Genomic DNA, 72,089 nt, shown 5'->3' with positions numbered 1-72,089 from the left:
CATGTCTCTATCCTTTTCGCTTAGGTCCGCGCAAGACGTTATTCACTTTAGATTTATGTCAGTGTTTTGTATCCAGCTCTTGCAGTGCAGTTATATCTGACAAGGGGCTGACAGTAAGCCTGTGAAGGATTTGCACACTGAGCTAATACAATGAAATGAAATGTGCTAGCAGGATGCCAGGTGCCCAAGAGTGATGTGAGAGCCAACTAGCGTTCGTGCGGAGCAGTGCTGCTTTTCCCCAGGCCCCACAAGTCAAGTGATGCTTTGTAATCCCTCGCTTAATTACCTCAGGCAGTGTATTGAAAGAGCAGTTGAATGAACGGTGCTGCCTCCACATCTGCTCTTTTAGCTGTCCAGCTTTTTTTCTTCTCACTGAGCTCTCCATGGCTTAAGCTCAACGGATTGCTTTTACTCCAATGGCCATTGTTGATTTGCTCTGCCACCTTCCCACTCCCCATTTAAACAACTGTCTTCTCTGTCAAATATTTTAAATTGCAAATATGCATTTTGCACATATCTACCTCCTGAATTTAAAGATACTTTATTCTTTTTCAGTATAGGTTTCATTTAGTATTTCAGAAATGCAAACTCAGACTTCGAAGAAATGTGATGTAGATCTCAATGCGATCTCATGCAGCTGCTGTTATTTTCATCCTGTTGACAATATGCTACTACACTGATTAGAAACACAATGCAGCTACAAAGTTCATGAAAACATGTGAGATGCATCTAGTGAGGGCACCTGACCTTTTTCACTGAAATAAGTACATGTAGTTTCCTGTAGATAGTGATTCTGAAGCAGCTTTATGCTTTCATTAGTGTGATTTTGAATATCGGGAGTGTTTTTCCTATTAAGGCTGAGGTACTGTGTCCAGCAGCAACTTTATATAAGTTGTTTTAAAGACATGATCTTTAGTAAAACTTTCTCTTCAGTGTATTTGTGGTAACGACTTGTCTAAAGGTACCTTAAATTACCTTCAACACATTTCTAGTAATCTTCCCAAAAGAGTTCGGGACGATGAGGAGAACCGGACTGGTGGAGTGGCTGGAGGTCCTGCGTCGCTTCTGGTAGGATGGCACTGCCCAGTCTAGTGCCACCAGCCCATCGTCGCTCAGCTGCAGGTTGTCGCGCACAAACTGGACCGGGCTGTGGTACGGCCAGCACGCCTCGTACACGCTCTGGAGGACGGCGCTAGCCCTCCACGTCCAGCCGACACAAGGGGAGTAGTGACTGAAAGTCCTGCAGTGTTTCAGGAGATAGTTGGCTAGAGCGGACGGTTTGCAGATGAGAGCCACGGTGCGTGCTTGTCCGTCGGCCGCGGTCGCCTGCGCACCGTCTCTCGCCTCTTGGTCTAAGACGCACTCCCCGTTCTTGTCCTTCGCTGCCTGCTGTGAAATACCCAGACCTTGAAGCAAAGCTTCCGGTTGGCTCTCGGTGCCAAAATATTTGGAGCCGGGCCAGATTAAGACCACCAGGATCACAATGCACAGAGCCACAAGCCATTCCAGCATTGGCACGGTTAAGGAGAACAAAATGCACAGCACAGATGCACCTAAAAGTGTAATGTTATTATAAATTCACATTATAGAAAACAGTCCACGGAAACATGTTCAGTCTTACGGTGTGCTGCTTTTTAAATTGGTGCTCCTCAGCTCGCCACTAAAGTTTGGTGCTTCCCTCCGGTGCCAGGACGCACTATTCCCTCGTTGCTGTAGGCGTTTGGTCAGTTACGCAGCGTTTCTATGGTTCATGCTGATTCCAGATCCAAACCTCATGTTTCTAAAACGGAAGCTTTAAAGAAACCAGGCGATTTCGTGGGTCTAACTGGTGCATTTACAGATCTGCGCTCGACCGGTGCTTCAACCCAGCTGCTGGGAGCGCAAGAAATGGCTGTGAGCGACGCACTGCCGACTTTAGATACGCCCCCTACCCCCCCATGTTCAACCCCCCTCCGAGTGAGTAGGTAAGGCATGTGATGGTCGCTGAAGTTATTAATCGTGCAGTTAATACTTCCAGCACACCTAGTCCAAGGAGGTACGTCTTGAGGTTAGTAGACACTGTGTTGCACGCGCTCCACAGAGAGAAGAGCCTCCGGAGGTGCAGTGCGCATGATCATCATCTGATCATCTGGATGAATTTGGCAACATGAGCACTCTGTGACCTTGTATTGATGCAGAAGGAGAGGGCACAATCTTATTAAAGCCCGAGAACTGGAAGCTCTTTGTGGTGTAACAGCTTCCGTTTCTGTTGAGGTTTTGAGAGGAGGACTCGAAAAAGATAGCAAAAGTAGGCCAGTGTGCTCTGGACATGCATATTGTGATGCACAGTGAGCACAGTTTGAATCAGGTTTATAATGTTTATGTAGCGCAATAACCTCTTGTCTGCTGTTTTCCTAAAATAGCACCATAAATGAAATATTCATAAGAAAAAGAACAAGAAAGCACAAAGCACTTAATTAAATGAAAAATGTTGGAGAATGCAGGGTACATACAGATTAGTATCCAAAAAGGGGTCTTCTCTGTGTCTAGAGAAAATTGTATTTGAGCACCGGTTCAAAATAACATTTTCTTGCAAATGTAGTCACATTATTTTAAGTTTCACACCCCGAGGCACAACAACTGGTCACAAGGTAATCTCATACCTGTTAAGGTGGATGGTGTAGTGGTTACCTCAATGCTGGAGACCAGTGTTCGAACCCTGGCTGTGACCTACCTCCAGTAGGGCTCCTTAGGCAAGACCTCCTTACGCTTTGTAAATTGCCCTAAGCCTTGTAAGACGCTTTGGATAAAACCATCTGCTAAATGTATTGTACATCTTTCAGAAATTCATGAGAAGTTTAATGGGCATCTTAACCACACACACAGTGCCTCAGTGCTGGTTGATGGATTTCATGGAAAGCTCTAAGCTTAGCCATCTGTTTTCAAGGAACATGTTGTTTTGGACACTGATGGCAACATAACAAAGCACTGTGGCCTGTTAAACACAAATTGATGGTGGTGTGGCCCAGCAGCGAGTGCAAGCACACGCACAATGGAAGTTGACAAGACAGTAGATCATGGTGTGTTTGTTCCAATTTTTAGTGCCATACAATTTCTGGGGATTAGGCAATGGAAAATGAAAACAAATGGTATAACAGGAGATGCCAGACCAGCAAACAGAGAATAAAGACAAATGAGTGGCTTACAGGATCTTGGTACCACCGCAGAGACACTCGAATTGCCAACGCAGAACAGCTTACAGATGGTGCAACTGGAGAGTCAGGTGGGAGAAGTTGTGTTATGTTAATTTACTCAGTATGCAGTTCCAAACACGAATAATGAGACTCTTCCCGTTTTTGCAGGCCTAGGCAAAGATCATTTGTTGCTGTGTAATCTTAAAAGGTCTGTGGTGGGCTATAAAATGCTTTGACAGCTTGTAGCTCCAATAATGCCTGTACACATGGTCACGACATATGCATAACATTCATTTGGTTCCTTTTATGTCTAAAAAAACCTGCATTGAAAAACCCTTTTCATTACCTTGAGGATGTGTTGCCAAATGTTCTGAAAAAAAAAAATAAAAATAAACCAAAACAAAATTAAAAACAAAACAGGCTGAAACATGTAGTGACAGAATCGTGAAGCAAAGGAATGGAAAATAAATACAGCCTTGGGTTTGACAGTTTTAATCATAATTGCTGTTATTCCTGTATGATAGATAGATGCTCATAGAGGCTCCGGTTTGTCCGATAACATGTTGGAACTGGATTTTCCTTTCAACTTAATCATCATATAGGCCTTGACATAATCAAATTTAAGACAAAGCTGGAGATAAATGAATTAAAGTCACCAAGAGGTCTACAGCTTGTTTGAAATGTTTGGGAAACCATCTCATATACTGATGTAAAACTAACGTTTGTTTTTATTTTTAAGCAGTGAATGAAGGCTGTAAAACTACGGGTATGTCAGTTGTTGTCTCTGCTAATTGAGTTGGGTATAAAGGGGCAGAGCCCAAGTCACCTGCGGAGAAGAACTGGGCAATATAGGTAAATGCAGAACTAACACCAACATGGGCTGATGGAAGAGGTTTGGTTGAGTTACTGTTAAGACAGCATGGTTACTTTCAGTAGGTACAACATAGCAGCAAAAGTCTGGCTCGGTTATTGCAAATGTTTGATGGGTTCGGCAACATGCTGCTAACAAGTTACTACTTGTTTGTTGCTAGTGCAACAGTAGGCCTGGTTTGTTTGATAGATTCAAAATAGGGTTAACACTAATGGAGTTAGTGTTGAGTGTGTGAGTGCCGCTAAAGAGGGGAATGGTGCTGGGATGCTGAACACGCTGTTCGGCCATTGTCTTTGTCATGGTCCCAACTCATTGAGACACCAGTTACTGAGCGGATGACTCTATAGACTTTCCTGAACTCTCACAGTCATAGGATTTATGTTGGTGTAGTTGCCGGTATTACAAATACTTTATTTAATGAGGTTGTTCCGGGTTTATTTCTCTTTTTGTTGATAAAACTGGTTACTGTTACTGGGTAGGACTGGTCATCCATTCTTTGGCACATGTTAATGACGGTCATCTGTCTGTATAATACCTCAGATCATTGCTGTGTGGTTGTATTCATCAGCTTTTAGTCAAGTTGCACTTTACATACATGTTTGTCCAGACTCACACGCTGGTCAACTCGTCCTTGAGTTAAGTGGAGGTTCGTGCTAAATTTGAAGAAATCCCCTTAGGGTGGGAGACGTGACTGGTATTCTTATTATATAGATATACCATCTTAAGGTTCTAATTTACAGCGGGTTGAAAATAGAAGCCAAAGCTTCATTTGTTTCCATTCACTTTTAATAAAAATTCCATTTCCCTTTTGCACTGACCTCTGTTTTCAGAGTGAGATGAGAATGTTTTGCAAATTTCTTCAACGTCTGCGAGCAATTCTGAAGGGAGGCATTCGTGCCTAAATACTGTCATCCAGATCCGCTCTCTGTTTAAACACAGATGATGATTTCAAAAAGGTCACAGGAGATAGAAACGAGGAATATAATAATACATTTTTCATTGATGAGAAGAGCTGGGAGGAAAAATGTCAACAAATCAACTTGAACTTTGGAACCAGAGAACAGAGGCAAAGAGATTAGATAAGGTTTGCACTGACTGAGCAGTATGGGTTGGTTGGATGTTATATCTCAGAGCAACTCAGACATAGAACAAGGGGAAAAGGTCACACAGGTTTTCTCAAAACAAACACTGCTGTCTTTCATTTGAAGACCGAGACCCCGTTTTTTATTGACACAGACACAGCAAATGGAGAAATATGTACAGACGATGGCCCTGTCTTAAAAGCGTTGAAACATGTAAGTGTCACGAGAACTGTTAGTTCACTAATTTAGAGACACTTAACCATCAAGTGAGGGAGATAAACAGAAAACATTCTTATCCAGAGATGAAATGAAATCTATTGTATTTCTTTTACAGATCCTAATGGATTTAAGATGGGAATAAGGGCCTAACCTGGTTACTTCACTCAGATAACAAATGCACAAAGGTGGACGTACATATCTCACAGCAAATCAATCAAACATTGTGCTTTGACATGCGGAATGTGGTTGCTGTTCCCCAGGAGATATTATATATATATATATATATTTAATGAAGTCTCCTTTTTGAGATTCTGCTGAAATGTACATCTACAGCACCTTGTCCTTGACAGTGTAGGTGCAAAACCTTATTTGCCGGCTCTGTAAATTATTTGGCTAGGAAATTTAATTACAGCCAACGTGCACCAGAGTTTTTTGAGGCACACACTGTAACATTTACTAACATAACAACAACAAATTGATTTGTTTTTTAAACAGCCACAGTAGGAATTCAGCCTCTAACCCAATAACTCTTCTGCATGATATCAATAAAACATTTTAATTTAAAGTGCCCATCATCACAATTAGCAGTGATGGAATTAGACAAAAGGTCCTCGTTGACCTCATATGTCTGAGTAGTGCTGTTCCCTCCTCCTCTCCCTCCCTGAACCCCCTCCTCCAGACTTAGCTTCTAATGCCAGCCTACCACGGCACACCTTTAACATAAAAACCAAACACATGATGTAATTCAGTGCGACTAGAACAAATCTCGGCTCAGATTTGGTTTAGATTTTTTCAAGACTGACGTTTGATTGTATTAGTGGTAAACCTATCCTAAACCAATAAGGGCTGAAAAACTCAAGAGAACACAACACAAAGTGTCTGAGCCCTGGGATCAAGTTTTTTTTAGCTAGCACAAATACTTGATTACTAAAATAATCAGTAACTGCAGCCCTGAAATTAAAACTCAAACATCCCACCTAAGCAACTACAGGAGAAATTCAGGTCACCTCTCAGCCTCCCTAAGTGCAACCATATGCAGAACCCTGTTTGCATTGGCTTTAACCTTTTCAGACATTAACGTCTATCTGTGCAGTTTTGCAGTACACGTCCTTCTTTTGAAACCTGACTGTGATGTAGTACTGAGTCATATCCATAATTAAACAGATGTGTGCACTTCTTAGAGTGACTGTTTGATTGGTTGCAGTCTGCGATGAGTGCTGGGCAAACAGAAACAAATGTTCCCATTAACACATGCCTGCTTCAATAACATCCATAAATTACATGTGGATTCAGAGAGCAAGCGTTGTCTTCCTGAAGAGTCACAAAGAAAAAATCTACTAAAATCTACTGCAGGAGCTTTCTAGCAGCCAGTTCACCCATACGGTTGCTTACCACTGTCTTGCATGTCAGTACATGACCACATCCTCAGCAGCGACCTTCCTGCCACATTTAAACTTCCTGTAACATCATGTGTAAAGTGTTTAGCCGGCTATAGACTTTGAGATCAAGATAGAAAAATTAGATCTTTTAAAAACCATCTAGGGACTTTGAACTTTACTTTGATATAGTGAGGTTTACCCTAAATAGTGGGTTATAGCAAAACATGCTACAACACTAACTGAAATATTGGCAGTGCAAGGCTACCAGAAGAAAATATCCAGTCATCTGCAATATGCCAACCCCCAAAGCCATGTTCTAATTTTAACGCCAGTCAAGAGGAAAGCTCATCAGCAGCTTTTCCTCAAACATACTCGTAGGTAAATTAAAGGAAAGACTCGAGAAGCTCTTGATTAAGGAACAAAGATATACTGTAGCAGAAAGTTAAATGGGGTGGTGGCGGTAAAACAAAACATAAAAGGAAGAAGAGACTCGAGGAGGAGGAAAAGGAGAGAAGTCAGAAAATAATATGTAATATACATCTAAGGAAAGAGATAAAAGAGGCAGAATGATGAAAGATCTTGAATCATGCAGATGTGTCTGACTGTGGTTGCTCTTCCCGATGATTTGAAAATTTTGCTCACCAATCAGATTTAGTAATGTGAATCAAAATCAGAAGATAGTTTGCGTTTGACTAGAGTACATCGCCACCACTGCCGCTAAAGTCTGGTGAACAAGTCAAAATGCACAGAATTTCCACTTGGCAGAATAAATGGATGTTTGGAAAGTTACAGCAGAAACTGAGGGCAGTCAAATCTTATGATTTCAAAGTAGTCATTCTTGTGTCAATAGCCACACTATACATTACTTTACAGTATGTACTATGCATTTCTAAAAGGTAAAAAAATAAATACTATTAATAGTACTTTTATCCTCATAACAACATTTCTGCTGTAGTTTTGGAGAAGGGCCAACTCTGGGTTTGTGTTTTTACTGTGACCTCGGTTACAATCGGTAAAGAGAAAATATTTGAACACCTGCAAAAGAACAGATTATTTAAAATCCCATGTTGGCTTGGACGTGATGTGTTGGGCCAGTGGCCAGATGATTGTTCAGGCCTGCACTGTGACTCCTAATGTCAACAGATATTTGAATTACTAGTAGTATTGTCTGATTCCGGGTTTTTCTATTGTGTCGCCAATCATACTGTTCCACCGCTGTAGGCTACTGTCAATATGACTTCTTGACTGCTGTACTGTTTCTTTAATCCCTGCTTTTCTCAACACAGTTTGAGTGAAAGCACGTTGTCATTTTGAGTGGATTGGAGTTCCCCGTCAGTTTCTGTTGCTGATATCAAGAACCAAGACACCAGTTGTCATTTCAGGAGTGATTTGTGTGACGAGATGCTCATCAGCATCATGATGCCTCATTCACCTCTAGCAAAAATAAACACTATATTATTCGTAGGATGTGGAACTTATGAAGCCCAAAAAAAAAAGCTGAAATTTGCTTTAAAACTAAGCAGAGTTGTAATTTTGAGTGAGTAGGTTTATCACTATGAGTGAGCCCTTTCATACTGTCACTTCATCACAGTATCATTCGATTCATTTTTAGTGTAAAATAATGTTTATAGCTGCTGTACATGTAAACTTCTAGAAGTGGTTGTGTCATTTTCCCAGGAACCTGATTTGTGAAGGGGCATTTGGATGTGACACCCGGAACTCATCACATTGTTATCATAATGATGTTCCTCATTTTTAAACGACTCTCTAGAGTCTGTAAAGTCATTTTGAACATGTACTGTAGTTTGAAACATGCGGTTAATGTTAAACTCTCTCAAGTATTTTACAAAATAATTGGTCATTTCTGAACTATAGAAAAGTCAAGGTCAAAATAAAACCCTGCTTATAGATGCTATGGACGACATTTGCACTGAAAACCACAGGAAGACGATGCTTGTTAACTCTTTTCATAGCTTCTGTCACTGCAGCATATGCAATTAACAAGATGAAAGCCAATCTCATATGTTTATCCTGGATCTGGTCCAATTACAGCTGAGGCACAGTGGTAAATCCAAGCTGTTTTGTTCATCTTTCACGGATGGTCACTCTCATTGAGCTACATAGCTGAGCATTTTCCCTGCGCTGTTTATATGCGTTTGTGTAAGTTGTGTGTCGTGTGTGTGTTTGCGTGTTTGCGTGTGCCAGCACTGAATGTACAATAAACAGAACATGACCCCTCAGCCACAGTGTGCTGGCTCAAGAAGCCTGACAGTGAAGAAGGGCATGTAGGATCAGCAACTTGGTTAAAGGTTGATTGAATCTGCCGATGTATTGTGCAGACCACATAAATCACAGCAACAGAGGATTTGTGGATAATATTCTGGAAATGGAGAGGTTTGAATTTCATCTTCAGTCCCTCAAACAGGAAGCCATGGCTATCAGAACAGGACAAACACATGTCAGACCCTGTTACTCTCCTCCCTCATTTCCTGTCATCTTTCTGCAGCCAGTAAAAAAGCATAAATGTCCCACAATGACTTAACAATGACACTAATTAAAGTGTGTTCTAGTGGATCTCAGACTATAGTGGTTTTGCTGTTAAATACTAACATTGATTTTCAATTTTAACACATCTAGAGGTGTTTGAATTGTGAGCTACAGTAAGTCAATGAGCTGTATGTGTGAGACACACACATGCTCATCACAACACTCTCTACTTAATTAAAGAGCCTTTACCTAGCTGCTTCAAAAGTGATGCATATGCACCTGAGGGATATTTAAGGATCTGTCAGTCACCAGGTTTTGCAGTCAATCTTCCTGCTCTACTGAGAAGGGAGTCAGTGCACACAGTCACTAACTGCAGTCGCCCAACTGTTTTCTTTGCCAGATAACCAAAGCAGCAGGGGGTTTACTTTCTCCTTTATAAAATTTACCCCATTTTAAATGATATGATCTTTGACATGAGATACTCACATCATTCGTTTACTTCCCAAATGTCATCATTTATTTCCTATGACTAATAAAAAATAATTTGATATAGTCAATTGTTTGTGCTATACTTAATTTGGAAAATGATGCATTCTGCAATTGCTGTCAGTTCTTGAGAGCGATGCACCCGATTTGCTGCATTTTTAGGTTTTGGGTATAATTACCTGTGCCAACATGGTGCCCTGATAACAGCATGTTGGCTGCCTCTGAATAAAGGGTGTATTAAATAAATAAAGGCTATGATAAGAGCATGTGCAGCTTTCGAACCGGACATGAGATTTTACTTAATCGAACATTTGTCCATTAGTCAGTCGACTGGATTGTGAACAAAGAAAAGCAGAGATGTTATTTGCACACAGATGCCTTTCAGTTCCTTCTTTTAATCATTGAAACATTTTCAAATGCTGTAGAACAAATGGACTGTCTAGACTAATTTATCTAATGTAACCTATTGATCGTTTTTTCTCTCCTCTTCTCTCTTCATTATATTTTTTGTAATATCTACACATGCCCACTTATTCCCCTCCCATACACACCACCAAACCGTATTTACAGACTTCCAGTCAGTAAGGCAATGTTGACAGTTTACGATGTGCTCTTGAAATAGCACCAATGACATCAACATTGAATGGCAGGAAGGAAGTCCCAGCATGAAGAGATGAATACACAAAAATGGCCTTTTACAGAGGCTCAGGCAACAATAGAGCCATACAAGCATCTCACAACAATGATTTGAGAAAGAAAAACAATAATACAATCCTCTGGTTACTTCCAGAAATCATACTCAGATATTTAAAAAACAAAGAAATTGGATTTTATCTGTTGTGGAAGACTGTGCTGCAATAATGCTAAACAAAAGCAATCCTCTGAGATGACGTTAACTATGTGCATGCCTCTTAAGAGTGTGAAAATAAAACTTCTGAACCCCTGACCGTTACTTACCATTTTCCTCTGTTTGCAGTAGATGTATTTGCTAATGAAAGTGAATTGTATAGGAAATAATCTTTCACATTGCTTCAGAGCAGTGCAGGAAGTGTTAGACCTTAAATTTAAGGTGAAACACCTCCATGTTAGAATAGGTGTAAAGGGTAAATATGATAATTAGACAATAAAATGACCTCTGTAATATTAAGCCATTGTAATATAATCATGTGATGTACTGTAATTCTCACTAAGCAGCATATTTATACTGTGATACTTGATATACTTAAAAGTTGGCTTTACACTGTAAGTATAAAGGGGCATAAAATTGAAGTATGCATCTGCCAAGTAGTAGAACAAAAAATATTACCTTTGCGGAGGGCTATGCCTGCAGGATCCTGGACTTTGCCTCTTAAAAGGACTTCACTGAGAACCTCCTTCCTTTTTCTTACATTTTTGTCATTTTCTTGCCAGCAAAATTATAGTATTCATCCTAGAGGTGTGTTTGTTTTTCCCACGTGGAATCACATGCTACTGAAGGTATCAAAACCACTGCATAATTGTGGATACACACAAGCACACAAGCACAACTCTCTCACGAGGGTTTTGACATTGACCCTGTTGGTATCCTGCCTTAGTAAACAATATATTCTGGGATCAGTATAATGCACATTCTGGCTCCCTCTCTATCTCACTTACGCACACACGCTGCCTCTGAATGCAGTGTTTATATCACTTAGCACCCATTAAAACTTTTGCCCGTTGTTGGCCATGCATAAACATACACAAATCTTCGTGGGTCAGAGCAGGAATTAAGTGCTTGTTGTGATAATGAGATGGTTTATTTCACTCCAGAGGGATAAACAGAGTAGGATTTCTGTGAAGTGCGCTGCATTTCCCATATGTAAACAGACCGCATACAGAGTCGTGCCCAGACACACTGAGGAGATAATGCTGCCAAGTGTCTGCAATGAGATGAAGTTTTGTACTTGCTTGCACAACTTTGAAAAATTAGTAACTTAAATGTCTGCATTATCATTGGCAGGTGGACAAGAGAAGTGAGTTAAGGCTTAAACTATGAACAATGAAAGGCGTCTAACAACTGTCAAATTTGTGTGTGTTTTATTTAAGTGTACCTGGTTTACCCCTCTTCAGCTCCCTCCCTTCTTGCTTTGATCAACACTTTGCCACAGTTTACTGTAGGTGAATAATGTTATAGGAACATACACTTGACATAAAGATAAGCCAGTTAAAGTGAAGGGCCTGCTCACTGTTAGAGAGCGCTCAGTATTTGCTGTCATTTTCTTATCATTTTACAGAAAGCAAACACACTGCCACCCACATCCAGAGTGAACTTCCCCTGAAGAATTAGATTGTACAGCAACAGTTCAGATTACAGTTTCCTCATTCTGTAATGACACTGCAAGTGACAAACACAGACAAAAGAAAAAAGCACTGGTCATGGTCATGTTAACACAATCAGCATCTAAAAAACACTCCATATGTTGTCTTTGCAGTCACTTTACATTTACAGTTTCATTTTATTGTTAGTCGACCTCTGGTGGCCAGTAATTATGTAAGAAAGACAGGAGGAAGTCAGGGGATGGGGTATAAACAAACACAACAACAACAACAACAAAACACTAGACTTTAACTGGACCACTGTTTGCTTCCCATTTGACACTTTTTTATTTTATCCATGAGAGTCCCGTTATCATAGTAACCATTATTATGAGGATATTCTGCATTTATGTAACTTCAGCTACAGTAGCACAGTGCTGTAGCAGAAGCATGGCACTCTGCTCCACCCTGCCCTCCCTCTCCTTACTCCACTATGCTCTTAGTGATCAAGACAAAGAAATCATCAACACTTATTTTATTATTTGGGCTGGAGCACTCTCACTATAATGTAAGTACATTTAGAGTTGACCTTAAATACAGTCTTCTTAAATACCTGGACTGTCCATAATGAAAGACATGAAACTAATACACTTTCTTAGTGAGAGTGAGTGCTGGCTGACAAGATCAGCTTTCCCAAAATAGAAAATAGAAAATGAAGTCAGCTGCTGTGAGAAAAAAAAAGGTGACGGAGAAAAACACTGAGTTCACGAGAGACAACCAGAACATTCATTCCCAATTAAAACATATGGATGCTGGAAAGCTCATACATATTACACAAAAGCAATGACACCTGCAGGAAAAGCTCATATTCATGGAGTTGTGTTCCAAAGGCACAGATGCAATGCAAACAGGTGTTCATTAATAAACTGTAGCTTACTCTGTACTGAGAGCCCAACAAATACATATTTAATAGCATGTTTATTACACTTTTTCTACAAAGGCGTGATGTCAGATATAAAGGGGACAGATCTATGAATAATGACAATATGTTAAATGTGAATATCAACAACAATCAGCTACAATCCCAACCTCATACAGCATTTGGACAAAGTAATTACATTTGTACATTTGAACAACAACTTCTAGATAATTCACTGAAACACTGAAAACACACGGTGCATGTTTAATCAATAACTGCATGCTATTTTCTATTTGTAACAGAAGAAACATACATGTCATGTTCTCCAGTTCATTGAAATGCGTTTCTTGCCCTTGTTACTGTCAGGCTCTGTTGCGCATTTCATGGGGCAGACACATATCTAATCAAGCATAAATTGTCACATGTGATCAGTGTGATGTTTGAGCAAAGAGAAAAATAGGTCTGTAAGAGCAGTTGTCCAGTGATATAGGTTTATTATATTTATTATTCCTATTTTGTTTTCATCTCACTCATCAAATAATATAAAGTGAAGACTGCTTCAGCCATTGGAGACATTTCTGTCACGAAAACAAACCTTCCTGTCTGTGCTGATGCTGCTAAAAAAAACCTCTGGTTAGTTAGTGCTACAGAGGTCAAGGTAATGGACTGGAAGCAGGCCATAGTTCACTAAAAGCTCTATTCGCCATGGGCAATGGCCCACACGTCCTCTCTGCTTCAATGTCTCTGAACAACATGATAAGAGCTCTGTAATTAGGAAGATACTGTGGATTGTATGGGCCATAGGTTGTAAAAACTAATGGATTTACAAAGCTAACATCCATTAACAAACTGTCTAAGTACTGCTGTCTGTGATGCAGTGGGACATGAACATTTTCTACTTCTTATACATCATGTTTACAAGCAAACCCTGAAATGGGATCTGTATAACACAATTACCTTTGAACGGTACCACGTACCATGTATACTGCAACTATTGTTACTACTGTTTAACCAGATGACTAAAATTGCCTTTTGTGTTTTCTGTGTGCTTATTTTGTAATAAAGCATAAAGTAATAAATTGTGGGAACTCCCACAAACAAACCCCCTCAAGTTTTCAGGCATGTTAAATTCAATTCGTCTTCACTGGTTCAAAATATATGGTGTTTTACGGCACTTGTAGTACAGTTTGAATACTTCTGGCTCTGCATGTATGCAGTTACTTGGGCATGTGAAGATGCAGTAACAAACACTAAGAAACCTTTAAGAACAAAAGAGACAAATAATAGTAAAGTAAAGTGTTCAAATGAATCTTGAGTATCATGAGGTGGCATTGTTATGGAGAAAGATTAACAGGAACTGCTCTCCATTTTCACACAATTGCATAAAATCATCACCTGCATGTCGAACATGTGCTTGAAACTAATTTTCATAATACATATATTCACTACCAGGACAAATTTGTTTAACCTCCTCTGAGGTGAGGTGAGATTTTGATGTTTTGAGCATATTCACATCAGCTGTAAAAACTCTACACTTGCTGCACAGGAGAAATGCACGTTTTATATAGAAACAGCTGATGCAACCATGTAGTGTAGAGAAAGGTGAGGATGTAGCAGCCCCTGCTGCAGTTTACGCAGCAACTGAGCTGGGAAAGAGACATGCACCCTGTAAAAGCCAAACCTTTAAAACACTGGGGCAGTGAGGTAAACTAATGGCAGATCAGCCAATAACTTCACAGACTGACAGACAGGCAGGTAGACAGAGAGCGAGATGTTAGTCTGTGAGCAGTAGACACAGTTGAGAGACAGATACGGTCAATCTGTTGGCTGATGTGAAATGACAAGCTGTTTACTGAGGCAAGAGAGGGCAAAGGGAAAGCTATGGGGAGCACTTTGGCTTGCCATCAGGGTGGCTGCTGGAGCTTTTAAGAGCCTGAATGAGGAGTGGTGTAACTTCATTAGTGTCCCTGGACAGAAGTGAGAGCAGGTGGGGAGTCAGAGTCTCTGCCACGTGCCTCAGCTGTGACGGATAAGAGGTGGATGAGGATTGCTGTGTAATTATGACGCTATCTAAGCCATCTGTGTAGTGCAACTGTGCTGTTCATGTTTGTTTCCATGAGTCTTTGTATGCATATTATTTATGCAGTTTACACAGTCACATCGTGGGGTCTGAGTGAAATAGTCCACTGTATTTTATGGTAAAGATTTAAACAAATGTCAAAGCCAAAATAAAACATTTAGGTGAAGTTTCGGGCGAGTTTTAGCCTGTTTTTGGCAAATATGGGTTAATGTTAGGGTTAGGATACGTTTATGTTTTTGTCAGAGGAGATGTCTTATACTTGTCTGCATTAGAGTAACATGTCTACCTACTGTCTGCAGCTGGCACAGAGTGCAGGCGATGAGAGCACGCATTGAACTGTACACTGTGTTAACTGTGTGAAACGGACAGATGGAAAGTCTGCCTATTTGTTGCTATAACAACAGCTTGATTAAGGCCTTGCTGTTAACGGAAGCCACTCAACAACACGGGCTTCGAGGCGGCGTAAATTAACAATCACTCAATTTTCATTTCATTCTTCATTTTAACATGTGATGCAATAATGTTACAATTAAAACAGTTTCAACTGTGTTGTTTAGACAGATGTAAGGTGAAATATAAAATCCTGACACAGGAAGTAATAACTGATCATTAAAAGCTCCCACGTATGTGAGAAGTGTCCTCAGCTGCCTAATCACAAGGAAACCGTCAAGACTTTTCACTGGCAGTACGGTGTACACTCTAGTGCACATATCCTAAGAAGTATGGTTACACTTTAATTAAACTAACTAAATGTAACTCTGACTCTTGTTCAACTGTTCAGAGGAAACTTTAGCATTTAGTCTATTTTTGTATTTAGCAAAGATTCACTTTTGAAATTCTAAACAAAAGGAGAAGAAGTGTTAAACGGCAGAGCTGTTGAAAGAGCGCTGCTGGCTCAAACTACCAAACTGGGTCACGGGTCTGTTTTTCTTGGATGCCATCATGAAGAGACTGAGTTCACTCAAACAAAATAGTGTGTTGTAGCTGCTCTCCACCATCCAGTGAAGAGCGCTAAAGAACTTATGGAGTCAGTACTGTAGTCGCACTGCGTAATTTAGCTCTGGAGGCCGTAGATTATCATCATTCAGACATATTGTGAGTGCCACAAGACACATACATAGAAATATAGCCCAAATAGCAAATTTCTAACAGGAACCATCAGTGCAACATGCTTTGTTTTCTGAATAGGTTGGCTCTCTGCTCTGATGCGCTTTAGTTAGATGTTGCATTTTGTCCTGTAGCATCATCTAGTGGATATGTATCATCATAGCAGCTCAGTGGCTGTTGGCAAAGGACATCGTCAGTACTGTGCTACGTGTGCTCTGAAAATGATGACAGGTTAACGCTGTAACATTTCCTCAGGTTAGATGTACTCTGATCTGTGATGTTTTTACTGCCTGCTTGGGCGAATCTTGTGCAGGCAACACTGAAAAGAACTGTTTAAAAGATTAATGACCCAACATGATGAGACGCTTGTTTAAACGTATTCATGAGCACATCAAAAAAAAAAAAAAACCTATTGTAATAAACACGGAGTTTTCAGTGGGAGGGAATAAACAATATGTTTTTACTATTAAAGATAAATGGTACAGTACATATTAGATTGAACAACAACAAAAAAAAGCCTTTTCTTTCCTTCTGCCATTAGGGGGAAACGTAATCTTTTTCCTTTCCAACAGAGAGTAGCCTTGAGGCAGCTCATTACTGTTACTGTGGCTGAGGCAGCAACTGGATGTTATTCAAAACAATCTAATTAAAATAACAAAGAACACATAGAAGTGAAAATGCTTACCTCTGCATGAAGGAGCTGTATTGTTGCAGACTCTTTTTGCCCTGTATTTTATCATGTGAATCACACTGTTGTCTCCATTTTCCTTTTCTTTCTTTTCTTCCAGACATGCTCTTACTTTCCCTCAGAAACGTTATTCACATTAAAACCATGTTCAGCTCTTTACATTTGTTTAAATACATTTCTATCTCATAGAAACTGTATTTCATTGATTTAACACATGTTAAACTTAAGGATACAGTGGAAATAATGAGTAATTAATGTCATTCAGATTAGATAAGTGTAGTCAGAGATGGAGGTTAGTCTGGACTGAGAGGATTGCACTGCCAGAAACATGGACACTGTAGATAGCTATAGGTATATTGGAATTATACCGGCAAATGGAAACCACGAAGACGGCACAAGGGAAGAAGCAACTGGCAAATACCTACAGAGAGTAAGGCAAGTCCTGAGAAGAACAGGATCCGGGCGCTCAACACCTGCTGGTCTTCAAATGCCCCGTTGGGATAACAAGCTTAGAAAAGGAAAAAGAAGCCAGTGACATCAAGAAAAGAAAACTCCTTACATGGAGGGTTTCACCCCAAATCCAGCTGTAAGGTTTCGACCACAACCAGAATCAAAGAGGACAGGCTACATCTGGTTAAAACCAGTTTTAAGAAGCTCAAGTGTTGTGAGCTGGAGTAAACCGAAGGTCTGGACAGTCGGGCAAGGGTCTAAAAGAGGCAGCGTGTTAGATATGGCGAACTGACTGAACTTGAAAACTGGGACTCAGTGTGGTTTATGGATTCTGAACCAGAAAGTAGACGGGAAGAGCGGTAGCATTTAGGAACCTAGGGCATTGATTGGAGAGTGGTGTCCTTTAGTTTGTTTCATCACTAGATCTTATTCATGCTTGTAAGGACCTTTTCTGAAACATAGAGCATAAAAAAACATAATGTAGAAATTGCTTAAGGCGGATGTGGAATCAGAAACACAATGATATTGAATTAAAGGTTTATCAACCTAGAAACTCCCATAAGGACACAGTAACACACAGTTTGTGGGGGATGTGTGCACTTTTCACCTGGACTCACGGTGGGCTCTCCCTTATGATGACAACACACACACACACACACACACACACACACACACACACACACACACACACACACACACACACACACACACACCACATGGGTTTAGCTGCGTTGCGGACTATTCCTGTTTCTGACAGCTACATGCATCACTGGCTGGTTTTGTCTGAGCCAATCAGCTAATGGCTCACTGAGTGTTTCCGTTTTCTGCAGAGGGAGGGAGGAAGAGCGGGGCTGAAACCACGGACTGAAAAGGAAAAAGAAACGCTGAAAGGTGTGACAGAGTGAAAGAGAAAGAGCGAGAGAGATCAGACCACTTACTACAGTGACGTGAATTTGTTAACTGTACGTCAAACAGGAGAGCTGTGTCACACTGAATGGACCAATAGGAGGCAGAGAAACGGGGCCACTTATGACATCACTGCTGGCATGGGATGAGAGCTGCCTGCATGAGGGAGCTTTCCGATGAGTAGACAGACGGTGATATTCTAGTCATCAGCAATATTAAAACACAACACAATACACTCTGCATGTCAAATTTATTTATATATATTATATAGTATATAGTTTAAAAAATCATCCACAAATGTAGATTTTTTGAAAATGAATTTATTTTAGCGTACCACTGTTGAAAAATAGCCTTGTGTAAACATTTAAACCATACCCCTTACAAAATATATTCACATGTATCTATTTTTCTTATGCATATATGAAAGAACTACTCTGGGATGTTCTTAAATAATTTAATAAATGATAATCACATTTCAACATATATACATTATGCATGTATATATTACATTTGTACTCATTAAGCATTTTATGAACTCAAACTCTTTTTAATTTTATTTTTATTATTCATTTTTAATACAATCTATGGTCATGTAATGGTGAGTCAGTGATTTTATATTTTCTGTCTGTAATTTGAATTTTATGGTTTAATGCTTAATTAGTTACTGCTTCTTTTGTTGAAGTGTAACAGTTAAAACTGTGAGAGTTTACTGTGACTTTAGGGAGAATTCTATCCTATTTAATGACCCCGGAGCTCCATGCAATGCAAATCCTAAGACATGAATGTGTGCATGAATATTGATGGATGTGTGTCACGCATACAGTGCAGAATGCGCATCAGCATTTGGCGACCGCGAGGAAGGTGTTGTCCTCACCGTGTGAGTGAGAAATACATGGTACACCCCAGTAGAAATTACTGACAACCTGTAATGGCCTGTAAATTCTATTTATTACACAGGAAGCTGTAATGTGTTGTTTGTTTAGAGTATTTATAGTGACTACACATAAATGTTGTTCTGCTACAAGCACAATACACGCACACTGTACACTAACATATAGAAACATACACCCACATGCACTCATACTATACATAGATGACATAAAGCTGCTAGATTAACCTGCATATGCAGATACCAAATATCAATATGTGCCATTATTATTATTGTTGTTGTTGTTGTTGTTGTTGTTGTTGTTGTTGTTGTTGTTGTCTGAGTGTCTTTAAGGCAAAAGACAACATTTTGTACAAGGCAGCAATGAGAGAAATTCACAAACCTAATATAGAACCACGTCTGTGAATTGTGGGAAATGTATTAGCACGATGACAGACTGCTGTGAACCAGCTGTTCTACACAACAGGGGAATTGCAGAATGAGAGCGAGGCTGGGATGTGGCTTCTCAGATCTCTGGCTTCTCATTGTCCAGTTATGTTCCCACATTGATGTGACGCACAGATGACTGGATGTTTAATTACTCTCATTCATTTGTTTTTATCCGAAGATTTGAAACAGCTACAAGCTACGTAATCAAAATAAATGTCATACTTGCATTAACAAATAATTAATTATTGCTCCTTTGTAACGATTTATGCAAAAAGAAACAGATACTTTCATATCAATAATATGATAGAAAACTGTATTGCACATTTAGCATCTGTTTCACATTGATAAAAACAATGTGCATTGTGTCCACAACAACTTCAATGTGTCGAAGAATGATATGAATTTTCCATGGGCACTGGATGATGTAGAGCGCAAACCGCTGGGATTTTACTGTAAATGAATCTGCGTTTTCTCTCATTCTCACCCTCCCTCCTGCTCACTGCTGCTGTGAGGCCACAGCTCCTATGGGAAGGTGTTAGGACGATAAGAAGCAGACAGTCTGGAAAGCAGGGAGAGGCAGGAAGGGAGCGGGGGAGTGGAGCGTCAGGGCCTTTACAGCTGTGTTTTGTGCTCTACTCTTGTTCTATCTTTGAGTCGCAGGTGTTTGTAAGACTAATTCTGGTTCCCTCAAAGAACGTGCACACTCGTAACTGATGTACTTTTCAGGCTAAACTTCGGGATGTACTGTGAGTGTAGGTAGCATTGTCTATTTAGAGCAAGATCACCAGGTGGTGCATTTTGTTGCATGGTTTATCACCGGGTGCTGTTCAGGACAGTCTTTATTAAAAAACAAGAAAATGCAGTAATGACGGTATCTTTGTAATAACGTTATATGTCCTGGTTAAAAAGCATACTGTAACCTGGCAGCTGATCAACTCTACCACATTCTTTACTGATTAGTCAGTGCCATCATGACGGTAGCTGCGAGGTAGCAGGGAGTGTTGCTCGTTTACTTCCTCCTTGGCAGTTCTCTTTTTGTTGCTGTTGTGAGAATTCGAAACCTCATAACTGCCAAATTGTAGAGAATTAAAGCATTTAAAATCTTTCTAAATATAGTAGTAGAAGAAAAATTTAATGTAAAAAACTCATTTTTAATATAGTTAATGCTATTTTTCTGTTTGTCTCTGAGTGTCCTGAGATAGAGACACACGCACAGGTTCCTATTAGCATCATGATGTTTCTGTTTACGTTATTTGTGCACATCTAGGGCAAAAAACAGTAAATTACATGAGGTTTCATGTACACCTGCACACTGTATGTGTGTGACACTGGTACGATGGACCAGTAATGAGCTCTTGCTGTGCAAGAAGCAAATGAGGATGATCGCTAAATAAACCATGGCTTTCTTAATGCCTTTCCTCGATTTCCTCCCTTTCTGTCTCTTATTTCGTGTTTCTCTCTCTCTCTGTGTGTAAACACCATGGCTGTAAAGTCTTTGTGCTTGTGTAAATAGACTAGATGTAATATACTGTATTATATACAAGGCTATTTGTACATGGATGTAATGGTGTAAATGGGTATGTGGCTTGTCCATGTTGCCTGAAAACCAGTCCAGATACCAATATACCTGACACCTGCGATTTCTTTTAAAGTATTACATTGCAAATATCAGGCTAGCTCATAAATGTAGTTCATCCAATTTCTGCCGCCATTTCCTCCCAATTGATTCCCCCCTCTGTATCTCCAGTGAGGAGCCCAAGGAGGGAACCTCCTTTTCAATTACCTTATGAACAAAAACAGACAAGACACCTACAGGGAAATCTCAGCTGGGCAGTATCCACGCCATCATTCTTTTTGTCAGTATCTGAAAATGTGTAACCCTGTAATTAACTTTCTCAGTTCATGAACACTGAAGAAAGACAGGACAATGCACTGTTAAACAACTATAAGTTTCTTATCAATGAAAAGTGAATGGGGTTTTATGTAAAGTGGTTTCAAAAAGGTTTGAAACTGCTTGACCTTTTGCACAGTTCATGTTTTTTTAGATTTAATTCAAAAGGACAAATTACCATTTTTCCCATCTTCACAAGTACCTGTTAAAAATTAACATTTCCCAGAGTTGACACCGGTGTTGACCATCAGAGCTCTGAGTGCTAATGGTAGCACAGCAGTGTTATTGGTTTTCAAAGTGCTGGAGAAGATTAACACCAGAAAAAAAATTGGACTTTCAATGTAAATACACTCTGAGCAGAGGAGGGGTTGGACACAAAAAAGATGAGATGAGTTAAAGCCAGATTGAATCTGTTTGTTTTGACTGACACTTCATTATCATTTCATTCATTATTTGGAATTTCTGAGGAACTTTCTGGGCCTGTATAAGTAAAAACACAAAATCTAGTGGCTGGCCAGTGTGCAGCCATTATTTTTATATCATTCCTTTCACTTCTGAGCTCTGCAGATCACATTAACAGTCATAGTAAAGTTTGTAATGTGACCCGTTACAGAGAATTCATAGTAAAGGCCTTTTGTATAGCTTTTAACATCCATCTGTTTGTATCCTATGTTTGTAATATGACAAGCATAAGGATGAATAAGTGTGTGTGCTGGCGTCACTAAAGTAAAAGCAATGTGTGGTGCAGCATAGGGAGGTTAGGTGGTTGGGTAAAAAAAAAAATCAGGATATCAGAGAAGAACAGGGAAAGTCCAGAATGATAAAGACAGACATGAGAGCTTGTACTGCTGATCTATGCTGACCAGACTCAGTTCAACCATGGAGATGAAGGGAGAATCATGCTAAATGGACTGGTTCTGTCACTCACAGTAAGATCAGCAGGGATGTGAGGTCTGGGCCTCCTCAGTGAAGATGAATGTTGCATGAACCCCCTTCCCCCCCCCCACCCCCACCATACACTTGCACATACAAACAGACTGCCTGGAAGAAACACGCCGCCTCTCTCTGTAAAGATAATTGCTAAGGAAGGACAGACGTTTACCATCAGCGCCCTCGGCTGTTTCTGACCTTACAGCAGCAGCTGTTTGTATTGATGCTGCAGCGCCATGTTCAGTGTGTGCATGTTTGCTCCTGCGTCCACATCTGAATAGCATCGTGTGCTGGCGTTGCCGTTCAAGCACGTGCAACCAAGCGTGCAGGTGTACAAGTGTACTTCTCTGTCTGACCAAGCTGACCAATGGTTACCAATGGCTACATTTTATCCAGTGTGTGTTTAGTGCGGATGTGTATATGTCCTTGTGCTGTATGTAAAGGAGGTGGTAAAGCAAGCTGAGCTCTTTAGACGTTAATCAAGCTTGACACTGCTACAGTATATTAGCTTTACTGGCTCCACAGGCTCTCCCTTTCTTCCCTTGAGTTGCTTGGATCTGTTTCCTTCCACTGTCTTCATCTGTCTGTCCCTCAGCTCTGCACTAATAGGTTAAAAATGCACATGGCTCCTTAGATTTTCATGCAACATAACATGAAACTGAAGCTTTGCAAATATTATAATGTGATGGTCTGAATTGTTGTTGTGTGAATCCACTCTATTGGGTAAGTACTGACAATTATTCAATCAGCTGCCCACGCAGAGCGCCATGTTTGGTGCAGTGGAACAAACAACAAACAAAACATTACTGCGAATAACAAATAGGTATAAATAGACAATTAGCATACTGTGAGGTTCAAAGGCAAAGAACAATTCAGGCTAAATTGGACACTTGTCTGGAGGACAACAAGAGGCTCTTAGAGTTGCACACAAACAAACAGACAACGTGAATAACACAACTTTGAGTCCCTGCTCTTCTCTCTCCCCTTCTTGCCTCGTTTCTTTTCGAGCCGAAATGATCTACATTTGAGTTTGTTTGTTTTTTTAATTTTTTTTAGGTCACATGTTCCGCACAAATGCAAAATTCTAATTTACATATTAATGTCGGAGGTCCAGTGTATTGTTCATGTTTGATTTGGTTTTTAACAAATCCATGTTTCTGGCATTGTGTGTGTGTGTGTGTGTTTGTGTGTGTGTGTGTGTGTGTGTGTGCGTACAGCTTGTGTAGGCACACGTGTGATTTATAGTTGGACAGTCTGTTTACTGTGAGGTCAACTCATAAGGAGCTGTTACCAAGAGTGAATATTGTGGACGTGTAGTGAAACATCACACTACTACACCAGCACCTCTGTTCTTTTGTGAGGAGGTTGTTTTAAATCTAATCACTGTATCGTTTGACTCAAATCCTTAATTCTGTACTAAAGAGAACATGACATTGCAACATCAACTACATTCATAACTTTACGCAGCTATAATTAGTAGTTGTGTCTTTATTAAATCATGTTGTTTTAAGTAATAAACCCAAAGAAACGGTCGACTCCCCTCAGGTTAAATGTCCTAAAGCATATTTGATTAATTCATTCTGCAGATAAATGACAAAGGTTTTCATTATGCTACCAGGACAACTCAGTGAAAACACACTGACCTTTTTCTTTTCTGAAAATAACTGAAGCTCCATCCTACATAAAACCATCTATCACCAACTATCTCAGAGCATCAGTAGTTTTATTTTGTAGCAAGCATATAAAGTGACAGACTATTTAATATTCAGGGCTTCATATATAAATCATTAGTATGTTCTTTAGATAGAAACACGTCTCTTCATTTCAAACCAGTAATAGAGTCACACCAGGTTATTGTATGTTTGATCTGCTGTAGCCGGACCTATACAGCGCAGTGGGATGACTGGCCTTTCACAGGGGTGTGAGCTGGAGACACACACGACCAGGGGTGAAGTACAGGGATGATGATGGTGATGACAATAATGATGATGATGATGATGATGATGATGACATACTTTATTGATCTCCTTGGTTTTCTCTCTCTATATGTGAGAGTTAGGCTACGGTAAGGCTCAAAGGAAAAGCATGTCATAATAATTTCATTGAGTGGTAGACGTAGTACTAATAACTAATATTAAAAGTTAATAATTATTATTTAAATTAATCTACATATTGCTGGGTAGCTCCTAGTTATCATTTGGTTGCTGTAGGATTATACTGTACTGTGTACTAATAAGTAATATGTAGTATAGTAACTAGTAACTAATTGTTATTGTGCAACATCACCACATGCAGAACATACCGTACCTACATAGATGCGAACAAACTGTATGTGCACACACAATAGCAGAATTTTTCATAGTCCTTCCCTGTTTCCAGCCCTATGCCACTATAACTCAGGTAGTTACACACACACACACACACACACACACACTGGGCTTTGATAAGCCTTTTTTGTAATCATGAATTCCTGAAGGGTTAGCAGACACAGCTTATCACGCTGCTGACGCAAGGCCATCCTGCTCCCCAGTAAGGAGACTCTTTCTAGTTGGACCAACAGGGACGGGCTGGTTTGGTTGTGTTTTGTTTCTTGGGCTGGCTGATGAGCTCAAAAGCCAGCAGGAGTCTATATTAGCCTGGACACATATTTCACTGTGAAGGAAAAAGGCTGAACACAATACACTGTGGCTTTTCTGTTAGCATCACAGATTTATAGCAAGTTTATTCCTTATAGTAAAATTTATACTATGTCAAAGTCTGACAGTGGCTGATCTGCATCGTATGCAAGGCAACCAGGATGGATGCAACTCCATGTAACATCAGAGCACGAAATGCATAATATATATAAATTCATTTTCTTTAAGTAGAAAGAAAAACATCTTCATGATCAACACGTCTGGCTCTAGAGACCAACTTTCTGCATGCTGTCAGTTTTGCATCACATGCGTCTTTTGCTGCTCAGAGATGGCAGATGGTGCTACAAGCCAGTGACCAGCATCACAACACATTTTGGGCATGAGCCAAAATGAAGATGACTCGATACATTTCTGCACTTCTTGCCCAGACTGATTTGCTCTATTCTGAAGGTAACACTTCTATGTTCTGTTGCTGTTACTAGCAGTTTAACAAGGACCATTATTCCTTTATTAAATGATTAATTTCATTATTTCTTTCATTTTTAAATCATTTTTGGTCAATCTTTTTATGAAGAAAACATTTGAAATGCCCATTTAAAACATTGTACAGGAGTTGTTATTGCTGTTTACAGCTAATAACTTATTATTTGTTATTTAATGCAGCTATTTACAGGACCTCTTCTTTTATTGATGTTTTATTTTAATGGAAAATCAAATCTGTTTACAAGTCACAGTGTCACACTGTACAGTATGTTTTATAATCTATGTACTGTAGAATTGTAGTTTTTTTATATCATCCATCTTTATTCTCAGTTCTTCACTCAAAAAATCATTTTTTTTTTCTGTGACATCAACAGGCAAAGCAGAAAATGCTCCTTGAAATACAGGCTCTCCTCAGTTACTGAATAAGTAAAAAAAACTGCAGAGCTGCTCCAGGCGTGCTTAAAGAGTTTCCCCCCTTGGAGCAGGAAACGGTCAGAGCAGCACCTTCAAATAACATTTCTAGTGTTTAGCAAAACACGGCGAGTCAGAGGAAAGAAGTGAGAAAGAACAGTCATCTCAGTGCTGCACAGCCTCAAGAGACCAAGTCCCTCCTCTCTCGTCACATTCGCACATGGAGTGAGTGACACACACGTATACACAAGCTGTAAAGACCCAGCAGGGCACGGCCTGCGTTCTCCTTCAACAGGCAGTCTGTTGTCTCTGGCAGCTAAACAACCGGCTAATGACGTTTCTCCAGCGCGCTGTGTCAGAACATGATGAATAGTTTTATGTGGCATTATTCAGAAAGGTTATGACAACAGGAACACGTTCGGTGATGTCTAAAAAGCAGAAGTGTGTTCAAGAGCGTGCACGGCAGGGTGAGGCTGTGAACTGTACCCAGGTGGAGAGGTCTTAATCCAAACACAGTGAGAGTCTTTGTTTTTATTTACATTTTCACAGAAAAAAAAAAACAATGCTTTGCTATAATTAATACAAATGAGAAGAGAAGAGAAGAGAAGAGAAGAGAAGAGAAGAGAAGAGAAGAGAAGAGAAGAGAAGAGAAGAGAAGAGAAGAGAAGAGAAGATATTTTTAAATCTTAGTGTTTTCAATAGTGAGGATAATTTTTTTTTTTTTTTTTTTTGTGCTTACGATGCACCTGGTGTACTTTTACAATAAATGGAACCCATGTGTCCTGAACATATTTGCAGTCCTATTTTTGAGGGGGTCTCCTGAAATCTTGAAAAAACTGGCTTTTTGGATCATAACTAATCTGACAGACATGAGAAGAACATGTTTTTGTCTCTTGTTGCACAGTAGCTGCATTACATGTGTGAACACCTCAACTGTCATTGTTGAGATTCTCCGAGTCAGATTCAGAGTTAAAGGGGAAATTCACAACAGACTGATGAGCAGTGTTTCTCCTGCATGTGTTTGAATTATTAAGTACAGTATGAATTATTTCACCTGTAACACAACCAAACCTCTTGAATGCATTTCTATTTGTTTCTGTGACCTTTTTAATGTTCATTATCTTTAAAGTTGTCCAGCTACAGCATACAGTGTGTCCAGTTACATACCCCAGACGTTACACACACGTACTGGATCCTTCCCTGAACGTGTCACCCGCAGTTCTGCTTGAGCTGTTTTACAGTGATTGATGACTCTGTTACAACACTTCCACGGTACAACTGGAGGAGTGTTTTTGGGACGACTCTGAGGGGCAAAGGGCAAAAGAATGTTACTATCATGTCATACCTTTGCCAAGATGTGATTTACAGTGTGTGAGAAAAGACGGAGCTGAACCATGCTGGATCCACCCACACTGAGTCCTGAGTCCTCCTCTTAGTTTACTCACCTGTGGTTGCAGAGTGACTTTTCCCTTAAACTGTCCTCCCAACGCTCGAGTCACATCCAAACCAGGCTTCTACAGAATAAACAATTCATTCTGGCAAATTTCCACTGTCCATTGTGATGAGATCACTAAAACATGAGATTTATGCCGTGATTGCACTTGACTGACTCATGTTGTGTAACACCTACGTTACATAATATCCCAAACTACTAACAGGAGAAAGACAAGACCTCAGAAATTCCTGATGCATATACAGTATACACAAAGCTAATACTAATACTGGATCTGATAGATCAGATGTTTTGACAGATGACAGGAGATATAGAAACAGCAATATACTGTGTGATTTAGCTGAAATAATAATAATAATAATAATGATGCTACAGATAGAGATGACAGACGATTACAGCACATCCTTTTAAATCCCCTCATAAAATGTAGGGCAAACAGGTGAAGGCTGCTAACTTGTCCTGTACTGTGCACTCTGCCAAATGGGAGGCAGAGGATGAAGTGATTTAATGTTTTGATCCAGAAAAAAAAAATCTGAATGGGAAGAAAAAATGAATATGAGTCTTTGTTGATTTTCATTTTAATGTACACCTATTCATTCGGGAGTACATCCGTGAACATCACTTGTGCAGGAAGCTGTCATGAGAGAAAGTGACATCAGTAATTTCCACTATTTCCACAGTGAAGACACAGCAGATGATGAAAAGTTTCTAGTGTATATAACAAAGGATCCTCAAGATGTGAGTCTTGAGTGAGCTTAGACGCATAAATGATGTTGTTTAATCTAATGTGGTGGTTTCTCTTTAAGCTCTACTGAGATACAGTATTTATACCGTATGACCCATCACTAAAATGTACAGAATTAGTACAGTTAATGCTCATAATGCGCTGATCCATCTTCCACAACAAGCCAGGAAATCTTCATGTAAACATGGCATGGATCCACAGAAAACTGAGTCCCATCCAGGACAGACTGCAGCCTGCAGGACGAACAGAAACATGGGAACGAGCTGAAACGTGATGGAGGAATCACCGGAGCGGCACAAAAAGGGGATAGTGAGTAGTGGGAGGGGAAAGAAAGAGAGAGAGAGAGAGAGAGAGGATGAGAGAGAGACTATATGGAGGAGCGGAGGCAGTGGCCTAGATGTGTGAAACGCCAGGGTTGCTTTTTTGGTTCACTGGTTGTCTACCAGGGGCAACTGAGTAGTATACTGGCTGTAATGGGGGGAGTTCTGAACCACAAAATGAAAAGGAAAGTAGTGAACCCCATAATAACAGTGATGGTTTCTGTTTGCCCACTTCGTGAACTTTTGTTCAAGTATCACTGAGCAACACTGTGGTGTCAGCTGCGCACAGACAACCTGCGTTCTCGTCTTTTTAATATGATACAGAAACTCAACACTGAGTCCAAATCTGTTCCCTTCCCCGGACGGTCAGAGCAGCATTCCGCATGACATGATAGTGATGGCCTTGGAGGCAGACAGCGACAGAGGTTCATCAAGAAGCGCTCATGAAAAACATCCCCGGGCTGCGTTGGAGCGCAGCGACTACGTTAAGACTTGTGTCAGCTCGTTGTTCCAGGACGCAGGGAGCCAGTCGTGGCTGAGACTCGCCGTGACATGGACTTGCCGAGGAGTGTCGTCTGCGGTCTGCGCTGCCTCCGTCTCCGTTATTCTCGCTCTGCTGCTCAGATTGGTCGACTGGGATGCAGGCAGCAGCAGCAGCAGCAGCAGCAACGGAAATAGCAGTGGCTCCGGCTCTCGGTTTCATTTCGCAGAGAGTTGCGCTGTGGAGTTGTTTTTGACTGCGTGTTACTGCGCCTCTCCGGCTTTTACCCTCATATGTGCCTTCTTCTGGGTCGGACTGTGTCTGATTCGCTGCGGGGTGCTCGCCCGCACCGCGGTCTTTCTGTTAGCGCTGTGCCACTTGGGCGAAGCCGCGGCGCAGTCCCTCCTGCGCGGCGCCGAGGACCAATTGCTGTCCCTCACCGCAACCCTGGTAGTCCTCGGCTGCCTGGGCAGCGGGGCTCTGCTGGTCCTCCGTCTGGGGCAGGGAGTGTCCATCCTCGTCTCTATTAGCGTCATCAGGACCGTTTCCATACTCTCTCTGAGCAGAGTCCGGGCCAGCTGGAGACCCTACCTGGCCTACCTGCTGGGGCTGCTGGGGGTTTTGCTTGCGAGGTATGCTGACCGGCTCCTGCCGGCCTCAGGGACCAGCGGAACGGGGTGCTGTGGCTCTGTGACCGGGGCGAAGGAGGAGGACATCCCTGTCTTCAAAAGGAGACGGAGGTCCAGCTCCATAGCGGCCTCGGAAATGATGGCTCATAGTCAGAGCAACAGCAAGTCCCACCGCAGGACTTCGCTGCCTTGCATTCCGCGGGACCAGGTAGGACATGTCCAACTTTGGATGTCTGAGCCGGAGCGTTTTGGTTGTTTGTTGTTGCGTTGTTTGGGCTTTAAACTACTTTTTTGTTGTTATTGTTTTTTCGTACACTCTCCGTTCCTGTGATGGCATGTGTGACAGTTTTATGCGCCTTCCCTTTAGCCAATGACACTGGGATAGCACGGATAGCACACATCGCAATAATAAGCTGTGTTATGACCATATTAATGATTAGTTTGCTCCAGAGATCCACACCTACACACACACACACACACACACACACACACACACACACACACACACACACACACACACACACACACACACACACACACACGTTTGATTTGCAACATCTCCTGCACTGTGCTGTTTACCATCAGCCTCCGACTGCTGTAAATGTGGTCATCATCATCATCATCATCATCATCGTCGCGCTGTGCACAGTGTTTGTGCTGCTGATAACCAAATAGATGGCAACTTGCTGCCCCTGTGGGTGCGCACGCGTGTTTGTGCTTGCGCGCGCGTATGCACGAGTGTGAAGTCACATCTAAATATTTTGGAAGCCTGTGTTTATCCTGGGTGCACATGTTCCCAGACTTTAACCATTATGGACCCAATTTAATACTGTGTGTTGCATGTGTTGATTATTGCAGCAGTGGAAATAACAGCAGAGATGATTTTTACCAGTCACCACTTCACTGATGTTTTTTTAAAATGGAATATAAATATCCTTGTTGCATAACTCAGTGATCCTGGAGGCTCCCTGATTTTTCTGTATGCTGGGTGTAAGGAGGAAGGCTTGTGATGAATGTTTACAGTTTAATGCATGAAAATGAGCTTGATGTGACTGAAAATCCATGAATGAGGTAGGTGTGCTCTGCCCCCAAATACTGGTTCAATGAGCTAACTAGAGGCTTAAAGCACATGCCTGTTTGTTATCCAACCTGAGCTGTTCACATCCCAGAATAGCACTGATTCCGGCATCTGAACGTGCTGGTTTTTTTTCATTCATTAGGAATATTGTCCTATGAATCAGCACGTTCTTTAAATCCAGCGCTCTGTGCAAACACTGCTGCCTTTTATTCTTTCTATGTTTCTGTTTTGGCATTATGAGTCTGATTTAAATATATTTATTGTGCTTATGCTTTTTTTGACTATGAGTCTTCATCCACCTCAATACGACCAACTATCTATAGATACAGTGCCCACTTTGCAGTTGGGAATATCACCTGAAACTCTCTATCACTATGACTTGACAGAAAGATGTGACCCAATTTGAATTCTTTTCAGGCGCGGCATGCCCTGCAGCGGTACTTACATCAACATCGACTCTTTATTTTGTGTGTGTATTACATTTATAGTCACTGAAAAACGGTGAGGCATATTTGCATATTGAAGGGAACTTGGATCCAGTCACATGGTTCCTATCATTGCTATGCTGACGACACTCAGCTCTTCCTGTCCTTTTCACCGGATGACTTCACTGTCTCACTACGCACCTTTCAGAAGCTCAAGTCTTCTTAGCCTGAGTCTGCCAGAAACCTGGGGGTGATCATTGATGATCAACTGATCTCCTCCCTCTCAAGAACATGTCGATTTGCCCTTTTTAACATCAGAAAGATCAAACCCCACCTTTCAGGCTAGACAACACACCTCATTGTGCAGGCTCTGGTCATATCTTGTCTTACTGGTCTTACGGGTATCAGCATGCACCATCAAACCCCTCCAGATGACCCAAAACACAGCGGCACATTTCATTTTTGATCAGCCAAAAAGGACACACGTTACACCACTCTTCAGATCTCTGCTCTGGCTTCCTGTTGCTGTCCACATCAGGTTCAAAGCCCTGACTCTTATCTACAAAGTGGTAAACTGAACAGCACCAGTCTACCTGAACTCCCTCATCCTGGTCTACAATCCCTCTCGCCCCTGCGCTCTGCCAGTGAACGGCGTCTCGTGGTCCCCTCACCTCACCTCAAAAGATCCAAGGCAAAACTTTTCAGCTCTGTGGTTCTACGATGTTGTAACGACCTACCCACCTCTGCACGCGCAGCTGCCTCACTCTCAACTTTCAAAAACTTGAAAACAGAACTTTTCCTAATATTTCTTTGCACTACGCTCTTACTACAGCACTTTATTCTAAAGTTTTCCTCCTTGGCTTAAATATTTTGCTTGCTAGGTACCTCACTTGTGAATTGCTTTGGATAAAAGCGTCAGCCAAAGAACTAAATGTAAATGTAAATAAAGACTCAGCCATACTAATCTATTTGATATCACCAATATGTAGAAGGGAAATGTAAGACTGTAGATACACCAGTAAAACCAAAAAAGGAATAAACATGTTAGTGATCTCATTGACCCAGAAAGTGGTCTGATTCCTGAGTTGTCAACTTCTATTGAACAAATTGTGCACAAGATAAAAACATCTCACAGTAATCTGACAATATACCAAATTGTTATGTGCACTCACTCGGTCACTGGTCCACAGAAAACAAATCTATATCATATTTGGATAAGTCGTTATTGTTGTTGGATAAGTTGTTATTTATGGCCAGCGTGCTGCTGAAAGGCATTCTCCCACTGATCGTCCATGAATGTCCCCCGCCCATGAAGGTTAGTCTGTTCCAGTCTTTGCCCCTAATTGTGCTCATGCCCTATAGTGACAAATTAGGATAAAACCAATGATGTCGGAGATAGTGGCAATTTGTCACCTCTGGTACCTCTGGTAGACAGAGCTTGTGAGCAATTTGCATGCATGTAGGTTCAGAGTGCTCACAGTGAGGGGGTGAGCTTGTGTCCTACTTGCAAATGTAAGGTTGTGGTAGAGATCCCCAGATGGACAAAAAGAAACAAAAGAGACATTTAATAGCAGTAATGAAATGAATCTTTAGTTTTCCTCTTTGGATTTGTGGTGTAGCTCTTGATCACATATTTGTTTATACTATTCATTCACTGGAAGGTTTGTTTTTATTGATTTTAGAAACATTTTCTATTGTTAATAACCTGATCTAAATAAAAGAAAAGAAAATCAGGATATTTATTCCCATACTCTTATGTCTATGTGTCATGAGTCTGAAATTAACGTTTTCATTTAAAGTTCAATTTACTGAAGTTTTCACTGACAACAGTGATCCACCAGGAGCCCTGTAATCATCATACAAAGCATATCCTGATCTGAAATCATGCACTTTATCCATATTTCAATAAAAGATCAAACTGATCCCACGTCAGCTGTCTGACACGTAATGCTTGGTTATTCATTGCTAATTGGTATCCAGGGAACACTGAATTAGTGGGCTGTGTGCACTATTAGAACAGCTTCATTACCCGTTCTACCCTGCCAGCTCTGGAGCAGGAGTGATGACATTGATATTGAGCGCTGAAAGTTAAGAAAACCTCACAATTGACCTGATACTGAGGACGGCATGTCCTCCTGTAGCCTGTCCCCACCGTGTTATCTCTAGGACCAGTGAGATGACGATAGAGATTGATGTGGGGCAGAGAAAGAGAGGAACACAAGCAAATTGATTACCCTTTGAGTTTCAATGTCGGATGCAAAATACTAGAGTTTTGAGTATGTGCATGTAATTTTTGTAAAACATACAGTAACATAAATGTTTCTAGTGTTTTTTTAATGGATGACATGATATGCTGATATCCAAAACAAATGGTTGAAAGCTGTGAGCCTGAACCAGAATGATAAATGAGTAGTTGGTAAGTCAAAGACAAGTGAATGCTAAAAAACTACTGCTGGCTCATCCCTATTGATAAAATAATTACGAAATGAGGCTTTGGTAGCGACTTGGTATTTGTTGTACTAATTGTTGGTGTTGTTGTTTTATTGCAACTTTGGTCTGTCATGTAAAACAGAGTGCGGAGAAGCATTGCAACATGTAACTGACAAGTATTTAATTTATTTAGCTTTATTTATTTTCAAATAATAACTAGCTCTGACTGCTCTTAGCTTTAATCTTGGATTTTAATCTGTGTAGACTGCATTTGTTGAAAAACGGATAATTCAACATGAAACCCAGAAAGCTGTGTATGGGGAGAAAAGCAAACTATTTTGGATTTAAGAAAAGAGGGAAAAACAATCTGAGACACAGCAGAAAAACGATTTATACAATTTCACTCTACACATAACATATATTTAACCATAACAGCTGCCTGAAATAATACGCTGTTCACTGCCTATTGCACTAGATTTAGCATTCATCATTTTAATTCAGTATCCAGATACTATCATATTATATTATATTCTTATCATATTTTAGTTGCCTCAAAAGTTACATTAAGTGTAACATACAAATTAAGTTACTTTACCATGATGCCATGATGCAGTTCTTCGGGATGACGTACAGTCACAGTGCTGCAAAGTAACAACGCTTATGTCAGAAAAAGTATAAAAGACATTTGACATTTATTTCCCTTTTTTCTTTCTCTTCCCATCTTTTTCTTCTCTGACACAAACACACAAACACACAGTTTGCAGGTACAGTTTATCCAGACTTTAGATTATGAAGCTCTCCAGAGTGCAGTTGTACCTGAGAGAAGTGGGGGGTTTTCATCAAGCGTTAGCTGTGCAGTATTTATGAAGCAGGCTGGTGCAGTCTGCCAGGCAAGAGGCAACACAGGCACTCTGCTCAACTGAAAACTGGAAAATAGCATCGGCTCGGCTCCGTGGCTGCTTTCCCCCCCCCCCCCCCCCCTTTTTAAAGTGACTGGGATTTATTTTTTTGCTGTTTTGATTTTATGTAGAACAAATTAGCTTACATTAACGCAATCAGAGGTTTCTACACTATAACTGTGATGTAATGCTGTGAGTTAATAGTCAAAGATTTGGACATAATTTTTTAATCCATTATAATCTTTCTGGGCTAGATCCACACAGAGCACATTGTGTTATGACAGAAGTTGTTTGTCTTTTAGTCAGGGTCTCGGTGGGCTGGGGATTTCAGAGGAAAGGCCTCCGCTAGTGTTTTTTGGGTCACATGCAATCGAAAAGCCCATCTATACAGGATAAAGACAGCCATAAATAGAATGTCTAAAAGTAGCAACAGTATTTCCTAGTGTTTTGCTTTTTGATATTTCACATGCATTTTTCTTTCCCTCTGTCTTACACAGTGACACGTGATCACGTCCCAAACACTAGCACCGAGGCCAATAATACTGTACAGTATAGCATGTCGCCGCCAACACCGAAGAAGGGCCAAACAAATGAGCCTTCTTGTAATTGTTTGGTCATTTACTGTAAAAAATGGAGGTCAGCCTATACTGTGTTGCATAACATATTAATCATCTCATCATGATAGACGGTATGTGTGTCAGAGAGGAGGGGGGGAATGAAGGAGAGAGACAGAAACGTGTGCTCTGAAATCTATTTGAGGGAAAGACCCACATTCTCTCATTGAGGCACTCATGGTGTATTTCCAGAGAGACAAGCAACGTGTAAGGTTGTCACATACATGCTCATATGTGCAGGGATAATGGAGATTGTCTAATGAATGCATAATATAGCAGGAAACACTGCACATGTGGCAGCTCAAATATATGTTGTGTCTAACTAGTCTTGGAAATAACATATCCAGCTACATAGCAAGAGAAAACATGCTTTTCATTTTTCAGATGTGTCAAAAACTGGATAGATTAAACAATGAGATGGAAACAGTGTATTTTTTTGTAATAGCATGCACATGCCGAGCAAACAACAGGACATACAGTAATAATATGCTTGCTGAACACATCTCACAACCAAAGTAAAAAAGGGATTCATGATCATGCCTGTGTGAATGTGGGTTATAGAAACAAAGAGGAACAAGGTAAATAGATAGATTTTTGTTTATATATTACTACATATGTTACTGTCAGTGTTTTATCGGCATTCACATGCAACTGAACTCTTCTTTATACTCAGTAACAAACAACATGTCCGTCCCCTTAGGACTGAGATCTTACATTATTCTCTCAGTAGGAAACACGGGACAAAAAGATGATATTTTATACAAAATCCATGTAAATGAGTTATAGATGAATCTCCTGGTGTTCACATATCAGTAAAATTAGACAGATTCATGCAAATTTAATCAGAGACCAAAAGCACCAGTGCATAATCGGATGACATATCAGCTTGTCTCTGGCAGAGGCTCGAATGTTCATTGGTAGTAAAAATAGTGAAGTAAATAAAGTAAAAGAAGGGAAAGAAGGGGCGTGAGATCTGTTAAGATCACATGAAGGCAAAGCAAAAAGTGTGGTAGCCAGGTTTGTGTTGGCAGAGCTGGAGCTGGAGCTGCAGCCTTCTTGAATGGCCAGTTTCATTCATAAGAAACACAGAGAAAAACAGCAAATGGCCGAGTTCAGTGCGAAAGACGCTGAAGACAATGGAAGAGAGCAGGAAAGATGGTTAAAAAAAAAGGGAAGTGATTGAAAGAAAAGAACACGGCGACATGAGCCCAAGCTGCATCTATCCCCGAGCGCTCAGTCGGACAGCCAAATGAGGCTGAGTGAGTGTGTTTGTGAGAGAGGGGAGAGGGGACAAACTAGCTTGAGGGGATCTAATGCAAGAACCTCTGCGTGAGAGAGCGAGAGAGAAGGAGGGAGGGAGTGCAGAGGAAAGAGAGAGTGTCGAAAGATTTGCTGGGGAGGGTGAGGAAAAGAAGGAGGGGAGGGGGCATGAGAAGAGGTTTGCTGCCAAGCACAGCAGAAGTGTTGATGGTAAGAGGACAACTATCTGTTCTCTTTGTTCTGCCTCTCTGCTGCCGATCTGAGACACACCAACCGCTCTGAGCTCTCATGCGGCCTCGCAGACTGTCGAGGCGACTTTGTTTTGGTCACGTATGGTTTGTGCGTATGGTTTGTGCGCCTGTTTGTCTCCGCGTAATGTGAATAAGGCTCGTTGCCATGTGCTCCTACAGAGAGAAGAGAGGGCCAAAGGAAAAACGTGTGTGTATGTGTGAGAGAGAGAGAGAGAGAGAGAGAGAGAGAGAGAGAGAGAGAGAGGAGCCACCACAGCCTGCTGCTGAAAGGCAGTAGCAAATAATTTTAACCTGGCCTGGCCACTACTGTGTACATGTGCTGACACATTCGCACACATGCGTACAGATGCAGTGGCTTCCCTGCTGGCTGTCCAGATGAGGTTTGGTGGCCTTGGACAAGGATTTCCTTGTTACTTGATTCAATGGTGTGTTTTAACTCTAAAATATGCTTGGTAAGAGGTGAGAAGAGGGAGGGTGCTTGGGCAGGGGGTGGGGGGGTGCAGCGCTGACAGGCAGATCTGTCCATACGTACGTCTGTCTGTACAGTACGTCTATAAGCACTACAGTAATGTAACAGACCGTCAGCAGCAGAGGACAGGTATAAGCATTCAGTTTGAGCTTTCACACATAATAACTAGGGGTTCCCCATCTTTAGCTCTTTCTTTACTCTACAGACACAGTGCACGGGCAGTTTGGGAACTCTAAAATGAGTTGGAGGATAAAAGGCTAGATATTTAAACTGTATTTATGCAGGAATGTGTGGCATGTACTCCTCTGAGTGTTCTTTCACAGCTGTGCCCTTGGTTTGCAGGCTTAGTTAACACCTCCTGACATACGTGAGATGTGCTGCGGTGGTACTTCTGTGTAGCTGGCCCTGTGAATGTTGCTGATTTGATATGTTGTCTTTTTATGACGATCAGCCAGTCTCCTGAAGAGACTCTGTCGCGTTATAATGTAAATCTAACTAAGACACAGTGATGTAGCTGTTGCTCATCACACTGAGCAACATATGTAGGTGCAAGTCGGCTTTGTGGCTAATTAGGAAAACAAAACAGCGAAGTACTGTCAACACTGAATGGCGTCTATGAGCTTAGGCAGCACATCAGCTTGAATGCCATACTGCACGCTTCATTATGAGGAGGGATATGTCAGCCATATGCCTACACTGTACTCTTTGGAAGACAGTGGAGTTCTGTGTTATTCAAGAGGCTGCGACTACACGAGTTTGTTAGCAGGATAAAGTCATGTTTGTTTTTGATATTTTCACGGGCTAATAATATAGAACATTAAGCAATTCCAGTCTCATCTGTTAAAAGCAGTACTAGTTGTTCTTTGTGGAGGCGCCATTACTTATTCAGTAGTCTTGCACAGTGACACAGTTTCTAGGGGACATGTGTAAGAATCCTCATTTAAATGTAGAACCAATTAAAAATTCTGCCTTTGGCCTTTATTATCCTGCATTTTCCAATGACACGTTCCCCAAACCTCTGTTATCCTCTACATACTAATAGATCATTGAGATTATTCATTCACAGCACTTGAGTACTTACAATACACGTATGCAACGTGAGCTACAGTAGTGCTAACATGAAACTTGCAATCGATCGACTCTGCTCTGCGTAGCCTTCCTTCTCTCTACTGTTTCACAGTCTGCACAGCCCTTCAGGTATGATGATATATTTAGAGTTTCCCCCAAATACAGCTGACAATAATTATTGTTTAATACAAATATTTATTCCCAACAAATCTTTGCCAAGTGTTGTGGCCTTCCGAGCACTAATTAAAGCTAAACCTCTTTCCTTTCTTTTGTTTGCTCATAGTTAATGTGTAAGCAAGCATTGCATAAAGACACATGTAGATACACACACACACACACACACACACACACACACTGAGCTTCTAGATGTGCTGTGTCCTCATAAAGCAGGAACTCTTGTCAGACTGAACTAAAGTGTCACTGGGGGTTAGATCACTGACTCAGTCAAGCAAAGTCAGTTTTTCTCTCTCTCTCTCTTTCTCACACACACACACACACACACACACACACACACACACACACACACACACACACACACACACACACACTTACACGTGTAGTCATCAGTTAGCCTCATAGGTGTGCACGTACTTCATGCCACAACTTTTAGGACACAATAAGCAGCTCGGTTACCTCTGTTGCCCCCGTGATCTCAACTTCCAGCCCCTTGTGATTATATCACAGATCGCTGCTGCTTTCTTCACAGCTTATCTCTGTGACGTCCACTATTTCTATGCTCAAATACAGGTGTGAATGTGTCCTTCCTAGACTTTTATACTTGGTCAACAGTCTGCCAACAGTGTGTTTGTCTTTGACGCCTGCTGCCTGCCAATCAGATAATCACGGGCATAATTGCTTCACATGCATCTGAGAGTGTTTTCTCTGCCATTATTCCTCATCGTGCACATCTACACTTCATACTCGCTCTAACGCACATGCTAAAGACTCAAAGTACGGCAGGTAAGTGCCAGAAATGTGTTGAGAGACAAGTCCACTCATGGTCTGATCTGGACATACTGTACTCTGTTTTCACAGGAGTCTTATCACTGAGATAAAAACTCCTGCCTGCTCTTTGGAAACTGGGTCTGAACTTTATATATTAATGGGGAAGTGAATGTTATTTTGCTTCTGATAAAATAGCTCACTAGAGATATTTCATTATACATGGACCATGTTTTAGAATGGCTCAGCCAATGACTTCATTTTGTTATATTATACAAATGTACTAGGTCTTTACTCAAGTTTTATTATTTTGTACATTTTCAGCATTGAGTTGCTTAGTGGAAGACTCATGTCTGTGTGCATCATTAATGACTAAGCCATTTTATATTATAATGTAATTAGCTATAAAGTGTGTTAAATACAGTTTATATCACTTCTCATAACTTCACATATAGGGAATAAATATCTGCATTTGATACAAATGAAATAAAGGACCTTTGTCGCCAAAACAGAGGAGTGGAACCTTTTAATAGAGAAACTAACACTGGCCATAGAGCTAAGCTATTTTTGGTGCCGCTTGACAGATACACACAAACCAAACAGGATAGGAAAGAGTTTGAGTTTGAGTGTCTCAATCTAAAATTATTACAAACTGAAAATCAGAGCATAAAAAACTGTTACTGAGTAAATGTACAGCACATCAGAAGTCCCTGTGGTCTAAACTGAGACAGTTCTTAAGGGGACTTGCAAACTAAAACTACTATGGCAAGAAAAAGTATGTGAACCTTTTGGGATTTCATGGTTTTCTGAAGTAATTTCTCATAAAATGTGAACTGATCTTCATCTAAGTCAAGGTTATTATTCCATGATTATTTAATGGTCGTTCTGAATAAAGACATGAAAGATCAGAATGATTTTTGTGTTAGAATTTTATATTTGTTTATTTATATATAGGCCTGTTTTATTTGATAAAAAGTATATTGTATATATAGAAGCTTTAAGCCTCTCAGAAAACCGACAATACATCAAATGACTGGACTGCAGCATTCATTTGGGTAATAGTCTCCTGTGGGGCATTTTGCCTCAGACCATGGACATCTGTAGTAAAATAAAAATCTCTCTTTATTTCTGCCCTTATCTCTTTATCCCTCTGAGCATTTCTCTGTCTCCCTGTCTTCTCTGTCGCGTTTGTGTCTGCCTGTCCCTCTGTGTTTTCTCCCACTCACCCCATTTCCTCTCTGTCCAACTTTCACAGGACAAATGCCAAAAGCAGTATTATTGTGTCCTCAGCTGCCATCACTCACTGTGTTATGTAAGAGACTACTGATGTCGGTGTATGTGTGTGTATGTGTGTGTGTGTGTGTGTGTGTGTGTCTGCTTGTGTTTTTGCCTGGCTCCACTCCTGCTATTCCGTTCATTCAAGCGCATCCATATTGAGGCCAGGCCTGTTTCAGGTCTACAGATGTATCATCTGTTTTCACCTTGACCCCTTGTTCTGTAGCAAATCCCTGTTTTAAAACTATAAACAATTAAGAGCAGCAGGACAGACAGAGTGAAGCGAACCATGCTTATCTGAGTGATTCATGTTGCAGCCCTTACATGGTAAAAGACGCAGTCTAGATCAGTGTTAGGGTTCTATTACATGAGCGATAATTGGTGCCTTTGCTCTTTTTCTTGTAGCAGTGAATAAGAACAAACACAGAAAAATATGGTCAAATAAAAGCTGGGAAAGAATGTATGAGATTTGTAGCCTTTAATATCATCATCATTCTTTCAGTTCTTTATATCAACTTCTTTTTTTAAATAACGCTCCATACGAAATGAGGTGCGACATTCGCTTGTGTTGGGGGCACCATGGTGAGCCTAACTGGTCTTATTAAACTTTTCAACATGACATTTACATGGAGGATGTAAAGTTACATCACGCTGTGTTGCATTTTGGGGACGGGGTGCCATACTTTAAGTTATCCGCTGTGTACCTGTACCTGCAGCGATGGTTGCCATGGGTTACCTTTCCATCTGAAAAGACTTTGCTCGTTAATTGGGAACGATATGTTAAAAAGGTGCAATATAGCAGTTACACTACACTGCACTATAAAATCCCTTGTATCAAGTACCTTGTGCTTTATCGTGACATCTCTTTTTCTGGTCCATTAAACCAGGTGTGGAGAAGAGAGTTCATTTCAGGTCAGGTTGCAGTATTCAGAAATAATTAGATCCATTCTATAAATGGCACGCTAGTTTTTTTTTTTTTTTTTGTGAGCTGTGGTACAGCATCACAAAGTGAACGCTTGGTTCTCATCTGAAGAGAAGACGAAGGAGCCTTGGGCTGTGATGTGTGTACAGGGTGGTACACAGGCACACAGCCGCGCACACTGTCTCTACCTTTCTGTCTCTGTGTATCTCAATTGCTGTCTCACACATAGAGAGCCACATACATCCACTCACACTCACATATCCATGTGGCCTGCTTTGGCTCCTTAAGGCTTGTAGGTTGAGCTAATGTCAATGAATTCCCTCCTTTCATTCAGCTTATATTCTCCAACATCTTTCTCTTTCTCCCTCTCTCTCTATCCTTCCTCCCACTCACGCTCCAATCTCATTCAAACAGGAATTCAATGAGTGAGGCCTTTATTGGATGAAGGGACTCTGGTGTGAAACATTGCGAGTGTCTTTAGCCTCCAGGCAGTGCTACCTAGATTTGTTCTCCTTCACATTTCTTACTGTCTTTGTATGTTGGTCTCTCGGGCGAGTGTTTGCTAAGTGTTATGTTTTGTATCCGAGGCCTATAAATGCACAAGATATACACACACCAACAAAAGTCATAGGTTTTGTTTGGATTATACAGTCGCATGTGAATGCATCACTGAATGAGACAGGGACAGCATAATGGATTGAAGTAGAGAAGGAATTATATCATTCTCCTGCTATTTTGTGGATACATTGTGCTTGGCTTGTACTAGAGGGTCTGAGTTATTTTTTCCCAGGAGAAATTGCTCAGATAAACAGCCATAAAATGGTTGTTTCCTGTGGGTTTTGAAAATGGCAATAGGCCTAGAATCTAAAAATAATACAGTTGCTGTTGCAAAGTTTGTATTGGTTTAAATAGTTGATAACTTTGGATACAGACCAGTGATAGAGATAAAGCAATCTGTGTGTAAGTGTGAGTGAACACACTGTGCTTGATTGATTGTGATTTACCAGAATACACTGTACTGAGCTGCAACGTGAAGTGATCAGTTCAAACAATAAACACTCTGTGCTGAGTCGTAATCCTAAAATAAAGGTTTTTAATTTATGTCACATCATAAATCAGTGAAAAAGGCAACATAATATACTTTTAATGTTAAGGGGTCTAAAGGTTCCTATAAATAGCCTGGAGATAATTCAGCTGAAGTTTAATGTATATTGTAGACTAAAAGTAGTTTCTCTCTGTGTATGCATAATGGTTTTATGACTTAATTTGCTATTTTGCAGCTAAAGTAGCTCGTAACACTAGTTATTACCAAATGTATTAACAAATACATTCATGTTGTTAAATACATTGTAGCCCTTAGATGATTTATCTCAGAATACATTACATTTTTTCACCACCTTACAGTCCAGGATAAACTCGTCAAAATACATGTTAATTTAACTCAAAGCTGAAATGTTCGCACACAACAAATTTACAGTAAATCTGAAGTGTGACACAAAGTGCTGCTACAGCAGCTGCACTAACAACCTTAAAATTGTATGTATCTGGAATATTCTAGACTAGGAAACATGAAAGAGCAAAACTTCAAAAAGTGTAGACATAAAATATAAGTCATTATGTATGCAGTGCCAAATGGAAGACCGGTGTCTGGATGCACATGTTGTTCCCATGAGACTCAGCCTGAAATGCTAACACCCGGCAACGTCAGTGTCAATCAGTAGGAGCATAAAGCTGACAGAGAGTAGTGGCTTTTGGGAGCTGTGGCTGTGACGCACTACCCTCTCACAGTAATAAGAGGAGAGGATGACAAGCTGGCGTCAGTAGCCTAACACGGTACAACAATACAATGGAAAAGAACGCCACTTAGGGATGGAGCCTTGGAGGAGGAGGAAGACTGTATGTGCAATGTATGTGCTCCAGAAGAGTTTTGTGCATGCACTCGTTTGCATGTGATACTGCATAATGAATTAGTAAAGATGACAAGGAGATGTGCAATAATGTGAATGCGCAGTGTTTTCATTCACTTTTAAGTAGTATGTATTTCCTTTGGAATTTCTTTTTGTATTTTTGTGTTATTACAAACCTCATTATGAGAAAAGTTGGGACTTTTTTCTGAAATTAAATAAAATGTAAATATGTGATTTATTAATGTGCTTGAACATGTGTTTAACTAACAAAGAAAGGAGTTTAGGTATTTTCCACTAAGAAACCTTCATTGTCTTTTTACAATGTTATAAAAAAAAATATATATAAATATCTTTATACATTGCGATTTCCCCAGAGTCCCCAAATCTTTTCATAAGATTATGTACTGTAGATGGTGAAAGATCTAAATTCTTGGCAATCTTGTGTCAAGAAAAGTTCCTGACTTCACTGATGCAGCAGCTAATAATATCACTTAATTCATATTTTTTTGCAGGGGAAAGTTTGCATCTTAAGAAAAACTGCTCTACAACACTGAGACTAGTTGTAGAGCAGCATTATTAAGTGTTTATATTGACCCTGTGATTTATTTAATGTGACTTATGATTCTTTATACATTTTGTCTAATTGCAACAGGGCACATTTTTTATTAAATAGCTATCAAGATATATAAGGTGCTAAAAGACACAGTCACATGCTACTGAAAGAAAAAAAAGAAATCTGTACAAATCTGAATTTGCTGACAGATGCATGCATGCGTGTGCTTGACAATACATACAAGTCTTAGTCATGTAGCTCTGCTGTGAAACACACAAATACGTTTACTTGCCTTGGGCTGTGGTGGCTGCCATCAGCACAACTGATTCAGATGGGATGAAAGGGGATACAAAATACAAATGAAATTATGAAAATAAGGTAACCTTTTTTTTTGCAGTTTGAATATATTATATATATAGTCATAATACCTTATTTTTCATTTTACCCTACTTATATGTACAACAGTATTATAAAGGCTACATTCATGTACTATATTGTGTAAGAAAGCTCTTTTTCCTCCATGAATATAGGATAGGATAGGATAGGATATAGTTTATATAAGATATTTGAGATATTCTATTTTCTTTTAGATGCATTAAGGCTGTGATTTAATAAAATAAATGTACTTACTTGTCAGCAACAAGTAATCTCAGTTTGTGTGCAGTTTACGTTTACCTTAAAATCTATGGCTCTAATAGAGAGATGACCAACTAGTTAGCTGTAAATCTTTTAGTCCAGTCTTCACGGTAGAAGATTGGACTAAAAGATTTAGCTTATGGAGTTTGTTACTCTTCCTCAACATGAGGTTGACATTTGTTTTTATAGTGAAATAGCTATGACGTTTGGTGCAGACATTACTGCGTGCTACCAGATAAGAGTAATCCTGCCTTTGTGCCATCATTAAGTTTAAGTTTTACACTACCACTTTGGTTTATGACCAAAATACTTTCCCTTCATTTAATTCTTGCGCTGTATGTTTACTGCTAATTAGAAAATGTTCAGATGTTAACACTGAACTAAGATGATGACAACATAAATACCTGACAATCATCAGCACGTTAGAAATGTTCTGGTGAGCGGAGTAGAATTTAACTGCTATTGTGTGAGTGCACTCTCACATCGCGGCCAGCGTGACTGCAGACTCTTAGTCTTGTTTAAATAAATAAAATAGAGTTCACATGTTCTGTATTGATTACTTGCTGGATCACACTTTGTTTTAAATAGGTGTAGCTGATGAATGTGTCAGTTGGCCCCTCACGCATGTGAACACAGACACACAAACACTTGATGGAGTGACGTAAGCATGTAATAAGATCAATAAGCAATTGCTGGTGTGGTCTGGTTTCACGGTGCATTGACAGGACCCCTGAAATGCTGATTAGGAACAATTAGCTTCAGTGAGCAGCGCTAACATGGTTTTGAGTAATGACTGTGTGAGTGCACATCTGAAATCATGTGTGTGAGCGTGTGGGTGGGTGGGTGAGTCATCACCATACAGCCCAGGAGTCCCATCGCTTGCACTCGCTATCTCTCTCTCTCACACACAAACACACACATGCAGCTTTGCCAGATTTATTTGGCAAGCTCCCTGTGATGAGTATGTAAACTGTGATTCTTGGAGTCACTGTCAACATAGATGGAACTCATCATGCTCCATACCAAGAACCAAACAATCCATTTTAAAATCAAATAATACAACAAATAAAAGTAGTTAGCAACCTCTAGTAAAAGAAAATTGACTGAATGTGTGTGAGATGCTACAATTAAGGAGATATATGAGGTAACCTCACCTTATTTTATCACAGTAGCACTGAGCAAGACTGAAATATTATTTTAAAATAGACCAAGAATCTTACAATTCACAACCTTTAGACAAGAATTACTCTCGTATCTGGTTACTACTACTAATACTACTACTACTATTACTACAACTACTTCTACATTGTGATGGCATTCTACATATTTCAGTTTGTTGCCTCAGCCTGATTTACTGTTTGTCACATCACTACGTTGTGAAAATAAAAGCAATTCTCATCATGTTGATCCACAAGCTTTATTTTCTCATCTACCAGCAGTTCTGGCTCCTTTCACTACAACATACTCTGGACTCCTCTCACACAAGTTAGCAGCATGTCGGTGTCGGGACCTTTTCCGTATTCTTCCTGTTGGCTGAATGGTGAACATCAGCCACTCTGTGGAATCGGTTTCAACTTAATTTCTCTGTGTGAGTAAATTAAACGTTGCTGGCTGTGATTGTACTGGTTCTGTTTTATGTGTGTTGCAGCAGCCTCTCAGGGTTTGGGCTCGTTGAGCCAGACGGTACAAAGTTATATTCTTATACTTTGCTTAGTCTATAGGATAATTTCATTGTCTCTTAATGTGTGTTTTCAAACTTTAACTATGACTCTTTCAACTCTGAGAGCATTTGAGAACAATTACTTTTACACTAGATATAAACCAAGGTGTCTCGTCGTATTATTGTTGCTGCTCTCAGGAAATATGGAGCCTAACCCTGCTGCAGACAGAGGTTCAATCATTCATAATACTCCTGATCATCGGGTCTGGGTTTAATGCACATGAACATACGCAAGTCTGGTGGCTAAATTAGATTTTGTACGTATGTGGGCTTTGACTTCTGCTGCTGATGTCACTGTTGTTCCTGAGTCTTGGTTGAGTAAATCTGTTTTGGACGCAGATCTCTTGATTGATGGGATGTTTACAGAACAGACAGACCTAAGCATTGTGGGGGAGTAGCAATGTACAAAAAAAAAAAATATATATATAGTTTCATGTGAAGGTGGTAGCCTCCACATCGGTGAGCAAACAGTTTCAACTATTAGCTCTTGACCTGGAGATCTCTGACTTCGCACTGTTGTGGTTGGTTGTTATTGCCCTCTCTTTGCCAACAGTGATGCACTTTATTCCCTAATCAAGCCTATATCTGGCGAGTCTTGTAGTGATCATTATGGGAGATCTTAATCTTAGCTGGCTGAATTCTGTGCCTGATGTTTACAATCTGGCAGTTCTCTAAATCAGATTGATGAGTCACCCACCAGGCCCCGCTTAAATTACCCTGATAAATCTTCTTTAATTGATGTAATTTAAACTCACCCCAGAAATATTCACCTGCTTCAACATTTGCTAATTATATTAGTGATCACTGTGCAGTTGCCTTGGTTGGAAAATGCTCTGCCCTCTGTGCAAGTCAACGTCCTAAGATCATGCACAACTAGGGATGGTTCATCATCACAATGTGTTTATCACAGTTCAGTTCATGTGTTAGTTCATGTGGTCTTGCTGGTGAGAGTTAGTCTACTTTTCTTAAAGCTGCGTCTCTCTGACTGTTTTTCCTCTCTTCTTCTTTCTCTCCCTTGCACTGTGTCCTGGTTCCATCTCTTCACGCTGGGTAGGAGGTTGTTTAGTCCTTCTTTGTTTCTCTCCACTTGACACTCATTCGACTGGTCGAGGCAGATGGCTTCCCGACACCCTGAGTCTGGTTCCATTGAAGGTTTCTTCCCTTAAAGGGAGTTTTTACTCCCCACCCGTTCGTGGTGCTCGCTCAAGAGATTTCTTTTTTTCTCTGTTACTCTGTAAGGTCTGTAGGACCTTCAGGTGATTTTGTTGTTGTTTTGTTAAAAAATGATTTAAAAAACACACAATGGTAACAAAATTTGAGGAAAGTGTCACATCCTTCTTTTAACATAATAATATTAGTTCAATGCTTAAAAAAGAATTAGTTTGAGAGAACGAAGCTGCACACTTTTTAATTTTTGTGCCATTGGGGAAGTTGACTCGATGCATGACATAGAGATTTGAAAAATCTCTATGTCAAAATAAATAGTGTAGTGACACACTGTATGTGTTTAAAATGTCCTGTTACATGATGTGTATAATAATGAAGAACAAAGGTTTAAACATTCAGAGATTTTAATTTCTTTTATGTCATTGTATTAACTTGAACATTAACTAATTGTGTGAATGCATTTCTTAAATTAAAATGCAATAACCCTTAGTTTTAATTGTATTAAATATTACCAGCTTTGTTTTATGGATCAGACACAGAATATAACTTGTTTGCAGTTTCTGTAAAGTTCCTATCAATGTGCACTTCACTTAAACAGACGGCTGACCTGGATTTTTTATTCTTGCATTTTATTCTTCAATGCTAAGGTATTGGCACTTCAGTGTAAATGTTTTGATGTTGTTGTTTCCCTTTTCTGTTCAGGCTTTGTTTTTAATGCCAAATTTTATTGTCATTGCCAAATCCAAGGCACTGTTCTGGCTCCATATAGTATCACCAGATGGGACGAAAAGAGGTGAGATTAGATAAACTGACATGAGGTAATGCTAAACTGTATCAGTTCTGACTCATAATATGTGTCTCTCATTTTCACTTTAATTATTCACATTACACAGAAGTTCAGTAAGATAATGTAGTGACATGTGTGTATTTATCTGTGTACCCTTGTCCTCTGAATGTTGATTTGTGATTATCACGCTCAGGCTCTGTCTCTCTCCATACATGGGTCTTAGGTCTCTCTTCGCCCTCTTTCTTTTTCTGCCTCAGCTGGGATCTAGTAAGAACAGTTGCTGGCCAGTAGGGGTTTGGGTCTGGCTTGCTGGGTTCTCTGGGACTCGAGTGTCTGAGTCGTGACCAACATGGAGCTTGTGTGTTTGTCTGTGCGCGCGTGCTTGTGCCTTTGAGGGTGTGCGTGTGGAAGACACTGTATGCGATTTATTCATGGCTGTTTTCTTTAAGTCTGTTGAACAGGTTCTTTTGGTTCGATGTTTGTGTTAGTGCAGAATATGAACTGAACTTGTGATCTTTCTGTTTACTGTCCAGAGATATGTAAATGTTTATGAATGCAGGGATAATTTGTCAGCTATATATGTAAATAGTTGACGTAACTGCACACATTATGGTTGTTCATAAAGAAGGTCAGACGTTTCTTTTTAGCTAGTTTAATGTTCACATGAAATGGATCGATTCAGGACGTAAGGCAGGCTCGTCCCTGTGAACAGATTATGTCCTGCATACGACAGAAACACCCGAGACAAGCATTGGTCATGTAAAGAAAAAGAGCTCCCCCTGCAGTGTGCCATATATTTATGCATCTATTGTATTTTTACAATAATACAGGCAGGTGTGAGTGTGTAAGTGGTGTAGAGTGAGCATCTGTGTTTTTTATCATATCTGAGCCTTTGATCCACTTTGTAACATTTGTTTTAAAAGGTGCTATATAAGTAAATCCTCTGCAGCACAGATACTTTATCTCCACTGATATGTTGACATGTTCATATTTGCATGAGAGAAATTAGTAGCAGTCTTCCTAGGACTGAATGATGAAGCTGTCAAACATTTTGTGGCTCAGAGGAGCATTAGGCCTCCGTGACTTCCCAGGCTCTTATAGACTTGACATAAGAAGTGTATTTGAGCCATAATGGAAGCCGTCAAGGGACAGCAGAGCACAGAGGAGGGTTTAAGGGCCTGGATAAATCATAGATGATAGATAGATGTGTGTGTGTGTGTGTGTGTGTGTGTGTGTGTGTGTGTAGATTGTGACAGTAAGAAAAGCAACTCATCTGGTTTTCTCAAGTCTGATTTCTGCTATGGTACAAAATTACTATGGTAACCGCCTCATTACATAACATCACACTGCTTAACCACCTGGCTATTAAAGAATCATTAAAACAAAAAGAACAGTGCACACCGTATTCAGAGATCATTTATACATACATTATATGATCTAGAAGTTAAGTTTGATTCCCCGTTACATTTCATTATTCCAAACAACCTCCCTCCCAACCCGAGGGGCTCACATGAAACATGAATCTGCTGTATTAGGCAGATTATCTCATCTGCCATTCAAGATGCAAAGTCATCTCCAGTGGATGACAGTTACACTGTCAGGTTGTCTCATTCTCTGACAGCAGTCTACAAACTGTGACAGCCAGTTCAGTCCATAGATGCATCACACACAGACATGCACAATAGGCCTGGTACCATTTATTAAATACAAATTATTGCTGTTACGAAATAAGTGATCTGGGTTGATTTAATCTCCTTTTGCACATGTCAGGAGTCAATTAAATGGAATTAAATGGAAGATACAGTTTCACTTTTAAATATTAGTATTAGAGATAATAAAATAGAGCCCTGACTGAACTTCACTAAACATGTGCAAGTTAGCTGAAAGCTACTTATATTTATATATTTACTGTAATATTATATCAGTTTCCTCACTAGTACACCAGTTGTTGGCCCACTAAAAACACCAGTACTTGCTTAATTGGAGTTTAAAATGCAGCAACAGAACGTTAACAACAATAATCACGTGTCAATGATTATTTTTTCAACCTTTGTTGTGACAGGCCCTGTGTGCCAAGGAACAAAAAAATATACAGTGTGGTTTAAGTTGCAATGGACAGATTTTTAATACAACAAATAACTAATTTTATCTTGCTGAATTACATAACAGAGATGCCCTAGCTCAGAAATGAACCTCTGCTGTCAGGTATGATTACTTGTGTGAAGTAATCTCATTAAATAATTTAAAAGCAACTCTAAATTCAAACAGTTCTTGTTAACATTTGGGACCACTGGGTGTCTATTGCAACTTTAAATTACCCCCACTACATTTTAGACACCCCCTTGCCTGTCCTAACCCTAACCCTTGTCTTATCAGAGAAACCTATCAATGTCAAGTTCATCTCTGTCTGTTTGGGATTTCTTGTGTTTAGTTGAGCTCAGCACTAAAACTGGAGGCAGTATGAAATAGTTAACCATGCTAACTATTAAAGGTGCCTTCCACCTTCCCAAAACTTCAAAGCTATCATATTTAGGGAAAGACACTCAGAAAACCACTGTCTGTGAAATCGAATTACACTTTTTTGTGATTGAAGAAAAATGAAAGCTCATTGCAGTGAGTGAAGAGATAGAGGGTGGTGGTGAGCGCAGGGAGCCGAACGTAGCCCTCAAGCATTAAGGATGTGTGTGTTCTTTTGTTTTTCTTCATCAACATCACCTTTTTTATTGTTAGATAGGTTGACAGAGAGGGGGATTGAGGAAGGACATGAGAAAACAATGTTCAGTATTAATGTAATTTATAGTATACATAGTGGACAGCTCTCTGACAGTAGCTCCTGTTTTTTTACTCCTCTCCAGATTATGTGCCCACCAGAGCGGGACTACAAGAGAGCACTAAGCAGATCTCAGGTCAGTGGAGTCCAGAGAGAAAATAGAGGAATTAAGTGTGTGTTTGGCATATTTTATTATTAGCCTACTAGAGTAGAAGTAGTAGAATAACATTTATTTTTAAACCACTCAGATTTATTTTTAGGATCATTTTTTGGCCTCATTTCCAGATTCAAACCACTAACCTTAATATTTCCCTAGCTGGAATAACCCACACACTCCCACATGGCCCATGGATTTAGGATGATGTCAGGCTCTGAGAAAGTTTCACACATATAAAACCTCTATTTATACTGTAATAGAGAGTAAAAACTGAAAACAGAAAAACGAAATCCAACTTTTGGAGTGGCCAAGTCAGAGCCCAGACTTCAACCCAATAGAGATGCTATGGAACGCCTTGAAGAGAGCCACACATGAGACGTCCAAAGATTATGACAGAGCTAAAGCAGTTCTGCAGGAAGTTCCTCCTGAACAACGCGCAGGTCTGATCCACAGCTGCAGGAAGAACCTGGTTGAGGTTATTGCCGGCAAAGGGTAGTCCCCCAGTTATTAATTCCAAGGGTTCACATACTTTTTCCACTAGCACTGTGAGATTTTTATGGTTCTTCTCAATGAAGACATGATCAGAATTAATTTTGTGTTATTATTTTTAGGCCCATATCAGATCACTTTTTATGGCAAATTAATGCAGAAAACCATGAAATTTCAAAAGGTTCACATACTTTTTATGCCACTGTAGATGTGTCCTGTGAAGTTTTGCAGCTCAGCTGCCTTATGGCTCTTTCTTTTACTATTGTCTTCCATTGCAAAAATTCCTCATTGCATTACTATAAGTAGCCACTAGGCAAACAAAATTGCCAAAGGGCTGAGTCGTGGAGCTTTGGGCTGGATGAAGGGCATCCTCCTGCACTGCCAAGAAATTAACTCTATCTCTGCAATCTTTTCAAGTTATTTAAAAATGTTTCACCTCGACAGTGAGTGGTGTTGAAAGAGTGCTTATTGTTTAGTTACATCCAACCATGAAATTGGATATGTATTGATAAGTCGACTCCTGCCCAGTGTTGAGTTGAGGGCTCACCAAGAGGAACAGAGCATTACTAAGGTAAAAGTGAAGTGTAGGAGAATATGCATTTTTCATTAGGTTATGTTCCCATTGGCTGGGGGTGAACGTGGGAGCCACACCTCCGGTAGGTGCTCATAAATAATAGTAATTAGTAAAACAGAGTAATTTCTTCTGAAGCAGTCAGATGGAACATGGACTGGAAATATGGATTTGGAGAAATTGAAACAGCAAGGAGATTACCTTTAAATTAAGACCTCACATCACTGTGTGTATGGGGAGATATGAGTTGCCTGGATAGTGTAGTGGTAAGACAGTGGGAGACGGGGGTCAAATCCCAGCTGTGACCTACTTCCAGTAGGGGTCCTTGGGCTGGACCTCCTTACACTTACTCTGCCTTTGCCTTGTACCTCACTACCTCACTTGTAAGTCAGTTTGGATAAAAGCGTCCGCTAAATGTAAAGATGTGTCCTCTTTCCTTGTATGAAAGTTAAATGCTCAATGATGTGGCCTTTTTTTAATACACCACACATAGTTTCATTGCTAGTTTTCAGCTGAACAATAAGCTTTGAACCCACTCGCAGTCACTCAGTCACTCAAGTCAAGTTTTCACATGAAATGATAAAACTACTACTAATAACAAACCTGATCATAGAAGAGTGCAGCTTAAGTTCGACAATGACTGGATCACTATTTCAATCATCCCTAATTATCTCCTTACTGCTATACGTTTTAGCCGGCGGAAAAAGCTACAATCTTAATAGACTTTTAATGAATCAATATTTTCCTCAGTTTCCTGACGTGGAAAGCCCTGTTCTGATAAAACACATTACTCGCTGCTTGGTTGTCATGCATCACCTACAATCACAGGAAACACTTGACAAGTAATGGGCGTAGTATAACTGTGACCAACTGAACCCCGAACAACTACACAAGTCACTTTGATCTTTGTCCCGGTGTATCCTAGCAACTAGGTATTTTCAATGCACCTGATTTCTGTGTGCTGCAGGTCTTCTCATCACTGAAACACTGGCGAACATTTGCAATAGGCAGATGCAAAGGCAGGGGCGGGCGAGAGGACAGAGGGAGGTTCATGGAAAAGCAGAGCAGAGGAGAGCTGAGGAGAGGGCGAGAAAGTGTTTGTGGACTCCATCAGTGACATGACAGCTGCTTTGGATTCGGCCTCTTTTAACTGTGACATTTGACTGGTTTTAAAGCAAGGAAAGAGAGAATAAAGCTGTTGTATCATCTGTAGGAATCTAGATAGCAACATCGGGATAGAGTTGTTCTGTTCAAACTGAACTCGAACGATGCAGAGGAGACACTCAGCAAGTATAATGGGACATCATCAGGACAGTACTTTTCTTCCTAAACAGGTTCAGTATTGATTTTATTCTCTCCCTGTGTTTCGGTGTCATTGTATGTGCTGTATCTGAATAGACACGGTCATTTTGTGTGTGTGCATGTGTGCAGCAAAAGGAAAGCCATTTAATCAGTAATGATGAGATGGTTTAAATAGGGCAACTTGAAGCAATTTCTAAATTAAGCTTCTTGATACATCCTAGTTTTTAGGTCAATTACACATGTGAGAGAGTGGTGTTCATCGTCAGGAGACTGAAACCACTACTGAGAGAGTCCCATATTCTCTCTATAGATCTATATCTGCAGAGTGAGATGCTCTGAATATTTCCACTACGTTCAATTCAAGCTCTTGTCCAGCTCAGAAAACTCAACTAACACATCACAGCTGAAGGTGTAACAGCTTTGCAACTTTGAGGTGCACCTGCTGTGCAACGCTGCAACTGGGGCATCGCCACATGAACTTGGCCTCTGGAAAGATTTGTGGGCTACTAGTGATGGAGCATTATTCTTAAAGCTCAGAGAGTTGTAAAGGGGTTGCTACACGTTCGACACGTTCCTGTACTATTGGTGTATTAGTGTTACTGCAGAAACAAAGGGCAGCTTCTGAGTGTAGTGTTGTTACGGTTGTTGCAGTTTCGACTGTGGTGGAGCTCAGATGGCCTGTTAGAGTGAGCTGTTCTCTTTTTCACTTGACTGGCCATCGCCTGCCTGTGGACTCAGCTCTTCTCGTGGTCTGTGTTTCTCTTTCTTCCTCTCTCTATCTCTATCTCTCTGTTGCTCCCTTTCTCTTCATCTCTCTCACTCTGTTTTCACCATCTGCCTTTCTGCCTGATCTGCCTACATATCTCCTAACTGTCTCTCAGTAGAGAGCGCTAGGGGATTGGGGCAGAGAAGGAAAACATACTGGAATGGTATATATGTGATGTGTGATAGATGTGAACAAAAAAGAGGAAGAAGAAGAGAAAGAAAGAACAGTGAGGAAAATTTTTTGGGCACCAGAGTCAGCAGTGAAATTTTGGATTTTTATCTGTAGCATCCCAGTGTGTGTGGAATTACCTTTGAATTAGGTAATAATGTACATACACATGCACCTGTGCTTGAGAGGAATAAGCACAGTGTCTTTAATCAAAACTAGCTTTTAATTGCAGGGACTTTATTCAAGTTCCTGCTGCTTTTCAAGCCAGTCAACCTGTTTTAGGTGCACTATAGGATCCCTTTTAAATGACCAAAGATCAATGTAAAATGAAACTGAAAAATAAATATGGCCTTGAAGAATTAAGTTCGTTGCTAGTTTCCTGAGGTACTGATTAAAATGACAATATATTTCAGTACAACTGGGTTATTTCTGTTTCTGCGGAAATAACCCAGTTAAAGCTGTTTTGGCTACAGCCTCTGTAGTAAAGCCTGACAGACTGATCCCAAGGGGCAATTCTGGTACATACAGTACATGCCTGTGTGTGTGTGTGTGTTCGTGTGTGTGTGTACCCACTGTTGATTTACTCATTGACCATCTCTCTGCCTGCTGTCTCCTGTGGGCCTTTATGCTGGGAGCAATCAATAACCTTCTCCCTTGCCTTCCCTCTCCACTGTGTCTCTATCAAACCAGCGCTCTGTAGCGCTCCATGAACTCAAATGCTGATGCATGTTGCACCGAATGCGATTGCAAATGCAAACACATACTGTAAGTACATTTTTATAAACTCTGCAGTTAAATTTCAGAGCGCTAACAGAAAAGAAATGCTACAGCACGTACAGACACACACACCCACGTTTAAGGTTCCTCTATCTCACTCACAGTCTGACATTAGCTGAACAGAGTCCATTACTGCCGGGTAATGGGCGAATGTCACAATAGCAGGATGTCATAAAGCTCTGGAGTGGTCTAATGGGTTTTGTTCAGGTTGAGGTGACACATGCACTCATACAGACACGCGCCTTTCCAGGAAACTATCTTCCTGTGTGCTTCATGCATTTACTCATCCCATCACGACCCTGAGCCCCGACACCTGACACCACAAAGAAGTTTATATGATCTGTTTGAAGAAGTAAATTATAATTTGTCACTTTGATTACAGAGGGCTGGTTCTATGAATTATTATCATTTTCTCCCCAGGATTAAGCTCTACTGAAGACAAATGTCTGTGTATAAGTTAGATAAAAAAGTGAAAGCTGAAGTTATCTGAGGTTTACAAGATGTCAACACCTAGTTTAAAAAAAAAATCACAACTAAAGTGAAAAGATTTGGCACAAATACAAGCAGATTGGCAGAAGCAGAAGTAGCTGCCAGTTCCTAGGCCTAAAGTAACAGCCTCGGGGGGACAGGCAGATGGGAGAGGGAAAACTTATGGATGGAGTCTTCAAGTGAGTTAACTTGTTTCATTTGCTACCACAGCAGCAGAAGAGCAGAAATGGATGATGAGAGGTCATCAGCCTAGTTTGACTGTCTTGACTCACCTATAGCGACTGTTGCATGAAGCTATCGGATTGCATTTTAGAATCGTTTGGAGACAGAAGATATGTAAATTATCAGCTTATGGGCAACACTCACATGATCCAAGAGAAGAAATAAATGAAGTTAAGGTTTATTGTCATCATCAGGTTTTTTTTTCTTATAATAATGAACAACAGATGAGCAGAGTATATCGAGCCTGTTGTGTACAGCTTTTTTATTTATCAAACTTCACCACATTGTTTTTTAAAAATACTAATCCTTTGTTTAAAAAAATGACTATACTAGCTCTATTACTGATAAGCAAATAATAAACAGACCGCTAATGGAAATAAGGCAGAGTTTGAGGATTCAGATGTTTACTTAGACGGGTTGCTGCCAGACGTTTCGTTGAAACTATAGCAGAAGCATCAACATCACAGGCAAGATTGGGCTTTGTTGAGAGCTCACTGCTCAGCAGACACGTGCAGTTGTCCTACTTCCTCCTCCCTGTAAATGTAATGTAACTAAATATTGCCTTTTTCTTTATTTCTTTAAACACATATTTAATCATAATCCTTTTTATATTGATTGATTTTTAATTGCCAGCACTCAGTGTTGCATGTATGAACTATCCTGCGCACTTGCTTGATTATAAGCTAAATAGGAGCTCAGGAGAACAGGTGGACACTAACAGTGGAATCTATTACTGAACAAAACACACAGGTGACCTTTGACATAGATGAGCCTCTGAGCTTATCAGTCAATATGTTGAATCACCGACAGCTAAATTTAGGCAGTAGGAGGTGGGTTGGGGGTTTTCTGCATTGGACGACAAAGGATAAAGAATACTAAGCTTATTCTTTCTTTTCCTGTTGTTTTCTCTTCTAGTCTTCGAGCACCAGTGTGGTAGTGGACATAGCAGTGATGGTTGAGGCCCATGGTTTGATATCAGACCTGCTGGCAGACCCATCACTGCCCCCTAACACCTGCAGCTCTCTGAATGCTGTGAGCAACCTCCTCAGCACTCAAATTAATCTCCAGCCACTCCACCGGCCTCGCATCCCCGCAGACACACACACCTGCTCAGACTCTGAAGAGGGGCCCGAAAAAGCAGAGAGACTGGCCATTCCAAAGGTAAATGTTTTTTTTACTTCTGGTTTATGATTTTGTGAATATATATTTTGTTGTTTTCTTTAATGTGAAAAAAAAAAAATATTAGTTTGGTTGCTGCAGTACAAGTGAATACACACACACACCCAGGTGTACGTCTTCCCCACACATCACCCCAATTTCCTCCCCCAGAGCTGGGGTGTAATGTTGCTAACAATGACTCTCAAGCATCCGTGCAGCTTTTTAATGTTTTACAAGGCCAGTGCTTCAAAATGAATGTGGGCACTTAAGGCGCACAAGGAAACTAAATAAAGCGTGTGATGCACTGCGGGATAGCCTACCATGAAAATGACTAGCAGCCTTAACGCTGCCTGAGTGCACTGAAATGCTCGACCCAAGTTGTCACTGACATTAAGTCAATGAGGTGCTGCCTTATTTTAGCTTATTGGGCATTTGTGACTCTGCATTTGATAAAAAGGGTTAAAGTTGATGATGCAGCTCACATGCACGGCTGTGAACTGAAATAGCAGTAGTCGGGTGAAACCGATGCTCTATTCTCATTCTTCCATACAATGGAAATATAGAAACAGCAAGGTCATGTCAACGATAAGATGCAGTCAGGCTGGATCACCGTGAACGTCACGCCTGCTAATGTTTTATTCAGCTACATTATTGCTGGACAGTGATGCAATGCCGATGTTGATACAGTATGCACCTAAAACTGCATTATCACACATTAACAATAATCAGAGATGGGGTTCACAGTGATTGATTACAACCATGTGGCATCTCCCCCTCTCGCCTCCTCTGTCATTCTTTCTCACACTGTTAGAGATGTTTGATTAGATTTCCTTCACTGTAGAAGAGAAGCCACAGAGCAATGCAAGATGCACACTGAAGGTGTGCATTTGGATCCCAGTCATTCTTCTGGTGTGTGTGTGTCGTCGTCTGCCTGAGCAGCGAGGGCTTAGATGTGCTGTCCGTGTGTGTGTGTTTGTTTTTTTTCAGTGGTATGTGAAATGTGATCATCTGCTGGCGTCTTGTTATCTGTGTGCATGCGTGTGTGTGAGAGGCAGAGAGCCTTTTAGAAAAACTACAACCAACTGTACAAAAATACAAGCTGACAAATAATAATAAGTTTTGCTCATGGCTTTGCAACAAAATTTACAACACTGGATGGATCAGCACCACAGGGGAAACAAGCATGTCTCCTTTCTATTTACCATTTTGTCTCCCATATGCTTTAACATAGGCTGGGAGAACAAATATGCCATGCTTCTAGATTGATGTCTTTACTGTATGGAAAAATAAAGATGGATGTATGTGTGTAGGTTTGCTCCAAAAAAACTCAATTTTTAGAAACTCCTACTTGCCTAATGTGTTTTGTGTATGTGCATTACAGCGTCTAAGACGGAGTCTGCCCCCAGGGTTGCTGAGAAAAATCTCATCGACGTGGACCACGACCACCTCAGCCACAGGCCTCCCCACCATCGAGCCAGGCCCTGTCCGCCGAGACCGCTCAGCTAGCATCAAACACACTACAGACAGGTGAAATTGCTCACTCACTATTTCAAAGATACATTAGTCTTTCATATTATTCACGTATTCACAACTTTTTTTTTTTTACATTTAACCAGTGACTCGTGGAACAACTCATTGATGATGACCATCTCAAAGAGTCGCTCCATGTCTGCCTCCTGTGCTGTTTCTGTCACCTCCAATCATCTATACAGCAAACCACTGGGAAGACCAGGTGTGTGTGTAAAGATTTGCTTCAAAGTTCAGTGTGTTGAATATCCAACTTGAATAAAAGAGGCATTTGTTTACATTTGATATGTTTTAATGGGAAACTTTTTTCTTTTTTCAGGTTTCCCCCCCTCCAACATATCACCTCTGGGCTCTCCGTGTCCATCTCCTCCTGTCCAGGGCAGTCCTGTCTCCAGCCCAACAATAAAGACATGTTCAGTGCAACTTCCTGAGCCAGCCGGGGCGTTAGCAGAGCGTGCACCTGGCTCTGTGGCCCCCAAGAGTCATCACAGAGCCTTAACTCACAGCCAGAGCGCCCCAAGCTCAACCACACCTCACTGGCGGCCTCCATCACTCTGCAGCAGGTAATATATTTACTTCACAGACTGAATCAGTCCTACAGTAAATGCAAAAAGCTGAAATCTACACATATTTAAATAAGACCGTGTGCCTGCATGTGCACAAAGAGTAAGCACCTATTTGTGTGAAAATGAGGGAACTGAGTCACTTCATTAGTCTTTATGGTGTGAGCACAAACAGTTTCAGCTATGAGGTGAATCAGATAAGAGAGAACGAATAGCATGCACCATGATTTATTTGCAGAATGTGTCAGTGTTTCTCTGTTCTGTTGCTATCAGCTGTGGCAGGCCGTTCAGCAGTCAACTAAACCACGCTGTAGAATCTGTCGACAAAGGAGACAGAATACCCCATCCAGGTAAACAAGAATACAGATGAAGTCCTAGCTATATTAAGTGTCCACATTATGTTGTGAATAAATATCTGATGATGGTTGATCGTTTGATTCACTCATGCCAATTGTAACTTTGGATGTAACCTGGTTCTGATGATGTGATCTTATGATCACATCATATGATCTTTCACCAGACGAGCATGTAGTAGCTTCATCAGACTACGACAGCACCTATGACAGCACCTATGAGACCAACCACAGTGACAGCAGCGATTTTGCACAGAATGAAGACGAGGGAGAAGGCAGCAAAAAGCCGTCTGAAGCAAGGGAAGGTTGCAGACAGTGTCCAGCAGAGGGCATTGTTCTTCACCCGCTCCTGCCATCACCTGAGGTATTGTAGGCTAAAAGACAAGATTCATTTGGCTATGAGAAAAAAACTTTGACTCATCCATCTGTAGACAACAAGTAAACTTGTCATTATTGTCTCAATAGGAGGACAATAGGAATTTAGCTGCTTGATGAATAATAGCAAGCTTTGATAATAACCCAACAGTGGTGCAGTCTGTTAGCGTAAACCCACAGAGAGACCGTTCACTGACCTGAAATGTTGAAATGATGTAACAGCAAGTATTTGGTTACGTCTTTCTGAAGTGTCCTCTGTCCCTCTACCTTTGCCTAACAGGACAAGCCAATCCTGGCCCCAGAGCCTTTTGTGATGCCAGGGCTGGAGCCTCTGATGAGTCAACTCAGCAACTGGAACTTTCCCATTTTCAGTCTAGTGGAGAAGACTCACGGCAAGGCAGGCCGCATCCTCAGTCAGGTAAAGACAAATCAGCGATGAAAAGTTGTGACCTGTGACATTTATTATCAAAACTTAGGCTTGACAACTCTGGTGTGAATAATGCCACAAGTAAATGTTTTAATCAATTCTGAATGTTATACATCAAAATCTCCACATAGACGATTCCCAGTAGTGAACATGTTTTGCTTGTTGTGTGTTCCAGGTTTCTTACAGGCTTTTTGAGGACACGGGTCTCTTTGAGACCTTCAGGATTCCTGTACAAGAGTTCATGAACTACTTCCATGCTTTGGAGAATGGATACAGAGACATCCCTTGTGAGTAGAAGGTCCACAGATTCATCAAATTGTCAAAAAAAAAAAAAAAAGTCATTATCAAAATGTCAACATCCAGCATTACCTTTTACTACCACAAGGTGGATGTGTTGCTTGAGAAATAAGCCCAGTACTTTGGTTCTTCAATAACAGAAGATGACTATATCTGGTTTACACTTATTAATAATGTAATGTTGATCTAAAGTTACAATGGTGTAGATCCCTTGTCTGAAAGTGATTTCTTTTTATTTTCACTCTCCCCAGATCATAACCGGATCCATGCCACTGACGTGCTGCATGCTGTTTGGTACCTCACAACTCAGCCTGTGCCAGGCCTGCCCACCCTGCTGACTGAGAATGGGATACATATTGGTGAGAACCTTTTAAAAATACATGCATAAGTTTTAATGACTCACTTAACTTATTTCCTATCATTGTTCTCTCCATTTTCACTCCTTACTAAAGTCGTCAAATGCTAAAAGCTAATTATAAAAAGACAAATCCATTCTCATATTTGCTAGTTGCTAATGCAGATTACTGGGAAAAATCTATCAAATCTGTGTACAGTATATTCACAAGTGCAGCAACAATGCAATTCATGGGTAAAGCTTTAATTATATGGGACCTGAGCCAAAGCCAGCAGTCGTATATTAAGTGAATATTTCTGCATGTACAGTGACACTTGAAATTGTGTGAACCCTTTGTGAATTTCCTTTATTTCTATGTCAATATGACTCTTCAAACTTTGAAATCTAAAGCTTAACTAAAGTAAATGTAGCTTAATTAAATTAACTAAATTAAATGTGACTGAGTTCCTTAAGACTTGTTTATGTACGTTTAACATCACAGGTACAGAGGGAGCCAAATCTCACCTTCACTTTTTATTCCAGTATTTCTTTTATTTCCCACCCTGTTGCTGGCACGTATTTACTCTTCACTGGTGACTCATTTCACAGTAAACATCCTGGTGATATGTACTGAAGCAGTGAATAAAACAGTCTTTGGTTTTACTTTAGGTGACACAGTAGCAGCATCTTATGTACAGAGCACCATGATTGGGGTTGTGTTTTCTTTCTGCTCGTAGATTCAGAGGATGGTATTACACCTGTTGCCACAGGCTTCCTGATGTCAAAGATGAACTCTGTGATGGAGGACGGCTATGGCTCCTTGGCTGGCCTTATCCCTGGCCTGGAGCTCATGGCCCTTTATGTAGCTGCTGCCATGCATGATTATGACCATCCTGGAAGGACCAATGCATTTCTAGTAGCTACCAGTGCACCACAGGTAAATAGATGCAGACACGTTTCAGTGGCGCGAATGGCGCTATAGCGATGAGTCGATAAATGATGCCATTCATAATCTACGCAAGAGTAGCTTCAGTTGGGATTCTTCGGAATCAGTGCAATTCCTTTTTCAGCTAGCTGGTAAAGTTGCTACTTTCAACATGTGTAAATAATTTCTCTTTCTCCTTTGCACTTTCCTTTCCCACTGCAGGCTCTTCTATACAATGACCGATCAGTCTTGGAAAACCATCACGCAGCTTCTGCTTGGAACCTTTTCATGTCTCGGCCCGAGTACAACTTCCTGGTTAACCTTGAGCACGTGGAGTTCAAGCGCTTCCGTTTCCTAGTCATTGAAGCCATCCTGGCCACTGACCTCAAAAAGCACTTTGACTTCCTCACAGAGTTTAATGCAAAGGTGAACATTCAAATAGTCAGTGTTGTCATTGGTTGTATGTTCTCAGATCTTGTGTAATAGTTCTGTTCTTGTTCTGTTCCTATAACAAAATGTCTCTTGCAGATTGTCCTAACTTTAAGATGACAATCAATCCATTGTATTATTTACAAATCATGATTATGTTTTTCTCTTTTTACACAAATCTTATCCAGGTGGGTGATGAAGGAGTGTCCGGGATTAATTGGAATAATGAAAATGACAGATTGCTTGTCTGCCAGATGTGCATCAAGCTGGCTGATGTCAACGGACCACTGAAGTGCAAGGAGCTGCACCTGCAGTGGACGGAGGGGATCGTCAACGAGTTCTATGAACAAGTATGACTAAAAACCTGTCTGCAATCAAATGGGAACAAGTGCTGTAGTTTGTGGTTAGTTTTAGAATTAAAAGAAGGGTGTAACATTTGAACAGGGAGAACCTCAGACATACATAGATGCATTGGTGTGTACTGTATCAAACACAGAAGTGCATTATTGCCACACATTATTGATGCACAGATGTACTACGTGAAATCATCTTTTCTCAAATGTGAAATTAAATCAGTGGGTTGAAAAGAATTAGAAAACGTTTCATTCATGCTTAGAGGCTGAGTGAGAAAAGACATTTTAGGGTTTTACCTTCAACTGTGCAATTTCACCAAACATAGTAATATCTACGAGAATGAAAACAATACAGAAAGGATTTAAATGGCATTTTAATTCTCCATTGATCCCAAGAGGCATTTTATCTTTCTCAACAGGTCATAGGTCATGGTCAGCTGCATAATTCTGTAGATAATAAAGATCCAGTTTCTAGCTCAAGGACCCTTTGGCAAGGTTTTATTTGTATTACAGGATGTTCTCATGAGCAGTCATAGTCAAAATGCTATTATACAGCTACTATAGCTCATGAATATGTTTGAGATGGATGCCTGGCAACAAATCCAGCTAATAAGTAACAGTGCCTCTCATTGGTCAGATCGGATAGCGTGGAGCAAGTTAATAAAGATAAAATCTGGTTAGCCAGAGAGGTATGATTACTTACCTAGCAACAGCAAGTAGACTTTTAAGCCACGACTGAAGCTGGTGCAGATTTTTTTACTCAGTGCTATCCATGAAATCTGTTCTCCTCCAAAAGAAAACTCTCTGTTTTTGTACACAAATGAACAGGATGTAACACAGGTTTACTATCAGTAGGTTCCTTTGACAATCAGGAAGCTCAGTATCAGCATATATTTTGTTTATTCAGTCAGTTTTTAATGAACTAAGTGAACTTGTCCACCAAAGATATCACTGTGTAACCGCTGAAACTCTCTAATCAGAGCCGCGGTGATTCCTGATGAAACCGTCCTCCCTCTGATCTGTCTGTGACGCCAACCATCCTGCCACCCCTCTCAAGCCTTGCCTTCAATCCTCACAATAGCTCAGAGAGTTTCACGCTCGCTTTGAGCGAGAGCTTCGAGGGGAGGATGAAGTGAGAGAGAGCAGGCGAGAGACTGAGGGTGTGCTTATGTTTTCATCTTAAGAGGGGAGACAGATGACCTAAATGTGTCAGTCTTGACGGAGCTCATTCACAGTCGCACAGAGGAAGATCACAGCGAAGGGGCCCAGGCTCTCAGTGGCAACACAGCCGTCACAGATGCACACACACATATGAATTTACATTATGCTCTGCAATGCACCACTTTAATATTCAAAACAATTTGCAATTTGTGGTTATGAAAACACTTCCCCCCCTCTCTCCCCGCTCATGCTCATGTTCTACATATACACACCTATCACATGAACCACTGATGAGCTGCAGTGACGCCATCCAGGTTTCTGGTTTCCATAGCAATTGGAGCCCTTGCCCCTCTGTCCTCCATCTAAATCGCTTTGAAAGGCCTGACACCAGAAAACAAACACAAAAGCACAATGCATGATAGTTATAATATATGAGAGAAGTACAACACACACTATTTCAGAACAGACACTGAGCTACATAAACCACACATGGAGTCACTTTAATTATATCAAGAAACTGTTAATGTAACAGAAATATCCCAAAAGCAGATATTTGTATTCTACTGAGAAAATCTATTAATTCTGTTCTATTTTTCATTAATTTAATCAATTTTTTCTAAAGAACGTTGCTGGAACATGTGTTTTCGAAGGTTACTGTCAAAATGTTTTCACTTTGTGCAAAGATGAACAGCGTCACCAAGAATGCAATCAGCAGAGCAAATCCAATAATTCAACAAAGATATGCACTCATCGTAGTTACCTCTTTCTGCATGCAAAATTGAATAATGGAAATTTGAAATTACAATAAATTATGGTGAATAAACTGTGGGCGAGAAAGGTACAGCACGGCTGTTTATACAATTCAGCTGTAATAGAAATAGTTCCTTCAACAAATATGATTAAAAACGTCGGATTTTATGGGCAGCGGTAGACTTGACTATTACTCCCAAATTATGCATATCTGGTTGCCATGGATAATTAGTCAGAATATTGCTGTCAGCTACAGATTAATCACTACAGATCTCTGTAGCAAATCTCTGCAGACAGTCTCATTAATATGATTGTAACCCACAGTTCAGACATAGTTTGAATTGATGTTTTTCTATTTGTAGACTTCTTGACCTGCTTTTCAGGAGGCTGAAAGCAGATGGGTTAATGCTCTGTATCCGGTAGTTTCTGTGCTCCACGCTAGTTAAAAAAAACGTTTGGAGTTTGGTTTTCATTAATATTTATAAAAATGAATAAAATCATTGTGAATACGTACAGAAATATACCTGTATATCTGTAAATCTGACAGATTGGCGATGTTTGCACCTTTCTAGGGTGATGAAGAAATAAGCCTGGGTCTCCCCATCAGCCCATTCATGGACCGTTCAGCTCCGCAGCTCGCCAAACTACAGGACTCGTTCATCACTCACATAGTGGGACCACTGTGTACCTCCTATGACTCCGCTGCTCTTATGCCAGGACGCTGGGTCGATCCACCTGACGGAGAGATGGAGTCAGAAGATACAAAGGAACGACCTGATACAAAGGAGGAAGAGGAAGATATGGAAGATGAGGACACGTCAACAAGTTTGGACATCTTCCGTACGTGCGACCTTTCATTTATTTATTTTATGCTACAGAAAATATCTGCCAGATGTGAGTTTGTTTGATGTGTGTTGGTGCCTCAGTGAGTACTTATTCAGTCTTGATTTGATTGATAATTTCACCATTTGTTTGAGTATAAATGTGTTTTAAAACTTTGTAAACGCATTTGATTCAAATAGATTTTGATTAAGGTCAAGTTAAGATTAAGATTTCTGAGATTGACAAAGGGCAACCAATCTCCTGGTACCACTGGTTGTTGTGGGACTCAGTTGCCTTAGAAAAGAACTCTTTCATTTCTGTTTATTCACAATGTGCTCCAGAATTTGGGAGAAAATATAAAGAGTAATGGTGAAAAGTGGAAAGGGAATGAAACGCCTATAGCAGCCTCTGTTTGAGAAGTAGCCTTTGACAAGGATTTAAGCAAACATATCTCTTTATGGTCATGTCTGTTCTCACAAGCTCATGTAACTGTTGGTTTTGTGTCTGATAGACCGGCAAGAAACCAAAAAGGTGTGCAGGAGGAACGTGTTTTGCCAGATCACGCAGCATCTTTTGGAAAATCACGAAATGTGGAAAAGAGTGATTGCTGCAGAAACCCAGGAGGAGACCAAGATGGAGGACCCCAACTGCATTGGCAGCCCCACTGACCCAATCACAGCCATTCGTGAGGAAGAAGAGGAGCAAGTAAGCAAAGACGAGTCAGCTGATGGTCTTGATGAAAGGGAAGCGATGCCAGCTATAGAGGAAGAGGAAATCCTTCCACAATCAGAGACTTTGAAGGGGAAAAAAGAAGAAGAACCAGAGTGACATTATAAACTCTGACTCAAACCAGGAATCTCAATATTGTCTAAACTGTTTGTTTCTTTCCAAACTAATCTCTTGATATGGTAGCCAGCACATCACTTTGACACAACACTGTAGAAGATGTTTTGGGTAATATGTGCCTAACAAAAACAGGGTTTGAGGACAGGGGCGATGCTTGTCCAGCGCATCTGACAATGGGACAGATGAGCAAGAAGAAGAAACAGAGAATGGTTGGATTGGATTTGTTTTTGTTGTGGCATTTGTTTGAGCTTGGATCTGGTGCCCTGCTCTTACCCAGGCTGTCCGTCCTGCACTATGCCAACCATGCTGATCCACTGATTCACTCCAACAGTGAGTAATACACTGTCACAACCCCCCGCCCCACCCCACCCCACCCCACACCCTACTTGTTGCTCCTATGCTAACAGAACACTGTGGAGGCCCCTGGTTTGTTGTTGATGTGCAACAAGCCCCTTCTCCTTGAAGACAATGAAATGAAAGCCAGGGAAAAAGCTGTGTCCACTGAGGTTCAGCCTTTTGCATTTTAGAAGCCAGTCGCAGTACATTCTGTATACAGACGTACACCCACACGAGCTTCACAGACACACTTACACAAAGCAAAAACACATTCTGTGCTCAGAACTGATAGGAAGTTTAACAAAGGACCCTGTTGATATAAAAGCTTTATTCTTGCCCAAGGGAAAACATACAAAACACTGTTTTGTTCATGTCAAACAATGTTTGTCCTTGGTCGCAGGTTTTCTTCCTGCCTTTTGTTACTCAAAGATAATTCAGCACACCTACACATTTCCAGGCCACAGTACTCAGGAAGGCAGAAACCTGTAGAGTATCACAAACTAAAAGGTGCAGCGTTCTTCTCCTTTTGCTTGCCGCTGCTTCGAGATTTTATTTCTGTGCTATTTAAGACGCTATTGATTTATCGGTACCCACTGAAACACATTTCCCTTTGTGCTTTACAAAGGAAACACAAGGGAAACAAGATTATTGATTACACTATACTGAATTTCACTATTTAACTTCAATCTGTCCGTGCTCAATTTGGTTCCTCTAACTGTTGATTGCTTTAAAACCATATTATAGCCTAAGACACAAAACTATCTACTGTATGTAATAAGGTAATGTTGTTTTGATAAGTCAATTATACATGAAATGGTATGTGGATAATTAAGATGTGGGTCATTATCATTATTATTAAGTCAGGTAAAGCCACATAAGATAATAACACTTAATATTAATGAAATGCTGCTGCCTGTAATGCTCTGTGAAAGTGTCAGGGTTTTTATTAATCAACAGAATGGAAATGGAAATATTTTTCTGTCTGAGTCCTCAATAAAACAAAAAGCAGAATTAGAATAATTAGACGAGGAGAAAAAAAGCACAGCTTTGACACAAGATGATGTCTGCAATCTGCAGTTTTTTTTTTTTATTAACATACGGTATTTTGGCCAAACGTGCAATAGATTAAGCAAAAGCTCCATTGTAATCTGATTATAGGCCACACCTCTGCATTTTTTTTCTCTATTTGCAGTCAGTGATGACGTAGTGCATGGCTTAACAGGTGGTGCTGGCTCTCTCCTTTGATGCCGTCAGATTCAGATTAGAGGTGATGGAGGTAAGACTTCAGGGGAAGAGCGAGAAGCGGATTTTAGATTGACATGTAGCTGTTTATTAAGTGTTAGGGATCTTTTGTTTTCGCATTTCAGCTGTTTCCTCCAGATTTAAAGATGAGCCGGTTAGGCTGGATTTAAAATCATGCATGCTCTGCGTTTTCATGTCCACGTTTCCATGTCTGCAAAATGTATTACGGGAACATTCAGCACGGTGTATTTAATGATTTGTGGCGTCTGCTCCAGACGTTTAAAGATGATTTGTGTCTTCACTTCCTGATCTGCAGAGTAGGGTGTAGTTATAGCTGCAGTGGCACTACTGAAGTCGTCAGAGGCCTTTGAACAGCATTCATCTGCGATTGTTCTGCAGCTCTGAGGCTGGTAGAGAATTTGAATCATCTCAAGATGTTGAGATTTATCAAGTCACCAACCTTTCCAAACAACACCTTGATCAGACAGGTTGAAGCCCTGCAAGAGGGCAGCAGGTGAGCTGCTGGGTGAGGATAAATCAATCTGATCAGTACATAAAAAGAGAACAACAGCAACATCAAAAACATGAAAACAATGACCAAAAGAGAATAAGACAGAAATACAAACATCCACCCTGTCACTTTGTAGATCAAATCTGACTCGTTTGCAGACAGCAGGTTTGTTATTGCAGAACTTGCTGTGACCCAATTTCTTAACTCTGTTGGAGTTTTGCTAATGTAATACTGTCTTAATCCTCAGCTATATCCATTGCACTGTTTTAACAATGGCCATTGTGTAAATGAGGGCCAAGCTGCGCAAACATAATGCCCTTGATTGCTCATTCCCTGGACTTACAAAGGGTGTAGTGGTCAAGCTTGTCTTCACTGCCTGTGCTATTCAGAGCCTAAGCTTTCTCCTCATGTTTTTTTTATTGATAGCTCTAAATAGGTGCTGAAAATCAGATTTATTAATTTACAGTAGCTATTGTAGACATCTTAACTGGAATCTATTTTACAAACTTTTAGCCATCATATTATACAATTAAAGAAATATACTCCCAACAAGTAAATAGCAAGAAGTCCTAATGTTGCTTGGTAACAGAAAACAAAAAAAAAGGCAAGTAAGTAATATTCAATAAATGTTGCACTTAAGCCTCAAGTGCAATGACTTTGTTTTTGATTGATTGATTGCAGCAAGGCTTGAATTTACAGATCCCCTCCTGATCCTAACGTCTTCCAATAGCCTCTCTTTGCACTGGCTTGTCATGATCCATCTACCTGTAGCAGTAAAAGAGATCTGTAAACACCAGCTGAGGCACAACTAGTCTACATAGCTGTAGCTGTAGGTGGCATAAAGCATTGACTGAGGTCTTTCAGTTGAGCATTTGTGATGCTCTGTACCGCAGCGCAGCTTTGAAACTTCAGTGATTCTAAAAATAACCAAAACTGTAAAAAAAAAAAAAGAAAAAAAAAAAAAACAACAACTCTGCAAGCCTCCTGTAAACAAGACGCAGTCGAGCACACATGACTGAGCTGGAGCTCCACTAACTGTAAATACCATGCAGTATACTGATGCCACACTTGCAATCTGATGTGCTTACTTTTACATTCGCTTCTCATATCTCACACTTGTATCATCCCAATCCAACTGTACAGTATGTGACCAGACAATGCAAAGCTCAGACAGACACGTCCTCCTATGATTGCCCATCTCAGCTTTGCTACACTCACTTGTACATTACAGAGCAGCAATCAAAGAGAATTAATGAAAGCTGGGTATGAATCTGGGCTCACTTTTCAAATCAACAATCTGAAAACATCCGAGCTCGTGTTTTTGTTGCCATTCGGGAGCTGAGGAATCAGGGTGTGGTCGAACTGTCGTGATTCCTTCAAACCGTTCCAGACAGGCATTATTACAGTATGATCATGATTTATTTGTGCTGTAATTTGATTTAAAAACGCTGCATTACTTCACAAAAATATAACTTTGTTGAGTTCATAATAAATAGTTGCAGAGAAATAAATAGAAACCATGAAAGGTACTGTAGATAAAATACTGTACTGTTGAGCACAGCCCTGTTTAATCTCAGCATGGTGGAGGACATTTTTGCAATTAAACTGTTTTAAAATCCTAAATACTGTAGATCACATCAACAATCACCACAGCTAAAAAGATCATATCATCTCTCAGGTTTTTGGTCGTTGGGACTTCACTGAATAGTTCATATCAGACTATGGCATGGCGTTCCTCACTCTGCTTTCTCTTGTTTTACAAAATGTTCATCTAATGCCTGGCTGGACAACAACCAGTGTGCAGGGCCTGCAATCACAGCTTACCTTTGTCGGTTTGTCAAAGCCAGTATCGGCGTAATATTTATTTGAAATAACAAGTAGAAGGGGATTGCTGCACGCTGGATTCACTTGTGCAAACCAAAGAAACTTTATGAACTTTGTGGTTTTTTGTGATTTGCACAAAAATGAGCCGTAAAAGGAGCATGTTTCTTACATCTTGTTGGTTTTTTTTTTTTGTTTTGTTTTTTTCTATTATTTTTTTGTCAGTGTTATCCAGAACCCTGTGAAGATGTCTGGATATGCGTATGCTTTGTTCTCACGCGAAGACAGGACAGCCTAAAGTAACATAGCATTCTCAACCTAACAGACTGGTGAGCACAGTGTTTTTACTGTCTGTTATTATTTCACTGCCATGTCAGTAGACAGCAGCAGCACTACAATGGAAATGACCAACTGTTCTGTTCTCAGACTAAAGCCCTTGTAGTTTCTTTTTGATATTTTCAACCAAAAACTTTCTTTTCTTCTTTGTTGTTTCAGCCATTTGAAAAAGGGGGCACTGCTCCTGTGCCATACAATGTTCCCAAGTACGTATGTGTATGTATGTACACATTGTTTGAATGCTACATTCATAACCTTTCCTTGTTTGTCACAAAGGAAACCAAAACAAAAAACTTTTTTTTTTTTTCCCACTTTTAAAGCAAGACAAACAAGACTGGTGTGTTTTTATCTCCTATAGCAGGCGCTTCACTGATCTTTTCTTCTTTCCAGTATCTTGCACTTAACACATGTAGCAATACTTACAGAATGGGGAGTTCATGTGATCCACCAGTATTTGTTTAAGTGGAATATGACATTTTATTTCTAGACATTGTTGGACTTTGTATAAAAAAAATATATATATATCTATATATATACTGTACAGATTCAAAAGTATGACAAAAACTTTTAGAAAAAATATTTATTTTTACTGTTTTGTAAATTAGACACAATACTGTAGCTCCTCTTTGCCAGAATTATTGGAAGTGCCTCTTGATAATGTATTACTAAGTAACTATACAATATATCGGGATTACTAGAACCTGTCGCTAGCAGAGCAGTGTTGATGTTGTAATGTGAATATTGTTGAATAATAAGATATATAAATGCTGCACATGTGCCTGTCTTGTTCTTTTCTCTCACAAGAGTATTCCTTGTGTAATGAACTCTCTCACAGTTAGAACAGTCCTACTGCTCTAGATGGTATTAAGTGAGCAACGAGTGTCAACACAACTTATTGTCTTCACCTATTCAAATTCTTAGTAGAAATGCATTCACGTTTACAAACAACAAAATTCACACACAAGCTGTTAACTCTGTTCTGCCAATATTTCACTGGAGTGTGGGAGAAGAAACACATCACAGAAACAACACGCACCTACACTACTGCTGCCAGCAAGCAAATCAGTTTTCACAGGATGAGTTTGGAGATGGCAGACACGTCGGTTAGACTTCAAATAGTTTGCATGATTGAGGCCTATTGACTGATGGTTTGGGGCCACAGTTTACTCTTTGCCATTTTGTCAATTTTCAATCCCATAGTTCAAACTATTTTAGCTAGTTAACACTGAGACTGTCCTAAATGAACTTCAGTACTCCACTGATTCAGTGTGGCATCCCTCCACATCATTGTCTTCCACATTACTAACAATGCAGAAGTTCAAGTGGATGAAATACAAACCACGTTTAGATTAAAGTTGGGATAATGCAATAAACAATTTAACTCTGATTTGTCAATTTGCTTTATTTATCTGACAAGTTGAGCAGCTGAAGTCTTATATCCAGTAGGAACTGATGATACATACCTGTGTCTCAACTTTTTTCAGTGTGTTGCAGGCATCAAACTCTAAGATTACTAATATTTACAACATACAATCAAGTTGGCCACTGAAAACACAAAAAATACTGTCAAAGGTTCGAGCTAATTATACAGTGCAAATTTAATCCCAGCATTTCTGGAATAGGTATTGTGCATTGATGCAGTAAGAAGAACTTCTGATCAGTTCTTGTTAATTTTAGACACCAGCCTCCAGCTAATCAGTCTGTGGTCAGTCCAGCAAAAGGTGGTTATATTATTGGTCTTGCGACATCTTAAAGGCTTCTCCGTGATTAATACTAAACACTCATATTAAGAAGTTGCAAATACAGACCTCAATTAAGTCCTATCCTGCTCACCAAATTTTAGATGCTTTACAATTTACCATAACTGTGGATCATATCCTACTAAAGCAAGGCTTGCCTAATATACAGTTGTCTGGCTAAGCAGTGGGCTGGTTTCCTAATCACCATGTCTATCAGATATGACAAAGTCCGTGAATGATAATAGGTTC

General features: G+C 40.3%; 2 protein-coding genes across 2 annotated transcripts in view; one reads left to right on the top strand and one right to left on the bottom strand.

Annotated features, from left to right (window-relative positions):
* The window catches only part of abhd15a (abhydrolase domain containing 15a), a 9,900-nt gene extending 7,977 nt beyond the window's left edge, over positions 1 to 1,923 (bottom strand). The window contains exon 1 of the mRNA XM_026341268.1: positions 976 to 1,923. Coding sequence (XP_026197053.1) covers positions 976 to 1,512 — 537 coding nt within the window. The 5' untranslated portion in view covers positions 1,513 to 1,923. The remainder of the gene's footprint in view (positions 1 to 975) is intronic.
* A 26,785-nt stretch (positions 1,924 to 28,708) lies between these two features.
* On the top strand, positions 28,709 to 69,895 carry LOC113149923 (cGMP-inhibited 3',5'-cyclic phosphodiesterase A-like). The gene is made up of 15 exons (XM_026342250.1): positions 28,709 to 29,629; positions 56,451 to 56,696; positions 58,075 to 58,220; positions 58,310 to 58,425; positions 58,540 to 58,783; positions 59,057 to 59,133; positions 59,304 to 59,500; positions 59,792 to 59,929; positions 60,114 to 60,225; positions 60,487 to 60,594; positions 61,307 to 61,506; positions 61,717 to 61,920; positions 62,112 to 62,273; positions 64,760 to 65,027; positions 65,521 to 69,895. The coding sequence occupies exons 1-15, from the start codon at positions 28,709 to 28,711 to the stop codon at positions 65,835 to 65,837; spliced, it is 3,456 nt and encodes a 1,151-aa protein (XP_026198035.1). The 3' UTR covers positions 65,838 to 69,895.
* The last annotated feature ends 2,194 nt before the right edge of the window (positions 69,896 to 72,089 follow it).

This window comes from Anabas testudineus, chromosome 13, assembly GCF_900324465.2.
Source record: "Anabas testudineus chromosome 13, fAnaTes1.2, whole genome shotgun sequence".
NCBI lineage: Eukaryota > Metazoa > Chordata > Actinopteri > Anabantiformes > Anabantidae > Anabas > Anabas testudineus.
Note: the sequence above shows the minus strand (reverse complement) of the source record. Positions and strands in the feature narration are given on the sequence as shown.

What these genes read in the sequence shown, in the direction of transcription:
- LOC113149923 (XM_026342250.1), top strand. Translation starts at nt 28,709, where the DNA reads ATGGCCTTGGAGGCAGACAGCGACAGAGGTTCATCAAGAAGCGCTCAT. An exon ending in CAGGCCGCATCCTCAGTCAG is followed by an intron (nt 59,930 to 60,113) that starts GTAAAGACAAAT and finishes TGTGTGTTCCAG; the next exon opens with GTTTCTTACAGGCTTTTTGA. An exon ending in TGAGAATGGGATACATATTG is followed by an intron (nt 60,595 to 61,306) that starts GTGAGAACCTTT and finishes TTCTGCTCGTAG; the next exon opens with ATTCAGAGGATGGTATTACA.